The following is a 72,089-nucleotide window of genomic DNA, read 5'->3' as shown; positions in this document are numbered from 1 at the left end:
CAATACCACTCTTCATTTCCAAAAATCAGTCAATTGACTGATCGTTGGAAATCAGCTACATTTCTTGATTTCTTCTAAATGTCAGCAACCAGATTTTCACGCTGCACGGGGTTTTTAGTACCAGAACGAAAAGCTTGAACATGTCGATCGGTATATGCTCTGGCTTTATCTTCAAAAGAAGAATTATGACATGAAATCTTTACTGCGCGTCTATAAAAACGATTAACTTCCAAATGGTGGCGGTTTTGTTTGTGATATTTCCAAATTCTACAAATATGTTAACCCTTTCTGTTACCGAGTATGGACTCAAAGCATGGAATGGATGGCACCACGGCTTCGAGGAGTGACGTCTGCACGAAGGTGTCGTAACATTGATTCCTCCATCGGTGGTAACTCGGAGAATAGTCAGCACTCGCAATACCTGACAGAACAAAATATCCACATATTTATGGTCACTGATTGAAATCATAATTAGCTGCAGGTGTATACTACAGGTGTATAGACCATGTTTCCATTGTTTACTAATTGGATGTTGTGGTCACGTGGTGCCAACTTTGGGCAAACTGTGTTCTTCTGCACTGCATGTGTAGGCCATCTCTTGAAATATGACTGGTGAACAAGAAGCGATATACTGTTTAATGTGGGCCAAATAGCATGCAAAAGATGCTTTTATATTTTCGGTTGCCTGTCCATTGCCCGTTGGTATGACGTCACGGGGCACATACTCTTCCCGTGTCTTGGGTTCGAATCCTTCAAAGAGTTAACTTGAAGTGGTTTCCAGTCCCCACCCAATTCCGGGAAATACCCTTATATTTCTCTCAGATACTCCATATACTTCAAACTCTTTATCTATCATCACGTGCTCTCTTCCATCTCGTTACTAAGCGAGCCACGTTTTGTAATTTAGGCATTTGAATTTGATAAGTGTTAGAGTTTTTAAAGGTATAAAGTTATAAACCTGTTCAATGATTATAATTTGAACATATCAGTTTCAACAATAGAGTTGCTTACCAGTCGGTCCCGTTGTCTTCATGGATTCTATGACTTTCTCGTACACGCTAGAGACCATAGGTAGTCCCTGAGCGACCATGGACCAGTCTACTATGTCCCCGAGCCGCGTCACAGCGGCTCTTCGGTGTGGCGGGAGAAAAAATAGTTCGCTGGTTTCCTCGTCTATTTCAACAACGTAGCCGGATACCATCGCACCTAGCCACTCGCGCACGTATCTGAAATGTATATCATATTGTAATAAACGCCTTGCCCTATGTAGTCGTTTAAATTTAATTTAACAATTGTTTTCTTTTATCTGTCAGAGATAAAATAAAATTGTTTTCATTTTTTTCAATTTCAATACATTTATTTCCATACAAAATTGAAGAATAGTACTGATAATTTCTAAGAACTTAAAACAAGACAAACAAACAAATGATCAAGTACAAACGAATACAAACAATAACAATGGACGGACTGACGAACAAATTGTAAATTGTAATTGCGATATACATGTACACAGAAAACACAAAGTGAGTAATTCGACTCATTATTGTAAAACATGAGTCATTTTGTCCGTATAGTGACACACATTGGCTCAAAGTGTCTCACTACACGGACAAAATGACTCAATTATTACGATATTGAGTCAAATTACTCAATTTGTGTTTTCTGTGTAGCTGAAAAGTTACAGATTTACATTGTGAAATGTAGGTTTTCCCGGCTATTTTAAAACATTTTTCATTCCGATTCACCAACTCTAACATTCAATTTCGTCCGAAAAAATTTCCACTTGCTTTTAACATACCACTTTAGTCATTAACCATTCAATTTCAAAGTTTGGTCACCCCTTTTAGTCACCGGGTCGAGAATATTCGTCATTACAGATCAAATTCGTCTTAGCTGTTGCCGAATGGCAGCATTCAGAGATCAAATTCGTCTTATATAAATCAATGAGACGAATATGATTTCTGAATGACACGATTCGGCGTTGACGAGACGAAATCGAATACACCGGGTCGAAAACGTGTGCTCATTGTTTGAATTTGTTTGGACTAAATTTGAAATTTTGTGACAAAAGACGAAATTAAACATTGGAAGTGCACTAAATCGATGTTGCTGGACGAAATTGAAAATAAGAATCGGTGAATTCGAAGGAAAAAAGTTTTAAAATAGCCGGGAAAACGTATAGTAGGCATCCATTTATAATTGAGTATTAGAACCATTTATTTACTTTTATAATTAACACACTAATAAACAGTATAGTGAAAATTGATTTAAAGTAATTAATGGTAAAAATTTGAATAAATAATCCATATCAGGAGGTTTTGGCCTCAAATTCCTGATATCCTCACCTCTCTTTTAAACCAGCCGCGTCAGCGATTTCCTTGGCGCTCTTGGGTTCGTCAAATCCCGCCATCGTCTCGAACAAGCCGGTCTTGTGCCCCAGCGACAATGACAGACATAGAAAACCCTGGGTGACTGACTCAGCGAGGCGGTTGCCAAACATCTCCTCCGTCTCAGCCATGGTAGATGTAGACTGGTGCCGGACTAGTCTGGTGCCAAAAATGATCTAGGAAAATCAAACAAAAATATCATATTGTTTGGATATTAATAATAACGTTTATAAAGCGCACGTATCCACCATTATTGGTGGCCTGTAAACAAAACCCGTAAAAACACTGTCCATTTCCCGTATTGTTTACGGTTTAGTACCGTTATTGCTCGAACCGTCACAAGAAAGAACGTGCTACGTGCATTTCCAGTAAAACTTGGTGCCCTGACGCAGGCTGGGATTCACAATGGTTTGTATTCGTAACTGTTCAAAACCCCTCCCCTTTCAAACCCTCACAACCGCCTAGTTTTTAAAGCTGTGATTCGTGTGCACTCACGCAACGTTCGCTACGTGCTGATCATTGGGACGTCAAAGCTTTGGTATTGCGAAATTTGAAGAGTCAAGCAGCTAATCCTGCGGTGTTGACCAGCAATAGGTTGACCCCTTTCTGTGGGATCGGTAAATAGTTGTAAATGAAAATTACAACTTAAAGATAATTTCACCTTAAGTGATTTGAAAACCACTATGCGTGTAAAAGACAAGCTGCAAGACGTATGCATACCCCACTCCCAGCTGCTGCAACTGGAACCTACCCCCCTCCCTACCCCTACACTAAGCTCTGACGCCACCCACTTTGTATTCCATTACTTTACGGCAAATTGCCGTTAAATTTACGGGAAATTCGCGTTAAAATTACGGTCACCGTCATTTTTGGAAACCCGTAACTGACCGTAATTTTACGGTCTTTTGTTGGCAACCCGTTTGACAGTGCTTTTACCGTAAAATTACGGGCAAATTTTTTACAGTGTGCTCAAGGCGCTACATCATTATCACACCTGTTCGCTTGGCCAATGAAATATTCCAAAGACAATCTCAGCTCCGTGGGAGTATACAGCTCGATGCCGTCATCTCGGCATAAAGCTGTCGATCACAATAAGCTCGTCAAGAGTTTTCGAAACTATCTTATGACGACCCTTTTCAAGCTTGTACTTTTCACAGCGGCAAATTTAGTTGTAAGTCTTCTGTGATGCACCTTATTCTCGAGGCATAGGAAGCCATTTTTGATCGTGTTCCCTGAATCTATTTTATGAATTGTAAACTGTTAAATGGGATGGTGCCAGACTATGTTATGATTGGAGTGTGTTCCAAGCCTCACTTTCGGGTTTTTTTTTAAATTAAAATGTGGCTTAAGGCATTAGGGTATGTTTAATCACAAATGTTAAATTATTTATCAGAGCAGACTGGTGTTAATTTGTAATGAACTTGTATTTCATTGCTTTCATTTCTAATCGCAATTCAAAAAAATGAAGAGTTTACCTCGCTTTCAATTAATATGGCCGACTTGTGCATAAGGTCTATTGCTGTATATACAGCAACATACACGGCGAGAGAGCATTCAGATCAAAATGCTTAGTCTGACGTCACAGGAAACGTCACAGACAGATATCTGTTCGCTCGTACCCCCCGCCCTGCAAACAGGACGCTGGGATATTCTGATGAGCTTCACAGAATCTTGTGAATGAAATGGCCTATGACCTATGTATAAAGCATCTGACTGCAGCTGTTCAAGACCGCATTTAGACGATGTGCTCAAATGCTATCCGAAACTTTCCATAGAATTGCGCGCATTCCATACCGGATGTGATTTCTGTTTCATTGCGGACAATGTGGACAAAATTTTGAGCGTCGCATAATGCAATCCGACTGTTCGTGATTCGAAACGGAGCCCGAGCGAGTAGCGGGAATTGTAAATTTACAACACAGATAGGTTTTACAGAATTTCCAACGTTATTACGCTTTTTCAACGAGAAAAAAACATATCTTAACGGCCGTTTCAAACCATGTAGAGTCATGACCTTGATGACGCGCAGGTCACTGGTCACGCAAAATCCAACCAATCAGAGCGTGAATTCATCTGAGTATCCCAGCGTCCTGTTTGCAGGGCGGGGGGTACGAGCGAAAGATATCTGGTGTTTCAAGCTGAAACGACTTGGACAAGTTTAGGTACGGTTCGATATGAGAAGCTAATCAAAGAGAGTAACGCGTCAGGCCAGGGATGCAGGCCACGCGAGAAACCAGATCTGATTTGAGCGTTTTTAACAAACTGGTTACCACGTGGTTGTCTTGGAAACGGGAGACATAATCTTCCTCATCTTCTGGTAGTGTGGACGATTGTCTTACAAGAGCGGTTGATGAACATATATAGACGTGTGTGTGCGTGGAGAGATCAGATAACCGAATTGATGAGCGTCATCCCCCAACACAAATTCTGCGTCGACTTGACGCAATCTTCTTGCTTGGTGAGGGCTAATGAAAACCTTGAGTAACCTTTATTAAAATCCATTCTTCTTAAACATAAAGCGAATACTGGGATTGACACTTACTGTATTTTTTTTCAAACGTTATTTCACTGCATCTTGCCTTGTGGAATATATAGTTAGAACTAACGATTTTTAAAGGAGTATGAGAGGGATAATTAATGAACTTTTGATGAGACTTGTTTAAATAATGATTTCAGAATCAAAGTCCCTCGATAACTCGACGTCCTAGCATATAAACCATATAGATAATGGCACACTTTAAACTGCCCTTTACTTGCAAGTTTAAGGTTCGAAAAATAATCTACAGTTACTGCATACAGCAAGCATGACACTTTGAACTACGAACCTGTCTAGAACGTGTACAAGACCACGTTCTTACATGGTTTCAGTAACACTTGTCGACCTCTTATCAAACAACAAATATATGTTTGGCAAAAACACATACAAACGCGCTAAAGACAAACAAGATAAACGACACACCACAAAATCCGTAAAATGAAAGCCAATTTCCCACAGGCAGCAAATTGATGAACAAACAGGTCCCGTTACATTAAGGTCGTTAGAGTTAATGAAATAAACTAATCACAGGAAAAGGCCCGAAGGTTTGTCCATGGAAACAAAAAAATAAAAATTCTCAAGAAAACCAAGATGACATCTACTTGGCAGTTATGGGATAGGAACATGATGCACAGACCAAAAGCAAACATTGATGTCAAAATAGAACCACTCGTCCCCTTGATTCCATAAAAGATATAGCTTGCCAATTATTCGACACGGACAACAAAGTCTTGCAGTAGTTTGTACCTCATATACATCCTTAGTAATCCTGGTCCATCATTCTCAGCCTCTTAGCTTGAAAAATTAGAAACCCTACTACGACAAAGATACAGACAGTGCATCATCGGGGGAAATCTAATAGGCCTATCAGGTTCTTGTATGCATAGTCACCCCAATTATGCGCACACGCTATTTGCTGTTATTTTTGGGTGAAAATCACGTCGCGTGTCAAGCCAATACAAAACACAGGCAATACATCGAAATTTTCACCACTTGTCACTGAAAACATATCTTACCTTATTTCCCATCAGCTACAATTCCAAACGCAACTGTTGAACTAATATGATAATAAACTGTCCTTATACAGAAAACATACACATTCTAAAATATTAGAACGGCAAAAGATTCGTCTGCAACCAGACCTACCTGACGCCGACCCTCTCCGCTCGATGCTGAGTTTCCTACAAACTGCAAAACTACAGACACCTGCGCTAGCGCTATAGCAGCCCGATGTATTTTTAGCTGATCATAGATTAGGCTCTCGATGTGTAATGACCCACGCACTCCAGGGCCGTGTCATATATTGACTGAGCCATCGTGATTTTTGAAACGATAACAGCTCTCAAAATTAATGTTTGTCATGTTCATATACCATAAGCGTGATATTGTAAAAAAAAATCTCTTATAATTATTCGCAACATGCAAGAAGGTCGCATTGAGAAGTACTCGAATATGAACATGTCGTCTGTGAATGTTTGTTTTATCGGGCGTATTGAAACTTATGAGAAATGTAGTATTCATCCATGAATTTGAAACATTCACTGCTATACAAAATCAACAATTCACATTCTTAATTAATTTGGCGTATTATTCACTGCTATTCAGTGGATGAAAATAACAACTTTACGCAAATTAACGGAGGCTTGTTATTTTCAGCTAATAAGCTTAATGAGTTCTCTGCCAAACAAAATTAACGCTCCTTCCACCAGAAGTAAATTCAGCTCGCATTTTTGACAAACTAAAGCCTAAATTTATAATAAAGGACCCCTGGGCCAGTACCTTATAGTTATGATTAATCATAAAGATGTAAGAACCACGATTCAATCAGTATTATCAGTTCATTAATCTATTAATTAAGTTCCGAGTGTAGGTACCATCTGCCTGCAGTCTTTTAGAATCAGATGATAATCAGATATATGATTATAAGGTGACTCGCTAAGTAACCATATTTATATGCACCTGCCTCATAACGTAAAGTACATGACGCAGTTTTAGGCTAGAAGAATATAGGGGCTAAAACATATTTGAAATGAATGAGCACTTGATTCTGAGACAATTATTCTGTGGGGGAAACAACTCGATCGCCTTATTAAAATCTGCGGAGAAAAGGGAACATTTTGGAGAAAATTTTGAGGAATAGGGGAAAATTGGCTGTGGTTGTATAGGCCTAACCAAACTCGGAAAACGGTGAACAAAACAATTTAAAGCTGGGCTATTATTTAGATGGATTTTTCAAGGATGAAGACTTAATCTCTACAAAATACTAAATGGAATAAAATAATACATGAAGACAAACGGTAGTTACGTCGCCAACATGAGCGTCGGGGTCAGCCGTGAGTTTTTCCCCGGAAAAAAAAACCACCTGTCTCCACTCGTACTAGGCCTACTTGATGATCGATTTGCTTGAGTAACGCTCAATGAGAGAGAAATATTACATAAATAATAAATCAGACAGAAAGACGCTCGGTCACGATCCAAACGCACATTAGTAGATTATGGCAGGAAATGTCACCGTCATGACTCGTTAAATCTCGTTCAATAACAGTACGAAGGCTCTGAGCACTATTCGCGTACAACGATTAGGTACTCCATAATAGTTTTGGTGGTCCCAGCTAGGCCGGTGTGGAAGGTAATTCTGTCCCCCGGTAAAAGTGTCCGGGGGGACAGAATTACCTAGGTAAAAGTGTCCTCCCTGGCCCGTTAATTCTGTCCCCCTCCAGGTAATTCTGTCCCCTCCAGGTAATTCTGTCCCCCAGGTTTTTTGTCCCCCTCTTTTGACCCGGAAGGTTATTGTTTTGATGAATTCACTCTACAAGGTATACATTTTGGACTTTTATTCTGCCCTTCATGAATATATAAAATATTTAATTTAGTCTTTTAGATGATACGTGAACACAATGTTTCGATTCGGAGTACGGTGAAGTCTATCGTGATTCTACCGCGATAGGTCAACACAGCGGCGATGCATGGCGATGGCCCTCGTCTCATTGATAGTATGATACAACGTCTCCTTGGATTGGTCTGTGTTCCCATCATAGCGCGTAACGAAATTTCCTATTGGACGAATTTCCATTGTAGAGGGAGACGCATATATGTACACATGTTATAATCACTGCCTCAAATCTTGCAGCATGTACTGGCGCGTGCGACACGCTGCTGCTCTCAGTACATACTGCAGGGGACACATTTACCAGGGGGACACTTTCACCGTTGGGCAGGGGGACATTTTTACCTGGAGGGGACAAATTTACCTAGGTAAAAGTGTCCCCCCGGACACATTTACCGGGTCACGAGCCGGTAAATGTGTCCGGGGGGACACATTTACCAGGGGGGACAGAATTACCTGTCACACCGGCCTAGTGTCCTACACATTATCTGACTGACTGACTGACTCCCCGACTTCCACCCCCCCCCCCCCCCGACGGACTGACTGACTGCCATTTGTGACTTAGCCTATGGGCAAGTTCGCGCAAGCACTATTTTTGACCAATGGTTAACCATAGTTCGACTAAAGCTAGCCCGAACTCTGTCTAGTCGACGATGGTTGACTGCGCTAGTGTACTCTTGGAACCAGCTTACCGTGGCTGGTCGTGCAACGATTTACAGCTGGTTATCAATAGCAATTTCCATAGCATAGTGCAGAGGGGACCAACTATCGACACAAATGGCGGAAAACGAAACTGTGAGCGCTAAATTTCATTTTCATTGCACAGGTTTTCCATGTCAGTTTACGATTATGTCACTGTTGTCACCATTGTACAATAATATTGGCGATTATGTAAGATGTCCTAAACTATACGCAATCACTATTTTTTGTGTAAATAAAGAAAAACAACAAGTGTTGAATTATTGTGCGACCGCCATTTTTTGACGGTCAATGACATGACAATAGTTTGACTAGAGTCGTTCGCACTTCAACTTCAGCGCACATGCGCTAGGTACGTCACGAACCAACCACTAGTCAACCACTGGTCCTTGCTCGAACTTGCCTCTGGTTGTAGGCAGGTGAAGAGCCGGGCAGTGCTATCGTGAATGATTACCCCGTGTAATGGGCTGAAGTCAACCCATTGTGTGGAACAGAGGCGTGGACAGCGCAATCAATTGAAGTGCATTTTGCGCGCTCTGTCTCAGACTCTGAGGCCAGCTTTATAAGTTTTCAATAACATCTGACGGTTCCTAGACAACAGAGGGCGCTATGACTCACATGCCGGTTCATTGATTTCTGCGCATGTTATTTATACATACACATACCGTGGTCGTGCCAATGGAAACTGTGAATTTTTCACGAGTTGTCAGCACGGCTCGTTATCAAGTTAAGCCTCGACGGAGCTGAGGTATCACTTGACCTAGATATTACCCCGTGCCTGAGACTCTGCTAGGAGCAAGTCTTGCATACGAAACCGTGAGAGTGTCTCCCAAGGCTTTTAGGCCAATTAAAAAAAAACGATATGCGGGGCTTCGCTTAGTGCTTGCATCAGAAAAATACGCCACATTGAGTTGTTTTTCCTTTAGAGACATTGTCTGGTGTTCCTTCACAATTAATGAGTCACCAGGTGGTACTGCTGTGAAAATAAACCAGTTGGCGAAGAGACTGTTGATTTCGGTTTGTTTTGCCAAACAATTGGCAACATTTGTAGAAATATGGGTACTTTCCACAGATTCGACGTGTCTTCAGCCTAAAATATTGATGACCTAACCGAATTGAATTGTTAGAATCTACGATTAAAAATTCTTAACTGTTAATACATTCAGCATTTTCAAAATCAACCTATTAATAAAATTGACGTTCAAAGTTCAAATTGTAATATTTGGAAATATTATTCCAATAATTTTATGAATTGAACAATTTGTTACCAATTAAGTAAATATTTATAATGTAACTTTGGGAGAAGACGAGGTTGTCCATAGTTTATCTAATTATTAGTAGAAACTCTCATTAATACAGAAAAAAGTTGTCTCCGTATTTAATTTCATCGAGAAAATAATCGTGGCAAAGCCTGCTTTCCTAGGAATGTGCTTTTCCCTTAGTTCCCGTTGAGACCTACAGCACGACTCCCGCATCAACCACGGAGTAGAACTAACTAATTATCCCACAGACGACTGAGCATATGATTATAATTAGGACTAAAGAACACTGTGCTTCGTGGCGCATTTATCATGTCTGTCTCGCAAAACTACAGACAGTACAGAATTTGAATGAAAATTGTAGAAATTAAAGCAAATAAACTGGGTTTTTCTTACCAAAAAATGGGCAAATACGCAGTGCAACCAAATGACGTCATTATTGTAGAGTACTGAATATTAACCAACATTCCTCCAAAAATTTAGGAAAATCGGGCCTCGCATGTGGAAATTAAGATGCGGGGGGGGGGGGGCAAAAGGGAATACCAACAATGCCCTGATCCTGACAGGGTTAATCAACTAAAATTCCAAAATGATATTCGATTTTTTTTTTCCTGACCAATTTTTAGTTAGTATTTTTTTCTTGTTTCGACATTTTCAATCCTCTTAATATACACTTTTACGTATTGCTAGAAAAAAAAATAGGAATCGAACAAATTCCCCTCTTTTTTTTAAAGCAGGTGAAAAAAGCAGGTGGAGAGCAACATTCAGAAAGTACATTAGAAAATCTAATTAGAAACAAAATAATTTTGTTATAATATTAACATCCATTAACATCCATAAAAGATAACCTGAAGGGGGAAAATATAATTTCCATTCTTGCGGCTAGAAGACTTTGCCTTTGTCAAGCCAAGAGACTGCCCGCGGCTGTTTTATGTACAAAAATTAACGACGGCTTCATTAACTGTCGCGTTGTGTGACGGAGCGAATCACAGTTGGATGATCGTAACTGACAGTTTAATTTAGTGGAAGTTTTGAGAGGGTCATGAAAGGGTCGTTGGTTGCCCGACTGCGTCTGCGACATTCGGTCTCCGACTAAGATATACTCTGCTTTTAATGTACGTAATTCATCTTTTGTGCATCAGTGCGAATAACAATAAAACACACACATTGTCACTGTAATGTTTGTGTCTGTTAATCAAACCAAGGTTCAATGTCCGAACTGCTTAGACAAAATGGTGCACATGAAAACACATTAACCCTTTGAACAAGACTGAAATATTACTGCTTTGCTTTCTTCCGTGAAAGTGTAGATAAAATAATGTAAACGTACATGTATTCGATTCCTGGTAATTTCTTAAGAAAATTATCCATTATGGTACGCACATATTCACTACTGCACAGTTCAGCGGAGCGCTGACGGTTTAAGAACGAAGAATCAATATACAAGTTTCATCTGGAGTTTAGAAATGTATAACATTCCTCAACTTTATGCCAATATAATTCATAATGACCATGATATTCAATATCTATCACAAAGGTCAAACAAGCATGGTATGACGCTCATGTATCTTGTCAGACATAAAACTGTTAAGATTCTGTTAATTGATTACAGCCAAAAGTAATGTGTACACGTCATCAATCGTCGATACCTGTGGCGTGTACATTATTTGGGTGGCGTTTCTCCCGGCAGGATCCATAGGTATTTCGTTCAAAGACATAGGATCATTTGCAAAAAGTAACCTACATTATCGAAAAGCTTACTTGGATTAAAGATCGTACTGGTACTAAACACCCTGTGAAATTATTCCATCTGGCTTGCTGTCATTTAGAAGAAATCAAGAAATGTAGGTGATTTCCAACGATCAGCCAGTTGACTGATTTCTGGAAATAAAAAGTGATATTGACGAAATCGTGTTTCGTGAACAAAAGGTTGTGCATGGTTTCTCACTGTTTTCTCAAAAAGTATAATATCCACTGAGCTGAAACTTCAACAGGTTAGGTTTTGCATGCATGCATATTCTCCTTTGGATTTTGAGTGGTGTTATTATTGGAAACGAACAAATGCATGGAAGGCAAATTATCTTATAATTGTGCCTCTAAACATCGTGTACTCGGTATCAGAACCATATATGTTCGCGTAATGATATTAATTATACCTACAGACCTATCGTGATATGTTCATTGTGATAGACACTACAATGCGTCCCCAAAATACCCGCAACTTTCTTTTTTTGCGAGGCTCTAGCGTCGGCGCGAAAACACGTACCGCCATTATTTTTTTATACAATTTCAAAGCTTGGAATCTTAACTTTATCCCTGGTGAGTATTGGTTTGATATTTGAAAGAGTTTTAAAATCATTCTTGTTCAAATAAAGGCATGTCGAAAACAAATTCAACCGATTTCAAGAAAAATCGATGATGCGGTATACATCAGATGCAAACTCCAGTCATTTGAGCGCGCTTGTTGAATAGGTACATACTTGCACGTGAATTTCACAAAATTGAACTTGAAACGAAGAACACTATTGTGAATTAATTTAAGGTGTAGTCTACGTGGATCGAAACGAATGAGAAACACAGAAAGTAAAAGGCAACGAGATCGTCACATCATGAACATGATGAACCATTTCCACATTCGAAAAAACCGCACGATTGATTTTCCTTGAAATCGGATTCGAGTTTGTTTTTGACATACCTTTATTTGAACACCAATCATTTCAAAACCCTTTTCAAATTCAAACCAATACTTACCAGGGACAAAGTTCAGATTCCAAGCTTTAAAATGATGTAAAAATAATGGCGATACATGTTTCCGTGGCGACGCTAGAGCCTCGCAAAAAAAAATGTTGCCGGTATTTTGGGACGCGATGTATAAACATAGTGCTTTTCACGCACTAGCACGTTAATTCGGGCGTCAAAATGATAATGTTAGGTAAGGACATCGTCGGTAGTACATGCACTATGCATCAATATACTCAGCAAATTCTACACATGATTGCACGGCGTCGTCTCGATGGGGGAAATCCAATTTAATATCAACCACAAGTGGGTTCACAATATACACATACAGCCTGGATATTTGAAACCATGTGTTGTGAAGATTATTACGGGTATTATTTACACTGCATGCAGCGCGACGCCGGCGATGCTGCAAAAGCCAGAATGATCACAAACCACGCGACTCTCTTACGCCCATATACACGTATACTGCATGCAGAAGAACATTTTGTTTAGCACCATTTTCCAGAACGCTGCAGAAATCTCTCTTGTTTTCATGGGCGTCAATCGGTGGGGAACGGGGGGGGGGGGAGGGTATAAGTGTGTGTGGGTGTGTGTGGGTGAGCTTGTCTTACATACGCAGTGTGGACTTCCGAACAAAAGACGTCCACATAATGTAGGTAGCACCGACGTTGTGTGGACTTGCCCCACGTCCACACAGTGTTTCCCCATTTCTGGAAAACAGGTTTAGAGGCATTTTTGGGTTAGGTTTATCTGTAGCAGAATGAAGAGAAACACTAAAGGGAATCATAGAAAAAAAATTGGGTTGAAAGAGTTTTCACAGTTTGAGAAAAATGAGTTTTTTCACTGGTTTTTCTTAACTACACGAAAGCAATGGAAAGTCCACACTAGTCATGTGAAACAAGTATGGGTGTGTGTGTGTGTGTTTGTGGGGGGGGGGTATCATATCGTTTGCCCCCCCCCCCCCCCACACACACTCACTTTTTTCGTCCCCAAATAAAAATTGTAGCCTACTTTAATGATTCTATAGCTCAGAATAATTGATTCAATGACTCCAAACTCAAAAATGATGTTTAAAAGATAATATTTTGCTAAACAAAACAAATGGTTTTAGTGGTCAGAAATTGCCTCAGATCGCACCACAGAGATTCTAGAATCAAATTTTTTTCATGGGTGGCTTTTTTTTTTATTTCGCCCATGTATCGCACTGAAAAGTACCATACATTGGCCGTTTGTGTGCATAATTGTCGGTTTTGAATAGCGTCCCCATCGACAGATGGTACCACCCCCCCCCGCACTATTTGATTTTACGGAGGCCAAGAGTCCGGAGAAAAAAAGTGTCTACATTTCAGCACAGATGTGCAAGTGCCCTTTTCAAGAGTTTACCCCCCCCCCCCCATAAAAATGACATAGTTACGTCCCTCAAATTTGACCCATGTACATCATAGTATATACTGATTGATGTCTACTGACGTAATTCCCGGTCCGTTTTTAAAATTTGGTTTTAGCAACGTTATAGAAGTCAAATTTGAACAGCTTTAACATCCAATAATTATTTGCACGCCAAGTATTATTATGGATGTATAATGAGGAACACTGTTTTTAGCTGCAGCTAAAACAGTGTTCCCTCTTTATACATCCACAAACGTATATATTTTTCCTGCTGGCCGCAGTCCGGAATTATTTGATTACCAGAACCACTTGACATCCATCCATGGTATTTATAATAGTGGCACCCCCGGGGATTAGCTTCGCTGAAATCTACACGGGCAAGTGAGAACTACGAGTGATATATCGGCTTGTTTTCAGGCGCATCGCCTGCCTCGTGTTGTCTCTGCAGTTATTTTTATCCAAACGTATCGATCATAAACTGTCAAAAAATTGTTACTATTATACAATATTCCTTTATGGTGTCCATAATATGAATACGTTGATACGTGCAGTAGACTTTTTTTCAGTCAATATAGAAGATATAATTCGCTGAAGTCATTAATAATTACGAATCAAATAAGGACCGGGCTAGTCAAATATATTTTCTTGGGGACTAGAGTCTTATCAAAATGATAACTGATGCTCGATTATAAGTCGTAAGCTGCTTTGTAAAAAAAAACACCATTTGCAAATATTCAAAACTGACACTATCATGAAATGTATACAACTTGACCGTAAGTAAATAATACAGGATCAAGCATCCTGTGAGATCTTGCACCTGCATGGTAAGCTGTCATTTTCGAGACAAGAGGAATTATACATGTACCATCTTTCCCTCGCGATGATTATAACTAAAGACCACCGGAAATATGCTTTGCGTCGTAAAAACTGAAGTTGCACTTTCACAGTTTTCTAAAAAAATACTGAGCTGAAATTGCGACGGATTAGTTTTTGTAATAACCTACTTCAGATTTATTGTATACACTTGTTTTTGCAAATGATGTCCTATTGTCCATTACCTTTTAGGCAAAGAAGCTTTCTGAAATATAATCGAGCATCGTACATTTTGATTATAAGACTCTATATAGTTCCCAAGGAAATGTATTTGATATGCTAGCTCTTATGTTTGATTATTACACATTTCTCTTCGAAGGATTGATTAGCGATAATATTATTGAAGACACACTGCATCTTACGTTTTACAAAAGGGAACATTCATTCCAGATTATATTAAAATCGCAACAGTACGTTTGAGAAGGCAAAGAATCGTGAGAAGATATTTCTACTCAGTCTATAAACTTATCCCTATCGACAATAGTAAGTTCATGTATGATGTATGACTGAATATAAAACCGAAAGAAAAAAAACATTGTACGTATTCAGATTTTGGTCATTTTGATTGTTGGTTTATAAGTTTCTTAAAACATTTTGAAACCAAAACTGACTTAAATATAACACAAGTTTCAAGGTTTTTATCGTAAGGGGAGTATCATTTTAAAAGGGCTTTCTGTTTGAAGTAATCAGTGGATGATAAAGTAGGTGCATGTTGTTCATTCAGTCATCTTTTACGAAATGAATCGAGTCATTTCTTTTCTATGCCGATCTCAGGAATTGAAAACCCTTCGTTCCTTAAATGTACATGTATGTCACAGTTGGTGAGCTAAATATCAGGACATTAAATTAAATATGTAGCTGTTCTCAATAACATGAACCCAAAATCGTAACTCTTCTCAAATTGCGTGCAAAAGGCCAACCATTGTTTGGCCTCCTTATTATGTCGTGTCTCTGTATGTTTATATAGGCACCCCATCACATTTAAAAAAAAAACGCACATAAAACTCGTCCAGACATTAGAATATTCAACAGACAGAGGAAAAGTTGGCGTCTGCTGTTTCAAAATTTAATTTTCCAGTCTCGACGACGACCCGCAGCAAATCACGCCAGTTTATCCCATTATGAGCATCAGCGCTGCACAAGGTTGACTCAAAAAGACCGCAAATTTGATAAATTGACATCTTCATATTGACGCACTATCAAAAATTAACTCAAGTTGTGAATAAATGAGTACCGTCAAAAAAATATACAATCACGAGAAAGGTCAAGAGTTTAAGCAGTCGGTAGTGCAAAGATGAATTGTACACTGTGATTTTTCTTTATACATTGAACAAACAGTAGCCTGGTAGCTGTGTCTGAATTAAAAAAACAAACACGCGCAAAACAAACCAATCAAAAGGCGCGCGCATAATTTCGTCACATTAACATAAAAATGAACCAATCACAATGCAAGTGCATAAATTATTAGATGAATATAGACAAATCGAATGCAACCATTGAAAACGAACTTTGATTAGTTGAAGCCTTATTATTTAGGCTACCAAGGTCGATCAGATAACCTAATTGCATCGAGTATAATAACAAGATTACGGTCTATCGAGCAGAAAGCAAGTGGGCCATGAACTATTTCATGTGGCGGCGTAGCTACGGGGGGGGGGGGGGGGGGGGGGCGTGGGAGAGGGCCGGGGGGGGGGCGCCCCCCCCCAAAAAAAAGTCGTCCCCAGTCGCCCAACCCCCCCCCCCCTCCCCCACTGGAAAGTTGACAATCGGAGAAAGTCACGAAATCATGATTAGCGGTTTGAACATAAAGTGCCTTTTGGTTCACAGGTTTAATATAACATTTTTCGCGATTGGCTGTATATTTTAACGTCCCGTGAAACGCGTATAGTGATACCCATTGTCTGACAATGACCATGAATTCGGTTTTGAACAGTGCCCCTGTTATAATATGGTGTCCAGTCCCCCCCCCCCCCTCCCTCCCTGCCCTATTTGATTTTACGGCGGGAGGCCGGTTGTCCGGTGAAAAAACTGTCTACCTTTGAGCATGGATACAATTGGGCGCCCCTCCACAGTTACATCAGCCCCCCCCCCCCCCCCCCCGCCCCCCGAGACCGCTTATTTCATGGCTTTGGAAATATGTGCACACATCAACGAATGGAACAAACCAAACAAAAGGATGAGAATACAAGAATATCATTTTACTGAAAATTCGAAATTTTACCCCCCCCCCCTTCTTCCGCCCGTTAGTAGCCTACAGTTAATCCTTCATGATCTCAAACCGCAACAAATTATCAAGTATTTTCTTAGCTCTTACATACACCAATGTATACTTCGCCCCATCTTCAATATATTCTAACATCTCAAGTTTTGACCATTTTTTTTTACATTTTGACACCAGACGTTCAATTGGACTTAATCACTGTTAATCACTTAATCATTCATGTACTGAGATAATTCTTGGCGCGCTATGGCACGCCCTTTAGACAAATTTCGTGGTCTCAGTTTTCAATTGCAAACGGCAGTGCCCCGACTGCTGTTTTTCTTTTCCGTACGAAATTTAAAGGAATATAATGTCCTGCAACAAATAAATTTGTTTTGAAAGTGGCGGCTCCAGTTCAAAAATTGCGCACACTAGGATTCAGAACGAATAAATTAGGAGCGTCCCGCTCTTATTTCAAAAGTTGAAATTAATTAATTGATTACTTGTCGTGCGCTTTTTTGTGCGATGTCTCATTGGAAAGCTCATAATTAATGTAATGCTAAAAAATTATCAATTCAATTTGAAAAACTTTTTTTCAAGGTGCCACACCCAAAAAGCAGGTATAGGCCTACACCAACTTTATTATTATTCTTGTAGGGTATTGATATTATTTATAGTCCTATTTAAGTTCAGTTACCTCCGGTGACGAAATCCCTCATCAACCGCGGTTCAATGACCCCCATTATTACTTTTAGCGCGCTACTTCATCAATTGCCATGGCAACCAGCCTGATTCTTACTCATTATTACCAAAAGTCCAGCTGCTTGGCGCCGTGCGTTTTGCTGGCCTAGGCATTACATTGAGAATGCATACATTATGATACAATATACAGGGTGGTCCAAAACCAAGTTCACACTTTTCAGAAGCAGATTTCTCAAAAAAACACCAGTTTGTCCACATGCAAGTCGATGAGGCAAGCGTGTGGACAAACTGGTTATTGACCATTTTCTGTAAATGGCCGCCATTTCTTAATTTAGGCTTTATTCTCAACGACATTTTCACCATATACCACCAAGATCTTGTAGAGTAGAAATATCTTTAAAAAATTTCAACATGTCTCCTCAATTTTGAGAAATCTGCGTCTGAAAAAGTGTAAACTTTTTTTGGACCTACCTATAGAGAGGGATTCAAACGCCGAGTGCGGCATTCTAAGAGAAAACTGAAAAAAAATACTATTAATCTGCCACCACTTGGAATTGGCAAGAATTATGGGGAGAGAGGGGGCTTTGCAAGTTTCTGAAACGAAATTTAAGCCGAAGCTTTTGTATTGTGTTTTGTCGTCCACTTACTGCAAAACCAAATAAGTGTTGAAATTATATGTTCCATTATAATTATATTCCATCAAAGGTCATGAAAAATGGCGTAGCAAACGTATTAGAAATACTCATGTTGTACATGATAGAAATACTCATGTTGTACATGAAATTTAGGTTTGATGGTTATATCTGTCTATCGCAAAAGGTCGGCTCGACACGGACGATTTAACATCTCCAGTCCCTCAGCGTTAATCGTGCATACTCAAATCGCAGCATTATATACACATGAAACACAAATACTACATATACTGGTGTAGAATGAAATCATGAATGTATGAAGCCAAAGTAGATTAAATATTTGTTTGTGGTCTCTATGAAAGTTACTTTTAGATTACTGATTCCCTCTTTTATAGCCTGAACCAAGATTGCGTTACACTTGTGAATGTGTCTATTTAACTAAATGGTAACCTTTGTAACACCCACTAGCACATGTACTACATTGTATAACATTGTGCTTATTCACTGTAGAATCAATAAAACCATAGAGTGCTCGGGCGGTGTCGGGCAGTACAGTGGCTTAAAAAAAAATAGTTTGTATTGAAACGCATTTCTGAAATAAATATGAACTTGTAAAGTGCAAAAGTAATTTAAAGACACCCTACCCGTTTTGACAAGGTTTCTCAAACTTTCACCTTGGCTTGCCACTGGATGTGGTGTATAATATTAATGTATTCATAAAAATAACAGCTCCGTGATAAAGAATAATCACTTCCCGCCAGAAGGTTACCATTAGTACTGGCGTCAAGGATATGTACATTCAAGGACTGTATAATGACCGGAAATAGTCGTCTGTAGAGTAGACCGGCCAATCCGGTCACGCTACCAATTATATCACGGAGGCCCCCTTCAATGGCGTAAGCATTGTGATAGCTACTGTTCAGATAATCCGCCACGGGCCAGTTGCTTTGTAGTAGCGTGCGCAATGGTTTCTCCATTGAAGGGGGCCGGCCCCGTGAGAGTCCATGATCGAGAGTCCCTTTTCCGGCACTAGCACTCCGACAAAGGGTTTAATAATTCGGCCATTGAACTTCTACTTCATAATTCACGACAGACAGATCCCACGTGCAATTTCAACGTGTTCATAATATAATCGGCCGGGTAGGCCGAGTCGTTAATTATCGAGAGAGTGCACCGGCATAAAAATAATACTTCCCGGAAATTTCCTGCTGTTCTTTTGCTAAGAGAACTATATACAGGAAGAGGAAGTGTCATACTATTTTGTTGACAGTTTTTTCTTGCAGTTGTTTAGTTAAACTTTTAGTGTTTTCTGCATTGTATTGCTGCCGAACTCTAGCTCCGTAGGAAACAATTAATGACAACGGCGGAGTGCTGAATTCGTTTTTGTTTCGCAGATCCAGGTTATATTTCATGGTGGTATTTCAGATTATTCCCATGCATATAAACGGAAGTTCACGGCTAAAGATAAGCACCTCGAATACAGTGATTCACCATTATGCATCACAGCTCCGATGCATATACATGTACACACTGCACTCTCAATGAGGTCAACCATAAAATTGACTTTTATGAAAAATAAAATAAACAAAACTAGCTCACCTTTACGTCTTTCAACTGGGTTGAAATTCACAAGCTCCTGATGACAATTCTGGGATAGGCAAATTTGGTAGCCTACACGCCCCTGTCTGATAAGCCCACACACAGATACAGGAAACTCACCGCAGCAGGCAATTGATAAAAAAAATCCCTGCACCACTGAGTCAGCTTACAAAAGAAAGAAATAAAATCGCGTAGGGTAAACATGTACAGATCGACATGAATACACGGTTCAGACTGACTGGCTCTAAAGTTCACGATCGCACGACATGATGTACAGTTTCTTCTGGCGCTTGTCACGGACGCAAACTCACGCTGTATCATCACCATGAGTGATAAATCACGAGGATATACGAGAGTTGGCTGTCACATTGATCACGCGCGCAAGCCGTTCACTGTCGATATCCGTACTATCCACTTCGCACTAGACGGCGCCTTTCAATTCGGTTCGATCGTTATACACGCATGAATTTATGAACGGTGTTATTATGAACGGTATGACGGTAGACTTGCTACTAGTCTTCCCAAATAGAATATCTTGTTTGTAATGAAGCTTTTGTCATGGAGCTATCAACCAAAGGCTAAAACTTTAAATGGACATTAGTAAATTCTTGGGGAAGGCTGATGAAAAGTTTAAAATGGAGACTTTAAGTCGCGCAATCTAAACTATTTTAAAACAAATCTTCTGGAGAAATACAATGTTTCAATCATAATGGTGAATGCTGCCTCATTAACATAAACTGAGCAACCAATCACAGTGTGCCTTTTGCTCAGAAGTAATAATCAAACAACACAGTTGGTTAGACAACTAAATTATTCCACATGAATATTCAAATATTTTTTACAAATTTGGCAAACCAAAAAAGACTGCAATTTTAGAAACTAGACTTCATAATCAACTGGCCACGATTGACCTTAACGCTCTGGACTGCACAGTGTCATGACAATACACAGATCCATCATGTATACAATTTGCCGTTTAGACATCAATGTACTATTTATATAAAAACCAAGCTAAACTGAAACCGAGAAATGAGCAAATTCAGAAAGTCAAATACAAGAAACAGGAAGTACATCGAAGGTTAGATCAGTTTTATTCAATTAAGGTGTCAAAGCAGCCCTATAATACACAGGATCATGGCCACCCAAACAAAAATCAAACAATTAAACCAATTTTTTAATTGATATTTGATCTTTACCCACATTGGTCTGCCACCCCCCTCCCTCTTTTGTGTTTCTCCTTCCAACCCTGCATGCTTGTGTTTCCCCTACATGTTTGTTTCTTATTCCTCTGTCATGTACCTATGAAGAAGGCCTTGCTAAGGCTGAAATAGGCCACTTTAATTTTTGATTTGTATATTTCAGATCGACCCAGTCAGCTAGTAGTTTGCAGCAGTTTCATTCATTTGATATTTTTGTCTTCTGAAACTTTACAATATTTGTATTGCTCCCATTGATAATTGATTTAATCAAAACCATCTATACTGTGGTATCAGAAATGATATAGTAACCCAAATTACTCCAAAGGCAGGGAAATAATAATAAATGTTTAGATGCCCAAAAGGTAGTGTGTTTCGTAAGCGTACTTGAGAACTAGGCTAACCAAACACTTGAAGCAAGATATGCAATGGAAGATACCCTTCTTTTGTGTTGGCATGTTTATTGTGTTCCTGGAGTCTCAGAAATTCTTTTGAGGTATCTAGGGGTCTGTTAGGTAACAATAGTCTAGAGTGTGTATAGGTACAGACACCGGGGGATTCCACTCGTCTCAAATCGTGCACAGTACACAACCAGAATACAGGAAAGGTAGGATTTCAAGACGCATAACCAATACAATTTAATGAATTTCAAGGGTGTTGCCCAACCTCATACAGTCCTTCTGATTTGAAAATCACAGGTGTGTGGAAAAACGCACACCTGGATTTTTCTAGGCGTGTGATTTTTCAAGGCGAGTGATTTTTCTAGGCGTGTGAATTTTCTAGGTGTGTGATTCTATGGTCCAAGCTGGGACTGAACAATCTGGTATTTTTTTCATAATATTCATCTTGGTTTACAATAAAGCCGTTTTCTCTTCATTGACATACTTTATTTTTCACAAATTATGAAGTATAATTATGCCGTAAATGTATGCTGAGGTGTGCGGTACTGAGGGATTCAGGCGTGCGATTATTCACACTTCTCAGGAAGCATAGGCGTGTGATGGCATGGGGGTGCGATCGCAGGCTTCAAAACAGAAGGACTGCTCATACATACCAGGACAGGTATCCAGTCTATGTGCTCTCCTTTAAAAAAAACTGGCATCTAGAAAATGAATCCTTCCATCAAACAATGCACATTGACCAATTGGTCAGGTGAAAACTATAGCTTGCCGAATCTCTGATCAACAGCACTCATAGAAATGTACAAAAACTGAAGGTGGGCATGCGCAGGGCTTGTGGCCGGGGCTTGTAGGCTGGGCTTGTGGGCAGGGCTTGTGGGTGGGGCTTGTGGGCAGGGCTTATGGGCGGGGCTTACGGGTGGGGCTTGTGGGTGGGGCTTGTGGGCGGGGCTTGTGGGCGGGGCTTATATCCAAATCCACAACGGTTGATTGTTGCAAGCAAATCTGCTAACCGTTACTCTCAGCAGCCGTGTACAACCTGTCTAAGGACCCTTAAAGGGGCAGTCTCATCAATATACTGCAGGGAGCTGGGCAATGGACGAACAGCAGAGGGCGCTTTTTAAACATTTTCTAAAGCTCCGGTGGAAGCAAACTGCTTGCGTGCACCGGTTCGCGTGCCTATGCTGCAAAGCACATACGTCTAATATAATTCCGAGTGTGCACAAAGCAGTTGTATCTCCGTGTGAGCATTAGGTGCTGCACCGACGGTAATGTGTTATCAAATGTCTGTTCAAGTGGTCTCTCCCAACTCTCTCCTGTTAGCCATTGAGGGGGTACTTGCGCACAGAGTCAATAGGTCTTTGTTTCCTGACTTTCCTCACGACCTAAGCAGAAGGTAGCAGTTCAGAAGTAATTTGGTCCAACGTCCATTTTCGCAAATTACAATCTCCCCAAGCTTGAAAACCATCAACTAGTTCCAGCAGTGTGAAGGGAACTTGTCTGTCTTCAGAGAACTCTGACTGGAGTAGTTTAACCTTTGACCTTTAGGTAGGCGGCAACTCGGGAGGATATCAAATCTTTTCCATGCTCACAAGTCTGAAACAAAACAGTTAAGGAACAAAAACGACAGTCCAAGTTCTTGCAAACACGAATAGCCTTTTGATTAGTTGGTACACTTAGCCCTTAAGGGATATGGACACAATACGAGGGTATTTTTTGGTTTGTTACCCTCTTTATCTGGCTGACAAATTCACTGACTGTTTTTAACAGTTGAGTGCTCCCCGCCTTCATAAAGCAGGGTTGACTGGCTGTGACTGTTATGAAACGTGATACAGCTATGCTTTGACTGTAGGAGATTGCCAAGCCAGCTGTAAATGTAACTACCAGTCACCTGCTTTTGTCTGTTGATGGAATTTGACTAGACATAGTGTTTACAAGAAATATGATCCAACTGTTGGTGACTAGCCTGTGTATACATTGTGGGAGGGGATTGAATTTCTGACTGTCTGTGACTGATCAAACAGTAGGAGGGTTAATTACATTACAATCAGCTTGCCAATGGTCGTCTTGCAGCTGGAAGAAAATATGGATCCTACATATAACCACACGAGGACACTCTTGAAATGACTCAAGAAGTCCATGAAAGGATACGGTCTGAGCTGTTCTGCAAAGGCTCTCATGTCTTCACCGATTCCGTCTGTCCCTGAGGGCGCTATTATACTGAGCTCGACAAGCTGAGATATGGAGAGGGGTTCTAGAGCCTCCAAATTGCCTGGCGTTAAGATCTGATCAGACAAAGCGGAAAAGACAAGTTTCTTGGATGAGTTTAAATACACATCACTGTCACTGCTTTTGTGTCATTGTTTTTTCTTTGTATTGGTGTGTTCACCAGTTTCACATGCAAGTCAGGTTGGTAGTGCAGGCCTACACCGCGTTATGGGGAAGTTGTTTATTGTTAGGCAACTTAGGACCGAGTTATGGGGCTTTCTGCTGTCCCCACAGTGTTTTCGGTCCCCACAAATACCTCGTACAGACGAGTGTATGACCCCACAACTACAGAACAAGTATGATTGTACAGGCATTGCAGTCACTCTGTGGACCAAAAGAGGTCCACACAATGCAGGAGATTCAGACATTGTGTGGATTTGCACAGGTCCACAGTGTTTTTCACTTTCTGAAAACTGTGTTAGAAGCATTTTGGGGTTAGGGTTAGCAAATGAAGAATATTCAAGGAAATCACAGTCAAAATATCAGTTTCAAAAGTGTTGACACTTGACAGTGCAAATGGCAACATTTTGAAACAAGTTTTTTGAAACAAGAACAAAGCAATGTCCACACAGGGTATATAAAACAAGTCTGCGTGTGCATTCATCAGTTGATCAGTTATTTGATCGAAGCAGTTAATCCCCCAAGTTCATTAAAAAAGATCTTCAATAGCATACAAGTTTGAGTATAAACTTTGACTCTTTTGTTGTAGTGTTGTATGTTTGATGAGGCCAAAAAAAAAATCTGCTTCCAATTACAAGGCATTTTTAGGGATTTTTTTTTTTGGGGGGGGGCATTATTTTGTGTTGATCATACATGTATGTAGGTGTCTGCGTGAAGTCAAGGGTAAAAGGTAGTAATTGATGGTGTTTGGGGTTTTTTCGCCTCATTTTTACAACAAAAAAAATTAGGGTAGGGGCTGTCATAATAGGGCAAGTAGGGTAAACGGAAACAGAATTAAAAAAAAAAAATTGGCCCGAGTATGAGGTCAAGATTAAAATATGGTTTTATATTTGAATTAGTACCTTGAATATTTTGGTGATAGTCACTTTCATTTTGCCTTTCCTGAACATGTGACCTTTGGCAACAAATTCATGGTCCAACCTGCAAGTAAAATGAACGGAAAATAGTTTTAAAAAAACATTGTGTTTGTAATTGAATGACAACATAAAGAAAATATTAACATATATTAAAAGGACTAACAATTATTATGCTGAACATGAACCGCTGTAAGAAATAGTTGCAAAAAAACCCAAATACCCAGTAATTACCAACTTTTAGTCACAAGAGGGCGCCCTTTGCACTCACCTGAATCCAATATCTGTCAGGAATTGAGGCAGTTGTTCCGAGGTGGAACAATCCAGATAACTGCGGACTGTTACAAGTCTACTCTTATCACTGATATCCGATTGGCCAAGGTAGCGCAGCTGCCTGAAGAAAGAGGGCGCATTCAAATCAAAACAGAAGTTGTAGTAATTCCTTATGTGAAAGGGAAAATGAAAGGCGATATAGCTGATGGGAATTTGATACTGAAGTGAGAGAAGTGGGTGGGGAGGGGGGTTGATTTATAAGTTATTGGATCAGCTGAAGCCTTATATACATGACATCTCAAACTCTTGAAACAGGTAACATCTCTGTACCTAGTCCGAAAATTTGGGACTCTCAACACTGTGTATGAGAGTCCCAAAACTTATTTATTTATTTCTTGTTTATCCTGGGGAGACCTTTCAGTGGAACACTGTTTTTCAAAGGTGCCCAGCAGTTACAACAAACATACGATAGTATAAAAATAGAACAAGCAATAAAAATATTACAAAGATATAATTAAGAAGATTAATAAACAGTAAAATGAGACAAGGTTAATCACGGTTGTTGCATTGGCAGTAAAAAGACAAAAACAAGACATGTATGTACCATGTAATATTAAACTATCAGGTTCTTGTAGTGGCGCTTAAAAATTTAAGGTAGTGAAAACATGCAATACAAGAAAATAGACTGGCACATGAAACAACCAGTCCAACACCCCTTTAAGTACTGCATCAATTAAATGTGTCAATAGAAACATCTGGTACCTAGTCTCTTTTTCTACACATTATCGCCATAGTCATGCCACCAGACTACTGAATGGTCAATCTTTTCAAAAAGTTGGACACGTCCATGTCTAGTCTTAAATTTTAAAATCACTCTGCAGTCTCAGGTGCAAAATGTTGAGAAAAAAATCTCCCTTAAAAATTGAAGAAAATCTTCTTCAAAAAATAATTGAGACTTCAAACTTGGCTGGTGAAATACTGAGGACCTTGTCTTTGCCTCATGAAAATTTTGCTGGCAAGAGTGAGTTGCGTTGGCCTGCTTTCGTTTTGCATGTTTTTCAGCACTTAGGGTCGACGTCCGATACTTACCATGGCATGTTGTGTTGATCTCGTGCATGCCTTGCACGTAACACCACTGGATTTCCTGGCCCACCTGTTAAATAAAACCATTAAAAAGAAAAAAAGGTCTAAGGCAAAATGAAAAAAAAAACATGTTTAGCGTCCTGCCTCTTTGACAAAAAGGAAGGAGGAGGCCCTTTTTTTTTTTTTTTTTTCTTTTCAAAATGGCCGCCCGACACATTTTTCAAGACAACGCGGCCGGGCTATTTTTCAAGATGGTTACCAGCTTTTTTCAAAATGGCCGCCACTTGGACTCAGGAAATGACATATTGGCTTCTTATGGGCAAGATGCAACAGAAAATGAGACCAAAATGATGTAACTATGCAGAACCGAACATCTCTTCTGCGCAGAGATCGTTAAAAATTTATCAATTTTTGTCTTTTAAAAAAAAAAAAAAAAAAAAAAAAGGAGGCGGCCTCTAAAAAGGAAGCAGGCGGGGACGCTAAACATGTTTTTTTTTACTTCGCCTAATAAAACCAACAGTTTGGTGGATATCCATTTTCGAAAAATACAATTGTAGGGCCTACAGTACACCTCATTATACAAATGTTACCAAAAACACAAATTTTTGATATCTACAATCAAAGGAAATTTAACTCTATGAATAATTTCAACCTGTCTGTGACAACAGAAAATTGTAAGTGAGAGTTAAACATAGTGGTGCAAGAGTATTTTAAAACAAATTTGAACCTTTTCTCATTATAATCATGTCATTCTCATTCTTTAAAAGTTGGCATTGTATATTTAGCCTGCACCGGCTAAATTTAAGTAAACGATATTTTGCCAGCCAAGAACTGAACATGTGCAGTGACTTTTTGGGGACTTAGAAATTAAATTGTTACCTTCACAACTTAATTTAATCTGGTTCCGCACCAACATTGTCGTTGTGACTTCATGTTCACGAGATGGGAATCAGACCATTTTACAATGTCGGACTTTATTTCCCTTTAAAAAAAAATCCTCCAGAGCCACAAATCACAAACATGACAAAAAGAAAATGTAATGCTCTGTATTGTTGGAGTCTTGTCAAATTAAAATAAGAAAAAAAATAATATTCTCAATATTTTGGGATGAAACAAAATACCGTTTACTGAAAGAAGAGTCGGCTAAACTAGCGCACTAAATATAGGCCTACACTTCCTTAAACAATTTAAACAAATTTATAAGTGTGGTTTATCATTGTTTATTTTACTTCCCATCACTTACTCCTAGCACTATGAGGCTCCGCGTGAGCGGAGCCTCATAGATCAAGAAGCCCGCAAAATTGCCTGCAGCACAAAACACTAATAAAGTACAAAAACGTCCATCAAAATGCAGCCATTTCACACAGAACCGCTGCACAGTTTGCCCCTATACTCCGTACTTTATCTCTTGACATACTCACGTATCTTGTGCGGAACTAACATGGGTGGATTCTGTCGGTTTTTAGGCCAAAATGATGAAAAATATGCCCTTTCCGCACTGAGCCAACCTGACACTTGAAACGTGCACGCATATGATCGAGCGATGATTTTCGGTTCACTCGGAGCGCGCCGCGGGGGGTACGGTACAAGCGAAATGATAGTATGTGCATGCGTACAAGTGCATGTACCGTACCCCCCGCGGCGCGCTCCGAGCGAACCGAAAATCATCGCTCGATCATATGCGTGCACGTTTCAAGTGTCAGGTTGGCTCAGTGCGGAAAGGGCATATTTTTCATCATTTTGGCCTAAAAACCGACAGAATCCACCCATGTTAGTTCCGCACAAGATACGTGAGTATGTCAAGAGGTAAAGTACGGAGTATAGGGGCAAACTGTGCAGCGGTTCTGTGTGAAATGGCTGCATTTTGATGGACGTTTTTGTACTTTATTAGTGTTTTGTGCTGCAGGCGATTTTGCGGGCTTCTTGATCTATGAGGCTCCGCTCACGCGGAGCCTCATAGTTCTAGGAGTACCCATCACTGACATGACTGAGGTCATATATACTAGAAAAGTTTCAGAAGGATAGAGCTATAGAGCTAACTAAGTTGTTTTTTTTAATTTAGCTACATTATACAAGTCATAGGCCCCTACTTGTTCTGAGCAGATACACCATCTCATGATCTTGAAACGTCTCAGGCGCGCGGTCCACGTTATCGCACAGGGCTCTCAATCGGTGCAGCAAGGCGTCACAAGCCGAGTCAACCACGCTGCCTTGCAGGACAAATTCCTGCAAACTGGGCACACTGCTTGAAGCTAAATTACTCAAATTCACGCCTGGGAGTGACGAAGTCATTGTCCGTATCCGTTTGTGTGAATAGTGGAAGAACTATTAATGAAGATTTTGAAGATTTTGTTGTTACAAAGTCATCCGCTTTCACACGCACGATGTTTTTGTTTTGGGGGTGACCCTTGAACTTAGTTTTCAAAAGATCTAATATAAAATAACTAAAAATAATTAATCTTATTCACGTACTCAAAAATAAATCCCTTTATAAAACTTGATATTATTGTAGATTATTTATAAGTAATCATAAAAATGCGTTTTGTTTATAATTACTGTGTCTGTAACTCTTCACATAAATATAAATAAACGAACAAGCCTGTCATGGCAGCGCCCATCGATAAATTTGAAGTTTTTACATGGTATTTTCAGTGACCGTTTTCATTAAGTAAATCTTCGGGTTTAAATTAATGAGTTCCGTAGAAACACTTCCGATCCACTGTGGATTAGTTCTGATCACTGACATTCAAAATCTGTCCGTTCATATCTGTTAAATATCAAAAAGAAATTTTACCGTGTTTAGTGCTCGCGTGGTGCACTTTCGAATGCCTGTCCCGCCATGCCCGCGATGTATCAACGAAACGTCTGCCATAACTTGGCAAAATATCTTCGACGTGTCTTTCTAAAGAACGGAAAATCAAAATATGAGATGTTTGATCACCAGTCACCTTGGATCTTGTCAAGGAGAAGATATTGCCATGCCATACAATGGGTAAATACAATATAAATATACATGTATTATATGAGCCCCGTAAATGTGGCCAATTTACTGGACTAAGTACCTCCGTCATGTCTGTAAATATAGTACCATCGTCTAGTAAATGGGCCACATTGATGGGGTAACACGTATTAAGCCTATTTGCATTTTTACATACGTGTGCCGTGATTACTAAATTTATCAATGTTTTTCTTTTAATTTATATTTTGTTTCAATATATTTTTATTTCAAGGTGGCAAACTCTAGTGAAAAGGGCATCGTTTATTTTGTATCTTGTCATTTGTTTTCTTTTTACATTGCAAGGGAGTTGTATATGAATCAGTGTCCAGCGATGTCTTCACTAACTTGGCATTTGAAGATTGGTAAGCATAAAACTAAACAGTTGTCTGGCTTTTTAAAGTTAAAACTTCTTTGCTCATAACTAAAGAGGGGACTGTTTATGGGATAATTTTTGGAACAATTTCCCAGATTTTGTCATTTATCTGACCAATTTTTTGCTTAAATGGATATTTTAACAACTCATAATTGAATTCTTTTCAAACAGGGTTTATAACAACCTAGATTTAAGCACAACAAATCTACTACTGCTATGGCGAAATGATCCCTGCGTTGTGATTGGTCGTCACCAAAATCCGTGGGCCGAGTGTCAGCTCAGACAGCTCTGGGGTTCAAAGGTCAAATTAGCAAGAAGAAGGAGTGGAGGTGGTACTGTTTACCATGTAAGTGGTATTTTTTAACAATCAAACTTTGATTCCGAAACCATTTTCATCATGCATATTATCATACACAGCATTGAGAGCCCCACATTTTCGGGCTAATTCTCATAGAGATCGTTGTCTAATTTTCTTTCCTAGGATCTAGGCAATCTCAACTGCACTTTCTTCACTGACAGGAAGCGATATAACCGCAAAGAAAACCTGGAGCTGATAACCAACGCACTGAGGTCCACATGGCCAGGGTTGGACGTCACTGTGTCATGTCGGGATGATATTCTACTGGACAACTTTTTCAAAGTATCCTTTGTGATCGTAGTTCCCACCCTTGGAGGTGGCATTGTTCACAATGATGTGTAAGAGCTCAGTGTAATCACTGACGGTAGGAGGAAGGTTCATATGAGACCAGTGCAAATGTAATTGATTGCAGAAATTTAACCTTAAATGTCCAACCGAACCTTTAACCTTATTTTCAATTTGTGTTTTGCCATATTGAAGGGTATTTTGATGCTTTTCTGTTTTTTATGCTAATGATGTCCATATTCTGTGATGTCAAAACTGTGATGTCATTCCGGGCAGAAATTTCAATGTTATAGCTATTTCAGCACAAAAAAGTTGCAAGAATTTTGGATGTTTTGCTGTCATAAATGCTACTTTTTTTTAGTGATATATTGTTTTGTAAGTATGTGGCAGTAAGCCAATGAGCAACCCTTTTACAAATGTTTTCAATGAGCAAATTTTGGGTTCACAATTTGAACAGAAATCCCCTAAACTGAACTGTGTCTTCCCGAAATGACATCACAGCAACAGCGCCCTCAGTTGTCCGGAAAAGCATGGACAATCAGAAATGTTTTAAGAAGTGCACTTTCAATCAAATTAACCAAAAAAGGGATGTCAAATAGTTTTCATACATTTTAAGAGGAGTAGAAAGTTGCACAAAATGTGTTCCTAAGAAAAACTCATCGCACGAACACTTTAATCCAAACTTTGTTTCCGTATCAATGCAGTTGTTTGTTCGGGGAACTTATGCTCACAGAGACATGTTTACAGATCTTTAACTGTTTATAAGGTTTCAGGCTCATCAGCCAAGTTAGGACGTCAGATTGCATATCATCACTGCACGCTACTGCACAGTGTTAACACACCAGAACTAAAATCACTGCTACATAGTAAGAAGGTTAATAACTTTTTAGTCATTTTTTAAAAATCAATTTGCAGTTCTACAGCCAAAAAAAAAAAATGGTACAATCAGAAAAAAATTGGTTAAATACGAAATTTCAAAATAAGTCATTCTTACTTGGCATAATATAAGAGAACAAAGACTGGGCTTTCCAATATTGTTTGTTTGATCTTATTTGCTTTTGTCAATTCAGAGATATAATCAATTTAGTGCGATACACCAAAATCGATTTTGTGCCACTTTTATGCATGGGCAGAGTTGTTTCGAGTACTGTGCCATGCTGTCTTGAAGCTCTCAAAAGATTGCAACTTGGCAAAAGAAACAAACTCAATTTTTTTTGTTCCGCAGTAAACTGGAGTTATCTCTGGATTGACAAAAGCAAATGAGATGAAACAAAAAGTATTGGAAAGCCTGCTCTTTTTTCTTTAATGTGATGCTCAAAACGACTTACTTATGTTGAGATTTAATATTGAAAAAAAAATCGTTTTCGATTGTACCATTTTTTTGGAGACAGGCTGTATATTCACTAAATATTGGAATTTATTAAAAATATCTTTGGCCATGGGTTTGCAAATAAAGTTGTTGCTTAAAGGTTGAAATAGGTGTTTGGGGGCAGTTTTGTTTCAAGTTGGATAGAGAAAGTGATGATGACTCTATATTATTCGAGACGTCTTCCTTAGAGAGAATTAAAAACTGGTATGTCATATTCTGTGCCATCTATTGTGATTATCATGTGGACTCACAAAAAACCTCACCAAACAACTCAAACCCTCCAGATAGGTGTTGGAAGTTTTAGATGACGTCATGTTCGTTTGAATTGAAGTTACTCTTTCCGATGTTACTCCATCTATTCATTGGGGTGCTGTGGTCCAATGGTTATGGTGTTCGACTCGTGTGCTGTGGTACATGGGTTCGAATCCTGACAGTGGGAACATGGTGCTTGTGCTCTTGAGCAAGGCACTTTACCATTATTGCTTCGTCCTTCGGATGGGACGTAAAGCCGTAGGTCCCGTGTGTTGTGTAATGCACGTTAAAGAACCCAGTAACACTTATCGCTAAGAGGTGTTTCTGGCAGTGGCTGCAATATGCGCCTTAGCACCTTGTACACCCCTTATAAGGTGCTACATAATGGGTCTCATATCTCTCATAAACTTGATTTACCTTTCTTTAATAATAGACATATCTCCAGCGCCTTGAGTACCTAATAGTTGGTAGATACGTGCGCTATATAAGACTCCATTTATTATTAATATTATTATTCATATGCTCACTCAGGAATGGTTTCTCACCAAGGGTAAACGATGATTTCATTTCAATTTCCTATTTCTTGTAACTTCCAGGAGGGACTGACTAACAGAGCCACTAAGAGTGTCGAGTCTGCGGTCAAAAACTTGTCGGATGTAGAACCAAGCATAAGACACTCGTCCCTGGTTGATGTCATAGCTGAGCAATTCTACTCACAGTATCAGCCATTATATAAAAACAAGGTGCGTATAACAAACATCATCGATAAACCTTTCATATTCTTTATTGGAACTAAAATTGGAAACCATATCAAAAGGAAAAAATTGTACAAAATAAAGCATTATAATATATTACAATTTTTCATTGCATATTGTACATACAAATTATGATTAAATAAAACTTTCAAAGCTCTTGAAGCATATATATCTTTATGGATTTTTAGCAGTGATGCATTTTGTTTCAATTAAATAAAAAAGACTTTTCTTCTTGATTTTCCAGGTGTACCCAATGGATCCATCATCTGAAGTAGACTGGCCAGGAGTCCTTTCAAGTAGAGAGGAACTTGGAGTAAGTCCTCTTTCTAGCCCGTTTGCATAACTACAGACAAAAACTGAAAGTCAGAAGCATGTTTCTTCCATACAAATAAAGGATCAAAATGTTCAGCATGGGTTGTCTCAAATTAAATGAAAATTACTTGAACTTTTTTTCATACAGATTACAAAAAATTGATTTTCTATTATTTTGAAAAGCTTTCCTGTCCATTCAATATTAGGTGTTAAATCTGTTCTTGATTTTTTTCCCCAAACAAAAATCTTTTAAGTTATGGCTTTTTCATGTTCCTTAATTTAAAATATTCCCTAAAAATGCCACTTGATGTCAATGCTTGATTTGTTATGTGCGATGTTGAAAGATAAACCTGATCATGATTTAACTTGTTTAAAGGGAATATACAACGTTTGCAAACATCGAAAAACAAAACTACCAAATTGTTACGAAGTACCTTACTAGGCTGATGGTAAATGACTGTCTAAAGCATCCTGTAAATTTATGGTACCAGGTGTGAGGTCATTTTCAAGAAACGTGGTATTTTTTCATGAATTTCCAACGGTGGTCGGCCGACCACTGTTGGAAAAACCTAACTATTTTTCAACTACTGCTCCAAGTTTACAATTTTTTCAGTCCAAGTTTTGTTTGCTATTGGTTACATGCTCATGAACGGGTGCAGGCCAGCTAGACTGGTTCCCTTTCTTTACAATTTTCCGGCATCTATAAATTGATCCATTTCATCTTTAGTGGAGTCAGGGAACTAGACTACTTGAACATTTTTGTCTTTCTTGGTTTTTCCAGCATTTTCGAAAATAAAACTTCAAACATGTCGGTGTAACAATATTTGATCTGTTATACTAACCCCTCAAATACGGTTTATTTCTGAAAATTACAGCAAAAGCCAATGATGTACATTCCCTTTAAGACCATGATGGAAAATTTGTTTTTAATTTTCCTGCAGAGTTGGAACTGGGTGTACGGGAAGACGCCGCAATTCAGTGTGCAGAGATCTCACACTGATGTGTCAGTGTTGGTCCATGTTCACCACGCCCGTATACTGGGTGTGGTCATACAAGCGTTGGATGGATGGATTGATACAGGGCTCATACAGGAACTCACAGGACACCTGGCAGGTAATACATTACATGCTGATCCATCTGAACCACGCCCATATAAACCACTCCCATATAAACCACGCCCATATACTGGGAGTGGTCATACAAGCGTTGGATGGGTGGATTGATACAGGGCTCATACAGGAACTCACAGGACACCTAGCAGGTAATACATTACATGCTGATCCATCTGAACCACGCCCATATAAACCACACCCATATAAACCACGCCCGTATACTGGGTGTGGTCATACAAGCATTAGATGAATGGATTGATACAGGTCTTATTCAGGAATTGATCAGAAATGTAGCAGCTAATACATGAATGCAGTTCCACGCTTGTATATACCACACCCACAGACTGGGAGTGGCTTGTCACTCATGCAGCTAAACCCCGCCTTCTCTTGGCTGCATTGATTCCCAAATGTAGTCAGTTTATTGCAGCACTGTAATGCAGGTGTCATCCACACACCTCTATAATTAGGCAAACAGTGCCCTCTATGTCATGCACATAGCCATTAGGTAGATTTCAGTCAGTGCTTAAAGGGAAGATACAACATTTGCAAACATCAAAGAAGGAATGATCAAATTATCACGTAATACCTTACTGAATTGTTAGGAAATGACATCCTTTAAAACCGTGGCTCCTGGCGTGCTGTCATTTTCAAGAAAAACTGGCTTTTTTCAAAAACTGTTCCTACTTTTTCATATTTAGTTATTCTGACTTTTCTTTGCAATTGATTACACAGGGGTTCAAGCTTGCTAGACTGATTCTCTGACCTTACAGTTTCCAAAAGTGTATTAATTGCTCCATTTCATCTTAAGTGGGGTCAGGGAACCAGACTACAAGAATATGATAGGTTTTCTTGGTTTTTCCAGCATCTACAAGCCCAAAACGTGAATTAAGTCAGTTTAACAATATTTTCTAAAACATACTAATCCTCCAAATCCATTTATTTCTGAAAATTGCAGCAAAACCAAATGTTGTACATTCCCTTTAAATGATGTTTAATGAAGGACCATTCCGTTTTTCTTCGTACTGATGCAGGAACAAAATTCTGGCCAAAAGATGTCGCTGAAATCACAGAGGCTTTCCTTGGAGCAGTCATTGTTGACGCCGATACGAGACAAAAACTTCATCTCGTCTGCAAGCTTTTACAAGAAACACTCTCTTGAGCTGTAATCAACATCTTACTCCATGAAAATAAAGATTTGTGATTTCCCAAACCAAAAAAGTGAATTTCTTGACTGGTTTCTGTACAACTGAGTCTGTTGGTAAAATTCAATGTTCCCACTTCTCGATTCAAAAATAACAGTAAAAATAAGCACAAAATACTGATTTTAAAACTGAACAAATTTTAACAGCCATCTTAGTCGGTGCCTCTTTAAAAAATCATTTCAGTGTACACTGTGCATTGTGAAATATTGCAACACTATTGATTTTTTAGGGTTGCTTTTTCTTCATCCTTTCTTTTCATAAATTGACAGCCTGTTTTTCTCTAAATCGGTACTGTAACTCTCAAAGTTACACTCAATCTTCAGAATTTTCGCAGTCAAAATGAACTCGACTACAATCTACTAGGTTGGGTAACTCAAGTAAAGTCTGTTACGAGCCAATGTGGCCCATCAGGCCGGCGTTTATCTCCCGTTTCATAGCATGAAACGACGGAGAATATTTTCTATTCCCCCTGGATGGGATGCTAGTCCATCGCAGGTTACTCCCCAGCTAATGCCGGTACCCATTTATACTCCTGGGTGGAGAGAGGCAAGTGGAGGTGAAGTGGCTTGCCCAAGGACACAACATATGGCCAGCGGCTGGATTTGAACCCCTGACCAACTGTCCATGAGTCACAAACCCTAAGGCCAAAAAAACAAAATATTCGGTCTCTGGTCAGACCAAAGTTCCGAAATTGACGCGGCGACGCGGCTTTTTTTTTCTTTTCTTCAAGCTTGGATTGTACAGACAAGGTGGATACTATTTTGCTTTTTTGGTGTCCTCATGTACATTGGTGTCCTCCATAATTTGCCTTGGTGCTCTCGATCATTTTGTCTTGGTGCAATTTCCCATTCCTTGGTGCTCTTTGGTAAAAAAAAATTGAGGAGGTGCGGCAATAGAGGGCGCTGTTGGAGCTACCGCGGAACATTTTGGAAAAAAAAAAAGATTGACGCGCGCGCGCGCGCTGACCAGAGACCGACTTATTTTTTTTTTGGCCTAACCACTAGGCCACATTCTTCACGAATATTGCTCACGCTCCAATCTAAGTACAATTGTAACGCAACCTAGGAAAATATATTTGACTTCAAGTTCAACCCTATTGTGCTGAAAATTTGGATGACTGAGCTAAAAGTGAATTTCTTTTCTTGGTCTTAATCTGAATCTAGCCAGAGCCTCAAGCATAATTTACATCATCCAACCCTACATCTTTGGATTTCTTATCTGCTCTCTTGGCTAACACCTTGTCTAGCCGCTTCACAAACAAATCCACATCCTCTTTAGTAATCCCAATGGCTGCGGCTGCTGTCAGGTAGCCGGTAGTGTACTCATTGCAGTGTGAGCCGTAGCCAGTGAAGTCATAGCCACCAATGGTCTTGGTGACACCCTTGGGCACAACCCTATGAAGCAAAGAGAAAGAAAAACATCACAGTGAACACCATGTCAACACCATGTTAATACTAGGTCAACACCATGTCAACACCATATCAACACCATATCAACACCATGTCAACACCATATCAACACCATATCAACACCATGTCAACACCATGCCAACACCATATCAACAATGTGTAAACACCAGGTCAACACCATATCAACACCATGTCAACACCATGTTAATACTAGGTCAACACCATGTCAACACCATGCCAACAACATATCAACAATGTGTAAACACCACGTCAACTTTCTTATTTTTTTGCGACCCAAGGAGGGATGTTAACCCCAATAAACCTCCCCCTCACCCTTCCCCATAGATCAGCTATTGATTATAACTTGCCTTGCTCCCGACACGTTTCTCTTGAAGAGCATGGATCCCACCTCTGACACTGCCTTCCCATCATCCTCTGCGTGTTGACCTAAGGTCATCGCCATGGAGATAGGGTTATGGGGCATGCCCAGCAACCTCTCCCCATGGGCTTCTGCAATGTTCTTCAGTTCCTCCTGAAGATAAACATACATCTCCTTTCGCTCCTTGAGAAGTTTCTTGTAACCGTTCGCTCCAAGGGAAAGAAACGTGATGAAGAGGTCAATAGAGGGCGACGCAGATGCGCGACCTGGAAAAGTCTGTGCGATTTTATCCACAAATCTCTCATCTGTTCCAGCAATGATTGATCCCCCAACAGGAACAAGGAAGTTTTTGTCGGTACTTTGGACGAAGGCGTCCACCCTTCCCACTCTGGATGCTTGCTGAATCAGATGCATACATTTTGAAGACTGCACGCCATATGCATTATTCACAACGTGCCCCACACCAGTGTCTTTGCACAATTTGGCAATTTCCTCAAGACGATCAGGTACCCTCGGAGCAAAGCAAGACGTCGTCGAGAACACACACAGGACGTTCTCCGCACCAAGTTCCTGAATTTTTCGTTCAATCTCCTCAACGTCTGTCCTCAGTTCATCCCCTTCCAGACGATTCTCAATGATGATTGGCTGAAATCCAGCGGTCAGTATAGACTTGAAACAAGTCTTCTGGTCAATACGAGGCCAGATAATGTACTTGGCGGTGGGTCGGAGTTGACGCAGGGCAAGGAAACAAAGAACAAGGCTCATTCCGGTGGCTAGAGGGACAACAAAACAGGCTGCGGTGGAACGAACACCTGATGAAACAATCATATGCCAAATCAACCACCTGTACAAGAATCTCAAAACTGAATTTAAAGTTGAACAAAGAAATTGAGTGGAGCAGGGTTTGAACCTGCAACCTCCGGACTGCCATTCCAGCACTCTACCAACTGAGCTATCCAACTCGATTTGCCAATGTCCTTTGTTCAAGGGGCACTAGTCAGACACCTTTGAGGTTTATTTGAAAATATCTCAAAACTTTATTTAATCCCAGCAAGGCCAACAAAAGTTGCGTTTGTTTTAAGGACCGATCTGCTTCTGTTTGTTTGCCCTCAAGAAATTGTCAACATTGCTGTCCGAAGAAGTTATCCATTGTCTTCATTTGAAGGGCTGTTACGAGTGCTGTAGTACCTCAAAGCACTTTTGAATAGTTAATTCAAGAAATAGCTTTGGCAATAAAATGGAGCTATAGTGATAATGATGCTCATAACTATTTAGTGGAGTGGTGTAATAGATGTTGCATATTACGGACATAAAAGCAAGCGAATCTCTCAAGGAATATCACAAAACAAGGATTATAGTGACCAAACAAACCCCAGAATAACATCAAGTGTTACCTGTCATTCTGAGAGCGTCTAGTGCCATGGTGTTAGTCAGTTTCATCAGGATGCTAGAGCCAGCAGCCTTGGGTTGTATAGCAGCGATGTCCCCTGACCGACCAATCCCATGACCAAGTCTGAAACATGAGAACAATGTATTCAATACTACTCTCTGTGATTATAGGCAAACTTAACTCATCAGAGTAATACTTTCAAAATGCTTACATTGAACACTTCAGATCCGGAAAAAGGACTGTTGGTCACAGCTTAAACAGTGACTCAAAAGCTCATAAGCTGACAAATGCAATTGCAATAAAGTAGCTTGCTTGTGGACATCAGCCCCCTGAATAAAACAGTTGCATACTCCACACAGTTGGCTTTCAGATCCTACATGTATGTACTTTGATAGAACACAGATATCTAATATTTCAAGCACGCAAGCTGTTAACTTAAAGTCTAATGCTATGCGAACAGTGGAGTAAACACATAACATCAGTACCTGATAAATTTGCAAAGCACGCACACATTTCACATCAAGTTTTAATGGAGTAAGAAAAATTGGAGTAAGAAAAATTCAAGACTTCGATTTTTTTTTCATCAGCAACAACAGAAAGCTCATTCTTCACTTCTCCCATCCTCCCCCAACAAATCTCAGCCCCGCCCACCTGTAGTGTCTCCTAGCAACCAGTGACGATGCAATCCTCGCCTCCCGCTCCCCGACCCCACAGTTGGCGGTGAAGTTATTGCTGTCCATCACACTCAGCTCCTGTAGGAGAAGCTCAATGGTTGCATCATCCCAGCCTTCCTCCGGCCACTTCCGATGCTCAAGAAGGTTGCGAATCTAAAAATGAAAACAGCGCCCTCTATAGTTTGAAATGTCTTCAGGTGGATACCGATTTACAAGGACTGTGCAGTACTGGGCAGATTAACCATCCTAGTCTTTATTGTAAGATGGAATTTTGCGTCGGGTGATATAAATCAAATCAGGTTTTTGCCCTTCACCGATGTTTAAACACTGTATACTCAGTGTGTTACCTCCCGAGTGAAAGATGGAAAAGATCACTCGGGTGGGACTCGAACCCACGACCTCCTGCTTTCTAGTGCAGATGTCTTACCACTCGACCACCGAGCTAACGGGATCGGTTGGCTGGTTTGATTCTGATGTAGTCTTCTGCATCTTCACAACCGTTCAAGTTTTGCAAAACCACTTTTGCCCATAGAGTTAGCACCAACACTCCAAATTCCTTTGAGGTAATCTTCTGTGGACTATGGATAACATTTCAAATCCCTGCACCATTCTTTAGTGTGGTTCAGCTCAGGGCAAGCAGGCAGATTCAGTCACGCTTCACTGCTCTCCGCAGTGCAGTGCTATTTTTTTTGTAGGCAGTGACTCCCTGTATGCCACAGTTATACTTAAACACTTCTTATCTCTTCACCTAAAACTTACCTGCAGGTTTTTTTTAAGGGTTTTTACTTTTAGGCCTACATATTGCTCTGAATATTGGCTTCCCACTAGGGGAGGTGTACATGTACCTTGTTTTCATGGGCTCGTCTAGCTTCACGTCCCTGCTGGACGTACGTAGCTGGGATCAGTCTCTCACACAGCGCATGGATGTCTGGATTCATGCTGGCAAATAATCCCTTTTCTTAAAACCTGTACCTGCAAAAAAAAGATGAACGGATCAATAGATGTCATAACTCACTCACCCCCCCCCCCCTTCCCTTCCATCCCTAGACTAGTACGGGGATTGGGGGGTCTAAACCATAGAGGTAAGCCCTGCCCCCCCCCCCCCCCCCCCACACACACACACACGCACACACCTACTTGTTTCACATGACTAGTGTGGACTTTCCATTGCTTTCGTGTAGTTAAGAAAAACCAGTGAAAAAACTCATTTTTCTCAAACTGTGAAAACTCTTTCAACCCAATTTTTTTTCTATGATTCCCTTTAGTGTTTCTCTTCATTCTGCTACAAATAAACCTAACCCAAAAATGCCTCTAAACTAGCTGGAGTTACCCAGCCCTGAGTTTTATCATTGGGTTGTCTATTAGGGCTGGAGCGCATTTTTCTCAAAACTTGTAGTATTTGCAAAAAAAATTTGGAAAATGTTCAATTTTGTCCCCGTTACACACTAATTGCAACTGCAACTCACCCCAAACTTGCCTGGAATAACCATTACACAGGTCCTTGAAGTAAAAAACGATCCACGATGAAGATTCAGCCTACAATTGCAGTGAAAACAGGAGGAATAACCGCTAACTTGACAACCTTGCTGGATTGGCCAGGACCGCTATTGGTTTGTGCACAAAAAAAATTGTGTACAATGAATGGCGGTCGATTAACAGGCACAGAGAGCGATCGCTGTCAACTACTCGTTTTGCCGGCTGCGCTGGCTGTTGGCGCGTGACGTCACGCGGAAGCGTAACACCCGATGACTGTTTCATGCACTAATATAAGGTTTACCACTCGCATCACAGCTTTGGTACTGGAACCGCAACCAATAGTGCATGAAACAGTCATCGGGTGTTACGCTTCCGCGTGACGTCATGTCCAACAGCCAGCGCAGCCGGCAAAACGAGTAGTTGACAGCGATCGCTCTCTGTGCCTGTTAATCGACCGCCATTCATTGTACACAATTTTTTTTGTGCACAAACCAATTGCAGTCCTGGCCATGCCTGAATGGTTGTCAGGTTAGCGGTTATTCCTCCTGTTTTCACTGTAATTGTAGGCTGAATCTTCATCGTGGATCGTTTTTTACTTCAAGGACCTGTGTAATGGTTATTCCAGGCAAGTTTGGGGTGAGTTGCAGTTGCAATTAGTGTGTAACGGGGACAAAATTGAACATTTTCCAAAAAATTTTGAATATACTACAAGTTACGAGAAAAATACGCTCCAGCCCTAGATGACAACCCAATGATAAAACTCAGGGCTGGGTAACTCCTAGCTTGAGTGACTCCAGCTGACATGCTCATATTCATTCACATGCTACATGTGAATGAATATGAGCATGTCAGCTGGAGTCACTCAAGCTAGGTAACTCCAGCTAGGAAGGTCAGAAGGTGGACCTTCTTTCTTAATCAGATTCTAGAAGAAGGTCCACCTTCATGCCTTTTGTGACTGAAGCATGAACAATGTAGACAAAACATCCTGCTCCTTATAAAAACAAACCATTTTTCATCAGAAAAGGTGCAAATTTGCAATGCCAATGCAGACTATAATTAGCTGTTTCGGTGACACACCGAAACAGCTCTTGTTTTCGTTAAGATTTTTTTTAGCTGTTTCGGTGTACACACCAAAACAGCTCTTGTTTCTGTTATTTTTTTTTTTCTCTTTTATTTTTCAGACTTTTTTCTCATAGGATAACACGTGTTTTCGTTCTACAAGTCACTTTTGGCTTTTTTTCAAATCCGATCGACTTCAAACCTTGCACACACTTAGACCACCATCTGAAGATGTGCGCCGAAACTTTTCGTCATGCTGACGTCATCACGTGATTTATTATAGAATTTTGAATATTTAATTTTTCCCATAGACTTTGTACACAGAAATTTTTAAAAAAATGTCAATTTTCAGAGGGCATTTTCGACACTTTGCCAGTAATTCATTTACACCAATCTTTGTCCAAGCAATGACCCTAATTCAAACAACATTGTGTAATGATGACGTCATGATGACGTCATCCGGTGTTTATTTATAGGCAATTAAATTGTGACACTTTTAATATTTAAAAATGCATAAGAAATCAACCGTACGCGTCCGCAGCATTCTGTTGCCGGCAAGTGGTAGAGTAGGTTGAGGACTTTATTTCATTCAGTGTGCGTAAAATCACGTGACCCTTGCTTCCGGTCGAAAAAGGCCAAAACCGAAAGTGGCTTATTATTTGAAAGTGGTAATAGATATGAACTTGCTTTTAACTGTGTTAGTCTCTTGGCTGATAGTATTCTTCAAATCATCTACCGATGACGTCATGCAATCTTCGAGCGCCCTCTAGCGACAGGTTGAACATTTTCAAAAATGTATTTTGAATAGATGTCTGTGGCGAAGTTTGTCGGAATCGCCTAAATATTGGTGTATATGATGACCTTGACCCACTTAAGACGTGTGCGAAGTTTAAGGTGTATGACGTCATCAGACCGGAAGTTATAATGAAAAGACCCTTTTTCCTTAAAAAAAATCCTGAAAAATCAACCATGGCAGTTTTTATATTAATTTCTACTTTAATTGTCTATGTAAGGGTAGGTCTAAAATATTTCAAAGCTTCGAGGCAATAAGCAAACTCGGACATGCCCTGCGCACGCTTAAAACTTCAGGTTGACAATAACTCTGCTTTAAAACATGCACAGTCCACAATGTACATGTACATGCCCGTACGTTGTACATATCGTAGTCAGTCAGCCCGCGCGCAGCGCACGTGTTGCTGAGGTCAAATCCTGTCCACAGTGACCGTTTTAGCCGATTTCCGGCTAACTTTGACAGATTTTATGTTCATGCATTGTCAGGGACGTAGGATAGACACTTTTTGTATAGAATACGCATGTACATGTTCATTCGACCTGGATGAAACTCCTTTACGGCAGTCATTAATAAAACGGTCGAAACAGCTCAGTGTTTGTCCACAAACACATTTCTAGTTTTTCTTTTTTCTTCTTTTTTTTGGCTTTTCCGCATAGTTGCGGAAAAGCCTTTCTTTTTGTTCTCATTTTTTTTCTTGCTTCTTCTTCTTTTTATTCCCCGGCAAATCCCATAGACATTGTACACGTTTCTTCTGCCCCACACTTTTGCCATTCATCTTTGTCATACATTGTTCAAAGTCAGCATAGGCTTAGTCCTTATAGCATAGATGTGCCCCGAAGAGTGACGTCATGGTGACGTCATCAAGTGATTTATTATGGATTTTTGAATAATTAATTTTTCCCATAGACTTTGTACACAGAAATTTAAAAAAAATTGTCGCTTTTCAAAGGGCATTTTCGACTCTTTGCCAGTTATTCATTTACACCACTCTTTGTCCAAGCAAAGACCCTAATTCAAACAACATTGTGGAATGATGACGTCATGATGACGTCATCATGTGTTTATTGATAGGCAATTAAATTGTGACACTTTTAATATTTAAAAATGCATAAGAAATCAACCGTACGCGTCCGCAGCATTCTGTTGCCGGCAAGTGGTAGAGTAGGTTGAGGTCTTCATTTCATCTAATGTGCGTGCAATCACGTGACCATTGCTTCCGGTCGAAAAAGGCCCAAACCGGAAGTGGCTAATTATTCAAAAGTGGTAATAGATATGAACTTGCTTTTAACGGTGTTAGTCTCTTGGCTGATAGTATTCTTCAAATCATCTACCGATGACGTCATGCAATCTTCGAGCGCCCTCTAGCGACAGGTTGAAAATTAGCAAAAATGTATTTTGAATAGATGTCTGTGGCGAAGTTTGTCGGAATCGCCTAAATATTGGTGTATATAATGACCTTGACCACCTTAAGACGTGTGCGAAGTTTTAGGCGAATGACGTCATCAGACCGGAAGTTATAATGAAAAGACCCTTTTTCCTTAGAAAATTCCTGAAAAATCAACCATGGCAGTTTTTATATTAGTTTTTACTTTAATTGTTGATTGAAGGGTAGGTCTAAAACATTTTAAAGTTTCGAGGCAATAAGCGAACTCGAACATACCCTGCGCACGCTTAAAACTTCACGTTGACAATACCTCTGCTTTAAAACATGCACAGGACAGGACGTCCACAATGTACATGTACATGAACATGCACGTACGTTGTACATGTACATAGGCACATACATCGTATGTCAGTCAGCCTGCAGCGCACGTGTTGCTGAGGTCAAATCCTGTCCACAGTGACCGTTTTAGCCGATTTTCGGCTAACTTTGACAGATTTTATGTTCATGCATGCGCATAGACAGTAACGTATTATAGCACTTTTGGCATTAATCTTTGCCAGATATCATTGAAAGTTGGCATAAGCATAGTTCCTGTAGCCCAGATGTGTCCCGAAGAGTGAGGTCATGGTGACGTCATCAAGTGATTTATTATGGATTTATGAATAATTAATTTTTCTCATAGACTTTGTACACAGCTTTCTCCACAAGTCTTTCCCTATACAAAACTGATATATCTTAGGCCAAAAAAAAAAATATTCAGTCTCTGGTCAGACCAAAGTTCCGGAATTGACGCGGCCACACGGCTTATTTTTGTTTTTTTTCCTTTTTTTTTTCTCTTTAAGCTTGGATTGTACAGACAAGGTGGGGTACTATTATGCTTTTTTGGTGTCCTCATGTACATTGGTGTCCTCCATAATTTGCCTTGGTGCTTTCGATCATTTGCCTTGGTACAATTTCCCATTCCTTGGTGCTCTTTGGTAAACAAAATTGAGGAGGTGCAAACTTGCTACTTGCGCAACTTTGAAATTTGCGCGCGCAAGTTTCAAACTTGCGCAAGTAGCAAGTTTGCGCTCGACAGTACTAGTAGTAACGATTGCACGAGGAACAGGCTGCGCGCGAAGGTTTATTAGTCAGACCCTATTTATATCTAACAGTACGTCTAAATTCCAGACTAGCTGCTACAACTCCCCAGTTCATTAGGAATTTCACTGAAAGGTATGCGACAAGGTATGCAATAAAATTCACGACATTGCAAACAAATTCGCATACGTGTGCGCACATATTCGCGAATTGTTTCACGACATCGCATACGTGTGCGCACATATTCGCGATAAATTTTGCGACATCGCATACGTGTGCGCACATATTCGCGATAAATTTCGCAACAACGCATACGTGTGCGCACATATTCATACATATGCGATGTCCCTTCAGGGCCACCATACATACGCACATACATCGTATGTCAGTAAGCCCGCAGGGCACGTGTTGCTGAGTTCAAATGCTGATCACAGTGACTGTTTTAGCCGATTTTCGGCTAACTTTGACAGACTTTATGTTCATGCAATGTCAGAGACGTATTATTGATTAAAAAAAATCATAATGCGGAAAAGTCCTATGTTCTGTTGCAAACAGACATAGATCTCTAGTTTTTTTTCTTCTCCTTTTTCAGACTTTTTCTCCATAGGTTTAACACACGTTTCTTCTACCAATCCACTTTGCCACTTTTTAAAATCCGATTGATTTCAGACTTGGTACATATTTAGACCACCACCCACTGATGGTCCTAGAAGAAATTTGTGATCGTGACGTCATCAGGTGTCAGGTTACGTCACATTAAAGATGCATTTTTGCCCATAGGGTTTGTACATGGATTAAAACGCTCCATTTCGGCACTTTCGTAAATCCGATCGACGTTACACTTCGTACACACTTAGACCATCACCCACAGATGGTCCTTGAAGAAATTCGTGATCGTGACGTCATCAGGTGTCACGTTACTTTACATTAAAGATGTACATTTTCCCCATAGGTTTTGTACACGTTTTTCTGATTGGGTTAAAACTTCGTATGCATATTCACATGGATGTGTTATAGATGGAAATTGAAGTGGCATCATCATCAAATGTCATGTGAAGTCCCTTAAAGGGGCATTTTATTCTTTTATAGATCTATATATCTACAGAACTAAAATGTTCGATTTGGTTGTAACTTGACATGTACATATTATAATGCGCTGTTATAGATGACATTTATAGTGACGTCACTGATTGTTCATCCCGTGCTCAGAGTATTTCAAATATCCGAAACAGCTTGTGTTTGTCCACAAACACATTTCTAGTTTACCTTGAAGTTGAAGGCTTGCACTTGCACTTGCAGACTTGAACCACTGCAAACCATTATTTGTAAATAGCGCCACCAAGAGAACTCAAATAAATCAATCCAATAAGCAGACGACTGTTTTATCTCCACCGCGCCGTACCAAAGCGCTATACAGGCTATGCACTCGGTAATAACCAGCGCCCTCAATACAGTGGGGTTTTTTCCTGTCATGTTTGCCTTGAACGATTCTTCATTTGATCATTCAGTTTCACTAAAACCGCAAAATATTTCTCACTTTTCGTTTCTTTTCCTATCTAACGAAGACCAGTTTACCGACCCAATTTGTTTATTGCACGCGTCGGTTGTGTAAAAATCAAACGGTTGTGTACTATATGAACCTAGCAACCTGTTGTGTAACTTGAACTGTTGTTTACACAACTTGTGTAAAATATTACACAACTTGTTCAGTTATTTTTTTGCTATGTTCATATAGTACACAACCGAAATAACATTGAAACTGTCTACTTGAAATGTAAGAGACTACAACAACGAACCCATGAAAAGGAGTGAACGAAAATGCAATCCTTGAAAATGTACCTTTGTGTCCCATTTAACCTTATTTTCAATTTTCAGTTTGCTATTTTCAAGGGTATTTGGTGATTTTTTGGTTTTTAAGCTTATGAAACTTTCCATAAATTCATGAGCAAAAGTACGATGTCATTTCAGAAACCTCATTACAACTAGTTTCAGTACAAAAAGTTGCCAGAATTTTGGATATTTCCCTGTCGTTAACTCTTTCTTTCCTTTTGTGATTCGTTGTTGTGCCAGTACATGACAGTAAGCCAATGAGCAAACTTTTCTCACAAAGGTTTTCAATGAGCAAATTTGTGGGGTTCACAATTTGAACAGAAAACTTCTAGAATGAACGGTGCCTTCCTGAAATGACATCACGGCAACAAGGCCCTCATTTGTCCCGAAAAGCATGGATTTTGTTAGAAATGTTTAAAGAAGTGCACTTTTAAATTAGATTAACCAAAAGGGATGTCAAGTTGATTTCATACATTTAAGAGGAGTAGAAAGTTGCACAAAATAATGTTCCCAAGTAAAATTCCTGTAATGGGCCCTTTGAGCTTGGATTTGGAAACAGGATAGTTAACTTTTCCGTGCGGAGGTCCCCCGGCCTACCACGTCCTTGCCCCCACCACGACCGAGGAATACAAAACCATTCCGGAACTTTTCCTTTCACTTCACCGGAAGTAAATTCCAGGAATAGTTGAGAGTTTACATAACACCAATCAAAGACATGCCGCCACACTCTTAATGGGAAATCCTCTTCACAAATATTTGGCACCTACTCTTGAAAGAAGAGGATTTCCCCGTCCCGTAAAACCGCAATCTAACGGTCTGTCCTAATAAGGTTCTTGGGTATAATTAAAGCTGATAAGACATCGACTGCCTCATGGAAGTTTTCAACTTTTTCTCGCAATCCGGTTTGACCGTCGACCAACGCATATCGCATATAAAGACCCCGTAGTTTTGACATGGTTATTATTCTATATTTAATTGAGGTTTTTTTAATAGTGGGCAGCCGCAGATCCAGGGGTGGAGGGTTGAGACCCCCCCCCCCCCCCCAGCTCTGACTCATTTTTTTTTTGCATAGAAATGTAGTACAAATTATGTAAACCCCCCCCCCCCGCCCCCTGTGCTCTGACACCCAAAAAAACTGCAATTGTACCGTTAATGATGTCCGCCTGTGCACAACATTAGGACTGAGCCAGCTGGGGTACGGGGGTATGTACACACTATTCTGTAATATAGTGTCCATGATCATCGGATTCAACAACGCTCCTATTGAAAGTATGGTACGTCCCCCCCCCCCCCCCCATCTCTGGATGATTGAATTAATGTGCTTTATTCAACCTGTCCTTAGGATGGCCTATTTGTGTCTGACGGAGTCCTATTCTTTAAAATTTACCGAAAACAGTGGGCCATCATTATCAACTTTATATCTACCTACACAAATTAACCTCATTAATTTGATTGTCGCCTGAGCTAGAATATACCCCCAATTATTGAAGTCTTCATGCGAATGTAAAATAATATAGTCATAATACAATTATATTATAGACAAATTAAATGGCCCACCAAAAAAATATATAAATATTGATTAACGTCTATATACCCAATTTGCTTGCACTTAATCTTTTTCCATCAATTCCTTTTTCATTCGTCAACTGAAAAAGACAGAACTTGTCAAATTGCTTCTATAAACAAGCTACCGTCTTTTAGAAAACAACATCAATCTTTAAAATATGACAGTAAGTCAAATAACAAATCTAATCGTTATTTATAGCCATTTACCATGCTCTCAAATAAAAATGAAGGGAAAAACAGTGGAAGAAACATCAACCGATCCTCCTTGAGGCATGACGAATCAACTCAAGACATTAAATTAGTTCATTTGGATGAATGGCTGTATGCCACCCACTGTGTGTTCAATATCTATGCCCTCTTTCCATGTCAAATTGCCCAAATTTCAATAAAACTCACTCTATTTCTCCACAACTCAGCCAGTTGTAAAGTCAATGAGTTGTAATATGATCACAATCATCATCACCGGAGCTCGCTGGGCGAAGTTTGGCTTGAGTAATGATGCGAGAATCAATCTTGATTCTTTTTGGCCCAAGACAATTACTCTTCATTGTTCTTGCGGGAGGAAAATTAATGGGCAAAGAGTCCGTTTGTCCGGATATGTAGGGACCTGGTAAATTACACGCAAACCTGCCGGTAGCCTGCTACTGTCATTGTAGATTTATCTTAGAGTTGCAAAAACTAGACTTCCATGGACACAAAATGATTCCCGTACCAGCACTGCATTGAGCATTATCGAGATGAGGATGATGATGGCATGAATCAATGCGCATCCATCTTGTGTCCAGATATTGAGACGATTTTGTCTCATTTTCATGTGCCACTGCAGCGTACATACTCTCACCACTGATCTCTATATAAAGACTGGATAGCGGATATGCATACAACATTCACACAGTAGACTTTGCATATTGACCAATTCGCCCCCGGTCTCACAAAGATGGCCGCGTATAACACGAACGTTCTACGCGTAAATACGCGCGCGTTGTATCAACAGTTGACGCACATTTTGGTCACGTACACATATTATGATGTTCTAAAAGGGACACATTTCCGTAGTGATTATTATTTCAAAAACGCCGAAAAAGTGATTTGCGGCATTATAAAACTAACCACGACGTTAGAAAAATTCCAGTTATAAAACCTTGGTCAGTTTGTCAGTGGTGGTGGCCAAAATATAAGTCAAGTGAACCGCGACGTTACAAAAGAAATCATGCTGTCTATAAAGACGGCAACTTGTCCTTTGTAGATCACCAGCCGGTCTCACCAATATGGCGTCAAATTCGTACATTGTGCGGTTTTTTATTAGCTATCCAGTCTTTATATAGAGATCAGTGACTCTCACCTGCGTTGTTTCCAAAACTACCCACCTAACAGTTCCCATTCGCAACTTTGAAGAAACAGTACTTATGCCAATCCTTCTAAGTTCCATGCTTCCTTCTCAAATCAAATTAAACATTGCAAAATTCAATATCCGGATGGAGCCCGCCAGGACATTACATTGCATTTAAACATTAAATTGCAACTAAATTGCATTAAGAAAAATTAAATTCCCACTAATGTTTCCCAAACATGTCTGCATCTAAAACTGGCTGGATTTATCACAATACTTATAAAACCTGCTGGACATGCATTCACTAAAGGCCCTAATTCTTAGAACGAAAATCTTGCCAGTAGCACTGCTCATCAAATGACAAATTTGCTCTTAATATTGTTAGTAACCATTTTATGCTCCCAAATAAAATTAGAAATAATCAATAGACCAAAATTTAGTTGACGGACGGCCACTGCTCAGGAGCCGACATAAAAAAAAACCTAATTTATAATAATAATAATGAGTTCCGTCGTATGACTGGCTGCATGCCACATACTGTGTCTTCAATATCTCTGCCCTCTTTCCTATCAAATTACCCAGATTTCAATAAAACTCACCCATGGTTCTCCGCATATCAGCCAGTCGTGAAATAAATGAGTTGTATTATGATCCGCAATCATCATCACCGGAGCTCACTGGGCGAAGTTTGGCTTGAGTAATGATGCGAGAATCAATCTTGATTCTTTGGCTCAAGACAATTACTCTTCATTGTTCTTGATTGCGGAAGGAAAATTTAATGGAGATGTGGTAGTTTTTTATGTAGGGATCTGTTAAATTACACGCAATACTGTAAGTTATAAATGTGTATTATTATTACATGAAATCCCTGTGGAAAAAACCGCAGAGTAGCAAAACCTGTTCTCATATGGACACCAAATGAAATGATGAAGCTTGCATACAATGCACGCATCGCTGCGCAGCCATGTTGTGTCCGGAAACTGAAACGATTCTTGTCGCAACTTATGTGTCACTGCCCTGTATACATTATACGCTCGCGAATCAAATGCGACGTTTTGAATATACCACCTGAAACTTACTACATCAACGAAGACAAGCAATTCGTCCTATCATCTTAAGGCATCTTGGGTTATTTTACCGAAAACTTACTGAAGTTGTTGTATTTATATTAACTAATTTTTGTTTTGTCTTTGATTTAATTTTTTTCCAAGAGTATACTTAAAGCCCTAAAAAGGAGATTTTATATAATACGAATCTTATCATCATGACAATCCGAACATCTTGAGCCCTGCCTCGTTGAGGTCATACATACCCACTTGTTCCTGAAGCTTGCCATTTTTAATATCGCCATGCGTGATGTTGCTATACAGATCCACCTAGAATATTCTGATGCAATTAGTTGTGTGACGTCATCCAATCATTGAACGTCATAGGACAACAGAATATGACGTCATAAAAACAAATACCTTCCGTTGATATGTTCAAGGTAATATTCTTGTCTGATCGAATGTTTGTGTCGGTGAAGATGCTTAGGTGTTGGTTCAGAGAAAGCGTTGTAGGCGGGAGTGGTCAAATTAAAATGATGGAGGTCAAGTAATATCTTTCGATGCCTTCCAGTAAACTTCATAGTGTTAAAGGATTTTTTTTTTTTCAGAAACGGTAGAATTCATTTCTGGACCGCAATTCTTTTTTTTAGGGCAATTCTTGGCAAAGAAGGAAATTTAGAAACAATTTAATTTATCTGTGACAAGGAGATGCTGTTTTTTCTTCGTCCGATTTAAAAATGTGTCCTGCACATATGTATGAGGGGATGCAGGCGGGGTGGGGTGGCGCACTGAACCAGATTTCGACCCGACAAAAATATTTGAAACTGAGAAGATTTGTGAAATTAGGAAGGTAAAAGTGGAAATTGGGAATAGGTTCGAGTTTCACTCCGTGACGTCATTTTTGTTGTGCCGTGTCTTGGAAAATTACAATATTGCAATAAATATTTGTATTTTGATGTTTCTCATCTTACAGTGACCGGAATGATGACCTAGTTGCGTTAATTAAAGAAATCTGATGCTTAAATTAAATTGGAAATTTTTGTCACTGTTTTGGAATTCAGAGAATGGTGCACCCCATGGAACAACAAACGTATTGATTGATTGGCACAAACAGGTTGGCTTGTGAATCGAGTAAAATCTTTAACATGAAACAGTCGTCATAATAATATTCTCATCTAACAGTTTAATTACCGAGAGACGAAATTGTATAGTTCTTGGCCGGAATTAGGAATCCTGACAGACATGTCCATTCATTAAGGCAAGACAGCATCATTGTATGGAACGCCGAACTTGCAAATTTATTTTGTTCATCATGAGGATGGGGTTATTATAGACTATTATTGAGATGCTGTTAGCCTATTATGCGATGTTGTCATCCATTATGTGAAGTTGTCGTTTATTATGTAATATCCCCAATCAAACCTATTTCACTGCTGTTAACTCATTAACAGTTGCAGCGAAAGCGGCCAAGAGCCACCGTACACTGTCACGTTTACTACGGTAAATTCACACCGTAACGCCCACCATCAGTCGCTGTGAAATAAACCCCACAGTTGAAATTCCTATCACAATTTTGACGGATGCGTGGTCAGATTTTCATCTTGTAGTTGATGACCAAGACCTCCATAAAAAGAATTAGAGCCTACTTTAGTCTGTTCCCAATAGGCACGGCTTGCGTGCCAGGATATTAGTTTTAAGTGCAGGAGCTGCAATTTAGATATTTGTGTGTATTGCATCGCCGGGGGAAACAGTAAAAACAGATGAGAGTCATCAACAGTCGACCCGTAGAGGAAAATAAAATAATGCAATATGGGATCCGGGAAGAGGATGTCATTTATTCATAACCCGAAGAACGGAATGGCTCCCCGTGGGGTAGGGGAGGGGGAGGGGTGGGGTCAGTGAAAGTCAACTTATCACGTGATTAGGTTGGATGCTTGCTAACTCGTTCCCAGTCTGCCGGAATTATTTTACAGAGCCTGATGTTAAAGGTAGAAAATATTGCTGAGAAACATGTTTTGCTTTGTAGAATCAATTAGTACCATGTCTTAACTGATATACACCACGTGACTTCTTGGCAGGTGTAATGTGTTAACAGTTTATTTGTGTCGTTATTATGGATGCAATGACGTCATCGGTGGAAGTGCTCAGGGTTGATGTTTCCATGTAGGATGCAGTTTTTGTCACATGACATTGACCTCTCTGTGATCAGCTACTTGTACCCTATGATGCCACAGTCGCGCGTGTTAGGCTCATGAATATGCATGTCTAGTTTTGCCAACGTGCCGGGTTGGTAAATGTTGTGCTAAATTCTTAATTCAAATAGCGTGCTACAAGAGCAGCATGGAAATCGTTTACTCTGGTCGTTTTGGTGGCCAAGTTTCCACTTTCATCCAATTAGTCCCGCCGATGGTCAGCCTACATCCGGGCAACCGGACATCTCTGTCCATTACACACCTCCCACCTCCTCCAACCGGACACTGAAGGTGTTTTCAGCAAGAATAACCGGACAAATAAAACTCCAATATCCTTGTTCTTTCAGGAAATCGGCTGGAATTTCTATTACATCAGAGTCAACAACTACGTAAATCTTCTTTATTACGGATTCGTAACAACAGAACAAGGCTAAAATCATTGGCATGAATCGGTAGCCTTCATCCAGCATCAAGATGCGCTTTAGAAAAAACCAACAAAAAAAACCGGAAGGTTTGATAAGTTATTTTCATTTCCCTTGAAGCTGTGGTTAATTGAAATGCATGAGATCCAGTGCGGGAGGGTTTTTCCCTGTCTGAAATATTAATTAGATTCAACCCTTTTACTACAAAAGACGATCGTTTTCATGTTTAGCGATATCACGTGACTTCCGAATCTCCTAGAAGTTCTTATTTGCTGCATTGTCTTCTCTCATTGCAAATTCGCTCCCGGCCAAAGTTTGTCTGGACTTAATAAGGTCAAATCCAGAACGATGTGCGAGGGCGGGACTCGAACACGGAGACCCGCAAGCTAAACGCGATCGACCGTCTGAAATATATACAGCAGAACACAAACAAAAACTCTGTGTTCATCTTATGTCTGCGTTCGTTGGGAGTGAGTGAAAACAAACTTAATTGAGAGAAACTGATTATGTCGAATCATCATGCCAAGATCCTCCTAATTTCTATCAATAATTTGCCATTCGTTGATCATTTGTCATTTGTTGCAGCTCAGTTCCACAAAGCTTACTGGACGATAGACCATAAAGACGAACATTCACACAATGTCAATTAACGAACACACTTATAAGGGGAGGGGAAAGACACAACGAATAAAGTAGACAACAGAGGTCAAAGTTCAAATTATTTCAGATGCTTAGTGGTTTTAATTATTCTACCAATATCACTATATCGTCATCAGCACAAAATGCAATGTCAACATTTCGCCTTGTTGTGTCTTTTAAATGTACGTTTACATACAATCTTAAATGTTTGCATCACAAGCCTTCAGCCTCGCTTCTATACAATCGTAACGGCATCGCAGATCGGTACAGACATCATCGCAGACTACAACCGCGTAGTCACAACGACACTATCTGCGACTTGTATTGGGAAAGCCTATCTTACGATTTACTGTACGGAAGCGAAGCTGTAGCAAATCGAATCATTTACTTTCTAACATTTAACTCTTCAAATCCACGTAATGGCTTGCCTAGCGGCAATGCAAGCTTAACACTTTCTGCAAATTTACGGACAGGACATCAAACACGTTGTCATTTTTTTCCCAGAGCCGAAAAGGGAAAAAAAGAGGCAGAATTACTATACAAATAGGCGCGCCGTTTTAACTGTTGTCATGTCAGGGAATATTTCGCGGCAAAATCCGATGCAAATAGAGTGAAACCAGAGAGACAATTGAAGAATTTGACTGCGTATCATTGGCAGAGATGCACTTTTTAAGAGCGACAATTTGCGAGGAAGATTGTTCCTGAAAACCTCGGATCAATCCGGCAAGTTGGTGAAAGTGCACAGCCCGCTAGACTTGACCGGAAAGGCTACTGCCGGATCGGATAGCACCGACGTGTCGAAATTAATGTAATTAGGAGCAGTTAAACGCGTTAGCCAGTCCCGCCTCCCTACAGGAAAAACCCTTAAACGAAGAAGACTGTTTACAGTCACAAACACCTAGACTTGATTCCGTAAGGAACACCTCCATGCATACACGCCACACATCATCAACACACTGGTTTTAGTTTTCGCGCCATTTGGGTCGATTTGGCGCGCTTTTTTTTCTCTCTCTCTCTCGTTTCTACCCATCAGCGGAAACTCTACGTGACATCATCAGTGACCATCCTGCCAGCAGCCTCGCTCGATATTCGTTACAAATGTAATTCCATTAAGGGATAAGGTTTCTACAATGCGACTCGTTTGCAAATAGACTTAGCTGTTTTCCCCACTGTTTTTGGATTATTCCGAGTTCATCAAGACAAAAACTCTCAAATCTCTGGGGTGCCTATTTCCCTGTCTATCAACCCTCTGCTGACAGCAAATCCTAGGTTTACCCCGCCTGTAGGGCTGCTCATGACACGGGACGTCGCACTTCAGATCTTAAATATCCGTGAAAAATATCAGACGAAACTTTCCCGCTAACCCACAATTTTGGCGTCAAAAATGTGTTATCGATAACACTTAATATCGTCACGTAAAATTGGTCAGTCTACATTACAGACTAAATTATGTTCATACAACTACAACAGGTTTTTCTCAATAAGATGGCAGACAGTTTACAAGTTTCTATCTTTTTTTGCGTGGCAAACACTGCTGCAAAAAAACACAAAAGTACTGTACTGCTGGACATTAAGTCAAGTGTCGTTGAATTAAATTCAATCTTGTCAGTCTATACATCTTTAAAAGTAAAGAGCAAAAGCGTGTACATCTTGCTTGCTACAATCTTCACATAGTGGTCATCCTGGTTCCCACGCACCCCATAAACAATATCGCAAAAAGACGCTTAGTACCAGTTTCAATTTTAGTCTGGCATCTCCGGCAGTGCTTTTGTCTATCCATATAGTATCCATCAATAAGTTACGCGCAGTCTGGGGATGTGACCAAGATGTCCACAATGTGAGTCTTCCAATAGCAATTGTTTGTTGCTGTTAAATTCTCACTAAAACATCAACACGTGGCGATTTACATTGACATAAATGACGTTATATTCTGTGTAAATCTAGCGAACATGTTACTGATAAAGGCATAATATAAAAGAAACTGCCAAAAAAAAAAAATACATAAGCTAAACATAATGACGGCAAAGTCTCGAAAACAAATTCGAGTTGAGGTTCATCGGTACTGAGTTTGGAATGGTTGATTAAAGATGTGAAACAGCAATAATAATAGAGTTTAAAGCGAAATACATAGATTAGAAGATGCCAGAAATGTAAATCTGGCCAAAAAAAGCAGCAGCAGAAATACAAGAGAAGTTGCAGATAAATAAAATATAACCGATCATATCAGTCCATATTATAACAACAACAATAATTTATACAGCTCCTGCAGATAAAACAAACATATATTATAATATAATATATCAGATTTTGGATTTAATGTATTTACAATATTAATAATAATACAAATAATAATGCTAACAACACAACGACTGTTTGATGCCAGAGGTTCTAGTTGCCTTATAAACACATGAATACATTTTGTCAATTTAATGGCGATCTTGTTGTTGGGATAATCTTAGCTAGCGTTAATTGCTTTTTGTTGTCACGATGGGGCGGACGAAATTAGTGCAAGGTCGTATTGAACAAACAGCACTTCAATTAAAAATGGGGCTTCAGCAGTCGTACATTATAGAAGCGCACACAACGCGGTGACGTTGCGGTATAATATGGTTACAACGTTATTGAATTTGCATCTTCTGTATTTGTGGCATTCTTGGCCAAAACCTTCATATTACACCTACGTAGATAAATCCTTGATTTGCTGAACCGTCTTTACTGTGGTTCATTTTTGTCTTGATTTTACCCCGAATATCGGGTATTTAATAACAAAGTCGTTTCGTGACTCTGACGTTGGATAGGTATAGTCGGCCAAGGCAGTAATATTAAAATTAAAATACAACGTTTTTCTTTTTATCTTGTCACAGGAACTTCACGACTTTGCCACTGCGTGTGCAAATGCTTCACACAGTGATATCAGGGAGTTTATACTGACAGATGCTTTTTGTACGCTGCGACACCTCGACCATTCACAGTGTAAATCGAGCAAGCGCTACAATAATTAAAGCTGCTGTATTTTACCGGACCATTTGTCATTTAAAGGACTGGTTACAGAAAAAGGTGAGAAGCTTTAGCACAATACATAAGCAAGAAAATATACACATTAACTTCTGCTTCGGAAAAATATAGAGCAAGTTTTAATTTTGTTTCCTCAGAAACGACACTTAGTGCACTATATACATACATTGCGAGTCATCAGCTATTTAGGCCTCAATAATCCTCGCATAAACTTCTTTTACCTAAAGTCTTCTTGGTCATAATGACAAATTAAGAATAAATAACAAGAAAATATCTTTAAAGTGTTGTTAAATATACGGTGGCCGATAACGGCCAGCGTTTTCTATACCGTGAAGTAATTTCAGGTTTTACCGACGGAGGGAATACTTGGACCAATCACGTTATGCGCGTGCGCTTTGACCCATGTCACACATGCGCAGTATCGACCGTTACCATGGTAGACATCTTTTTGCTACTTGTTTCAAAACCATTCAGAGCACCCTTCAACTCGAAAAACACTTGTTTGGCCTTTGAAACAAAGGATCCTGTCCATTCATTAAGCGCGTTTTCTCTATGTAGGCCTAAAGAAACCTTTTGATGACGAAACAACAGAAATGTCAAGCTCGTAGTCTCCCCGTGCAGTCGTTGAAGTGACGTTTTAACCCAGCTGTTCCATCTTCGCTCGCAAGTCCGCGGGTATACTGATGACCTGGTTGTTCTCGTCAATGACGCCCATGTCTCGTAGTTGCTGAAGCTGCTGCAACGCCTCTGAGTGGCTCTCCGAAGCCGTTCGGAGTTGGCTGAGTAACCGCTGGAACGCAGACAACGACGAAGAGTCTGGACAGGAGAATAAAGAAGACAGAAAATGGCGGGAAATTAGTCACTTCCATTTCTTGACATGCGGCCTTAAGTTGAATCCCAGAAAGGGATTGAACACAATGAAAATGCGCCATTTTATGAAAAATGACGGGCACTAAAACGATGATTGGTTTATTTAGGTCACGTGTCTCATTATCTGTCCAATCATTGGAGAATCAATGTACAGGGTGAGTCCAAAAAGCGGCACCCAAACCCAAACAAAATATATTTCACATTTAAACAAATATGTAGCACCAAAAATAAAAATGACTGGTAAGCCAATTTCATAAGCTACTTTTAGATGAAAAAAAAATACTGAAATTGCTCAATCCGTTCAAAGAATATCACCATTTAAACGCAATGACCCTAAAAACCTGTTTCGTTAAACAAAACAAACCCCAATTTATTTGGAACTGTTTGGAATAACAAAGAAACTGACACAGAAAACTTGTTTCGACAACTGTCAACAACAGTACACAATATCATTATTAACAATCATGCTTAGGCAAACAATATGATTTACAAAATCCCCTTTTTTTGCAAAAGGCGAGCCTTCAAAAGGACTTTGTTGAATATTTTTAACTTTTAACCTGAGGTTTTATCGCTGGTGATGTTTGAAGACAATTGTGACGACGATTCTTGAAATTCCATTTTTGGACGAAAGAGGTTTTAAGGTTTTTGTGTTTAAATGGTGATATACTTTGAACGAATTGAGCAATTTCAGTATTTTTTTCATCTAAAAGTAGCTTAGGAAATCGGCTTACCAGAAATTATTATTTTTGGTGCTACATATTTTTGTAAATATGAAATATATTTTCAAGGTTTGGGTTCCGCTTTTTTGGACTCACCCTGTAGTTCACCGTATAACTATATTGCGAAGTCACCAGTCAGCGATAAGCTCTTATATCCTGCCGACTAAAGGCAAATGAACGAAATCCCACAGGAACAATACTCGAAATGAAGTTTTAATGAAATAATCGTGTCACTGTCAATGACGTCACTGAACAGATGGCCTTTTTTTATACAAGCCTGCACATTGCTATCACAAATTGTTGACACATATAGCACGAACAATCTGCACTGCCTGTTAAAGTAGGATTACTGAAAACTATAACGGCAATCTGTACTCAGACTTGAATTGACAAGTAACTTTGCGTCATCAGTTCTAAACGCTCGGCGACAGATAGTAAACCAGAGGACCGGTGGCAGTCTATGATAACTTGAGCGATGTTGCAGTTTTCATTAAAGAATTAGTCGGTGGCCGGCTCTCGGTTGAGTAGCTGGGGCGACCGGGCGGGAAAGCAGAAAATTCGATTTCATATCCCCCTGGACATGAATAAAAGACAGTTTGCTTGTTAGACTGTCGCGCAAGGCCCTTTTTGTTAACCAGATTTCACGAGTGACGAAATCCGGGTCAGTTTCATTGGCCGGTGGGGGAGAGATTCAAAATAATCAAGGCTAACCGTCCGGCAAATACGTTACTCCTCATTGAGAGAGCCTGTGATGTTTCCATGGTTTCTGATAATTGATATAATGAACAACATTGACGTGACAGTTGTATAGAGGTATGATAAATAGCATCACACAGTTTTGTTGCGAGGCGCAGACCTATAATTGTTATGTGTATAATTTTTGGTTTTTTGCCTGTGTAAAGTATAATAAGATTTTTAAAATTTGATAAAAATTTGTTCGGTTCTATTAATAACAAGAGTAACAAAATGTAGGGGAAAAATTGACTTGATTTATTATTTGACACCATTTTTATTTCCCAGCAGCAAAGCAAATTACACGTGACTGCTAAAATTCACGAGTATGTTGGCGCGCTCCTATAATTACATGCGCCTTATGTATTTCTTTCCTTATTAATTATTTCTCTCTATTTCAAATCTGTGTAATCACTTTCTTTTTCGTTGAATATATTTCACATAGCCCGGTTAAAGTTCTGGGGACACATGCTGTGGTAACAACAACGAACCGCGGCCTGTTTTACGACCCAATAAATGTCGTCTGCATGACCATCAAAACCCCATTCCACGCTTAACTTAATACATCAACCGGATGTCAATAAAGCAGACCTGTCTTACCTTGAACTACGCGTTGGTAAATATTTTAATTTCTCATAATAAAATGTGCATACCGAGCGGATTTTGGAGGAATTTGATACAGTGAGTGTAGTGCATGCGCCGCCTCTTGCAAATATGAACAGGCAGATGGAGCTCAACCTTTTAGCAGCGGGATTGCAGTACATGTTTGATTTCTGGATTGCAGAGAAAATACAATTAGTCAACGAGACCTGAGACTTACGGCTCTGGTTTCGTGGGTTGGAAGCAGCTCGCCTCAAGATCTGAGCGAAAACAGCATCTCGCATCAAATTGTCTTAACACTGTTAAGAGTCAGGTTGGCGCATTGGTTACTTTCCTCGCCTTCCACCGCTATGGCCTGGGTTCGATTCCTGCCTGGGCCAATATGTAGATCGGGTCTTCAGTCCCTGACTGATTCTGTGGGTTTTCCCCAGAATATTCTTCTGGGCTTTTTCTCCCACCTCTAAAACTGTAATTTCTTTTCATTGTCTCCTCTCTACAGGTTTCGTCAGGCTTGTGAGCTACAGTGCCTTGGGCACTTTTCGAGAAATCGTTGTTTCATTGCCAGAAAGAAACAAATAAACAGACATAAACGATATCTAGCACATGCCTTGCCGACTCTGCAAAACATCCAGGAAATGCTCTATCATACGAACTATAAGTAATTTGCTCTGTCTAGCCTTGCGAACGGGATTTTAATGAGCTAGTTATTGATTGGAAGACTGATGAAGACCTCTCCGACAAGACAGATGCAATAATTGCCCACGTTGCAAATCAATAAAAAGGATGATTATGAAGATGATTTCTCCCAGGTGAAATGTAAAAACAAACATGACACGGCGTGCTACGGAGTCCTGCAGTTGGCACTTTTTGTAATTCGTTTTCATCGAATGATAATCACGGTAAAATTATCAAAGGACATATCTTTGGGGATAAAAAATAAATATTTCTAAAAAAATCGGTATAAGAAACAAGAATGTGAGGTTCCCCCCCCCCCCTTATTCTACACGGCAGTGCTTATTATTATCCAGTATTGCAGGATCATGTCCTCAAAATAACTGTAAATGGGTGTGTCCTTTCTTTACTGTCACAGAAAATCGCAATTACTTTATGCTTTCATTTTTGTTTGGACTCATGCCTACATTAATTGTCTTGGTTATGATGTACATTCTGGGACGTATCCAAGCAAAATTAAAGACACGCTCGAGTGTCTACTACCGGTGTTTTTTCTACTGCCTTTTAGATTAAATGATAATGACGGCAGAGATGACCTAATTAAATTCCAGACGACAATGATGAAAATTTAATATAAAAAAGGCAGCCGTGGAAACTAGAAAACACAATGAAAAAGCTCGCTGGGTAATCAAAGGGAACCGACGGAGGGGTTACCATGGGAACCACGGAAATACACAAAACCGCGTCTGTAGCTTATTACATGTTCACGGCATGTTAATATGCGTTAATAGTGTTCTCAAGTAGAAACGTTAAATGTCAAATTCTTGGCCATGCGTCGCTATATAAATTTGATAATTTTTTATTTTCGACCGCGCTTCAAAATTGCACACTGCTTGTTGCTTTTCACATGGAAATCCACGCACCCACGAGGCCTACAACAATAGTAGTCAATGATTTGAATTTGAAATGCAATATTCTCCGCGATTGCAGAAATTTCTGTTCGAAAACATAAAATGGAGTCGTTCGCCTTGAAGGTGTTTTGAAGAACGCAATTCAAGCGTGGGAAAACGGTGTCGCTTTCCAATATTACCGGGTGATTTCTGATACTTATTTTCATGAAGCGGAAAACGAATGTTGCTTTTAAAACTCATTTTCGTCTCACTACATCTGGTAATGTACTTGTCGCTATCGGGCGAGGCGATATCAGTGAAAACAGTACGGGATGATGATAACCATTATGGACTGTTTACTCGGTAATACAAGTACTTCTTGGCAATTTTGGATTTCAAGGGAGATCCCATCATTTTGTAGGTAATACAGAAATGGATAATTGTTACATTCAAATTACTGTGACAGTGAATATTGTTTTTAAGTTCAAACTTTTAATTTTCATATTGCTCAAGATCCACCAAAAAAAAGTCAATTCTTGTGAGTTTGTTTCCAGTTTTTGTCATTCGCAGTTCGTGCTCATAAACATCTGATCAGGGTGAGAATTTGGTCAATGATTTTCGATAAATTACGCAAATTAGTTACGAAACCATCTTCCCAAGTCACGTGTGCTATGCTATTCTTGCCCGAAGGTAACGTCTTCTTGATAACATTGAGATCTCACTCAGTCATGTCACCACTTCACATTCCAACCCTGCACGCGCGTCTTAAATGCGCGACAAACACCATTGTAATCTGCAGGTGGAATTTACGCTAGGCCTATTAACGGCCGACGTGACAGGTGGCGACGGGTAGCCGGGAGGCTCGCCCGTCAATTGTCCCCGACGATTAACATTCTTGGGAATTATTTGTCAAGTTGTTGGACATTCCTGACTTATCTACTCGTGAAAGTGAGAGTCCTTAACCTATTGTAAGGGGCGGTGGGGTCGTGGATACGGGTACGGTTGGAGCTTGACAAAAATGGATCAATTAGTTCAAACTTCTTTCGAACGCCTTGGAATAAATACTGGAATCTATATCGTTACACTTTATTACAATTTTTAACGGTTAATTTGTACATTACATGTTTTTTGTTTCCATTTGTTGTTAGGACGCGGTCATAACTTTAATTAATAAAGGGTACAATTTACGTGATCGTTAGAGAATAGTGAAAAGATTTATGCTTTTTTGTTCGTTAATTTTCCATTTCACGCAGTTGTCTGTCTTGCACTTTGTGTTCTGTTGGTTCAAAGTACAGGTTGTTATTTATATTTGTCTATTTATATTTTAAAACGACCTTCTCATTTTGATTGTTTTTTTATCGTTGATAAGTTCTATTTTACCCGAACTAATACATGTAATCCTGACATATATTTGAAAGACGAAAACATTGAGAACTCACATTAAATTAGTTTTATGGCCTATTAATTAATATTTTAAAACAACCTTGTCAGTTTGCTTTGTTTTATCGCTGATAAGTTCTATTTACCCGATCTAAATAATGCCTGTAAAACCGCCGACATTTATATTTGGAAGACGAAAACATTGAAATGTCACATTAAACCTTTCTCTTTCAAATTTAGAAATGACCGAGTTATCTTAGCGGAAACCAATAAACATTACCGCAGGAAAAGTACGCGGAGACAGGTGAAGGCGTTCAACGCATGCATGGCTATCGTCAGGTGTAAAATTGCCATTAATGGTGAGAAAATGTGAGCGATGCGGAACCAAAAGTACAGAGAAAGTACATCTTTGTGTAGGATCTAGCTCAGTGATAGAATCCTGCTGTTGACAGTGCAATGATTGTAATGTAGTTCATGGATGTAGATCGTGTGAGGAATATTAGCAGTTACTGTCTTGATTGCGATTCAAACTGCCGGCATTGATTTGCATATTGACAAAGCTGAGATAAAATCAACATTTGAATTTCGTGAACTAATTCAGCGCAGACAAGTCGTTCGGACGCAACGAAAAATCACGTGCAACTTGAAGCAAATTGTTGAACTGACATTCTGCGCACATCGTGTAAATATCGCTTGCCCTGCGGAACTGCACTTAACGTGTTTTTCTAAGTTGTAAAACATCGAGGTTTCGTTATTGATTAGGCGCTATACAATCGGCAAACTAAATAAGCAACAAAAAATAATGCGCCAGGTTCACCTTAGCTATTGTGAATAAAACTCCGATGATTTTCCAGAATATTCGGAATGATCTAATCTGGTGCAGCAACGTTATTCGGAAATGCATTTGGTTTCATTTACATTCCTCCGATGTGAATTCGGTTTATGTTGGGAAGTTCGCAATAATGTTCGCTCAGATCGGCGTGCAAGCGTGACGAAAGTGACTCCCTCGAGAGTAAACATAACGGCTTCAATATAAATTGCGTCGAGATCACTTCGATTCTCTCGGATTTTTAAAGTGTAAAAGAGTCGATGTTCAGCATTTACTAATAAAAATGAAAGAAACAAAGGCATGCATGATTATGAGCATCTAGAATGCACATTCATTTCTTTGATATAAGCAGCAAGTGTCATGGATGCCAAGAGATTTTCATACGAGTAATTTCCACAACTAAAAATTAAGTTTTGAAAATGAAATGAAACTAAATTATGAAATGAAATTGTGTATTTTTCTTGACTAAAATTATTCAAGGCCTCGAAAAAAAATATAGGAATTCTTACCAGATCTTTTATTAACGAGTTTCTTCCTTCCTTCGACTTCCGACCAACGATCGCCCCGCGTGGTGAGTTTACAAAGCACACGCACCTCCACCGAGCGCGTACGGGCGCACAGACTTCGCAGATCCATCCCCTCAAAGTTGGTATCAGCTGCCGATCTTTGAGACAACTCGTCCGTCGGTAGGTAGTCCATAAGAGCGGGTCTAGCCGTGCTGTATTGCGTGGTCAGGAGTAGGACGAGTAGCGTGGTTTGCAGCACGAGCTGCGCCCATGATCCACGCCACAAACACCGAGCAACACTCGGCGATTGCCGCTGCGTTACCGATGACATTCTCTCGCTGTGCGTGGAGCAAAAACAACCAAGAGGTTTTTATTAAATCTTTCAGAGATGAGGCCCTCCAACTTCGAGAGAAGAAAAATAAAAGCGAGTTACTTCTGATCATAAAGCATGAAGTATTGTGGTGTAATCCGACGTTGGGTTGGTTCACTCAATAAATATCGCTTTGATATTTCCTGAGACGGTGATAAAGCACGTGATGTTTGAGCGAGCACGCAGAAATGTAATTTGGTGGGTTGGTGTTTGTCGCTCCGAGTTTGCAGAAGCGCGTGTTACTCAGTGTCTCAGTGCGCATGATCGGAACACGCGCACGCGGCTGCTGGCCAATCAAATCGGCCGGACGGAGCAGTGATATAGAACAAGTGCTCAGTCTAGTGTGTCGCCTGCACGCGCACGATTGAGTGGAGATAAAAACGGGAAAGGCTGTTAAATTGGGTCACTGTAAAAGAAATAGAAATGTTATACACTTTTTTTACTCTCACAAGAAAAATACTAGAACATACATATATACATAGCATGCATTCATGTGTGGGTTACATCTTTGTGGCGCAATAGGCCTAACGGTCTTTACATATTATATTTCCTTGTGGATTTAATAAGCAAGTGTCATAATTCCGCCAAAGCGTTCCGATCTTTAGAAACATCTCCCATGAATGACTTTGAAAGCAAAGAACAGAGACTAAAATATCTTGGTTCTAATTTAGTATTAGGGCTTCTATATTTTAAATTATGAGCAATTTCGGTTATTAGTACCAAAATATTCACCATTTGTTTTTCGAAATATTTTAAGATCCGTATCTTAGTTGTCAAGTAATCACCTCTTAACATCATTTGCATTTATCCCAAAAGTAACCTACCTAATTTATTATCAAAAAGCTTACTAGGATTAAAGATCGTACTGGTACTAAACACCCCGTGAAATTATTCCGTCTGGCCTGCTGTCATTTAGAAGAAATCAAGAAATGTAGGTGATTTCCAACGCTCAGTCGACTGACCGATTTTTGGAAATGGATGAAATCGTGCTTCTTGATCAAAATGTTGTGCATGGTTTCGAAGAGTTTTCTAGAAAAGTGTAATATCCACTGAGCTGAAACTTCAACAGGTTAGGTTTTGAACATTCTTCTTTGGATTTTGAGTGGTGTTATTATTGGAAACGAACAAAATGCATGGACGGCAAATGATCCTATTTTGCCTTTAATTAATAAAATCTGGGACCGGCGCACGCGTGTAATTGAATAAGAAGGTAAAACGTCATTTATTTCCAATGAAATTTAAGATGGACTGCGAGGGAGAATTCAATATCCTCTCCTGTTTGTCCAAACCGCCGGATATTTTCCCTTTTTTTCCCTCAACGTGATAAGTGGCTCCTGTCTTTCCTGCTGAATAGATTCAGACTCGAAGGAAAGATTGAATAAAATACTGACGGCTGTAAAATTCAAAACCATTTGACGAGTGTACGTTTTTCTTTAGTTTGCATTGAATATGGATCATTAGTCTTGCACGGTTGAGGGCAGCAAACATAGTCACGTGATTCAGAGCACGATCACGGTATTCAGAGTTTCACGGCCACGTGATTCAAAGCAGACGCGCAAAAGTCATATCCATAAAAGCGATGCTAGGCCTGATGCTACAAAATAAAGCAAACTGCAAAGCATAGTTCCATTCTGTTAAATCATTGTTTGGCCGGTTCTTATTAATACAATAACTCACAGAAAAGATGAATACAATCATTTGTGCAATGATATATCAGACAAACATGGTTACATCAACTTGGCCTAAAGCTACAGCCTTGAATCTTCAGCGAGATTGGCTGATAGGCTGTGCTTCCTCGAGAGAATATAATAATTCACCCAACCCATTTTGCCTGCAGAATTCACAGAAAAAAAGACGAAACATTCTGTCTTTACATTTCGGATTCCGCCGATTGCTGTTCATGTTAGTCTGCAGCAGACGATGCTATACGAGTTGCCCTTCCAATTGAATTTGCTTGCGATGTGAAGTGACGTTGTATATCAGCACGGACAGGCGAGGCGGCGTAATATTAGCGGGCCAAACCTAATAAAATGCGATCTTATCTCCCGCCTTCATTACCGAGTCTCGTGCTGCGATTACCCGCATGATGAATTTACCTCCTTGCACCAGGCGCACGTCTGCACGGTTTAAATCTCGAACGAATTGACAGTCTCAGCTTCGTTTTTTTTTAATTTATATAATAACGCATTCGCAGACACGGCTTTTGTGATGTGGTTCAAACAGAACTGCACGTACGCGCGCATGTGCGTTGATATTAAAGACAAACTCAGCACACAAATCGAGCACGCTGCATGGATTAGGGAACACCCTCTCTGATGACCTTATGACCCATCTAAGAATCTTGGATGGAAGAGATGAGTGCTCCAACTCTCTCAGTAAGAGCTTGCAGGCCAATAAAAAAATGGTACAAACACAATCCCAAAACATTAATGTGGGAGCCATCATGCCTATAAAGCCAGGATCATTTGCATTTGTCCCAACATTAACCTACCTAGTTATTATTAAAACTACTTGCTTAAATTTACCTGGGGGCTCATGCAATGTTTTTAATGGGGAGCGCCAATAAAATCCTAAAATCATTCACACTATATTAACTAATGCACCCTTGTCACGGCTATTACTTCTTTAGGGGGAGACCATTCGCATAATGTACATCACAATCCTTCTTTTTGCTAATGCAATTTTTTTTTACGGAATTTATTTGGGGGGGGGCTAGACAAAATTTTGGGGGGCTACAGCCCCCCCCCAGCCCCCCCCCCCCGTAGAACCGCGCCTGCTTGTTGTCATTTAGAAGAAATCAAGAAATGTAGGTGATTTCCAAAGATCAATGCTGATTTTTTTAGAAATACGGAGTGTATTATGGTCGAAATGGTGTTTCGTGATCAAAATATTGTGCGTGTTTTTTCACTGATTTCTCGAAATGTGTTATATCCACTGAGCTGAAACTTCAACAGGTTATGTTTTGAACATTCCTCTTTGGATTTTGAGTGGTGTTGTTATTGGAAAGGAACAAAATGCATGAAAAAGCAAACGATCTTATATATGCCTTTAAAAGGGAGATAGCCGGCCATTGCTGCCAAACACAATTGCTCGAGAAAAAAAGGAAGCAACGCTCTATACCTCACAGTTTAAAGACTGCCCGAATAGAACAAAAATACACTTGTTTAGTAAATCAATACCTGCTTACAAATAAGAAACAAAATCGAAGGCAAAAAACCTTAAAACTGACACAAAAATAAGAAACAATTATAATAAAAGCCAGTAGACACAATTAATTTTCATGATTTTTGTTTTAATCATTCTTTTTCGGACTTCGCTGCCAACATCATAATTCCAAGAAACTATATCGATTTAAAAGGTAATCAAATTCGGTATAATGATAAATAAGATATTTAAGAACCGGAGGATGATTAAGCATGATGCGCCCTTGAACGACATCTGAGAGTAATTGCAATAAATCGATTCGAATTGAAGAAACAAAAATCAGCGACTCCAACTCAAAGACAACATCGTTTTGATCGTACGTAAAATTCATCAATGAAAACATTGTCATGCAAATATTCTTCCCAAGCGTGTCAAAGAATGAAGTATTGCAGGATTTAGCAAAGGTTTGCGCTCTGATTTCCTAGTATTATTGTGAATTGACGAAATAAATAGATTGACCAGTCGTTCATCTTGAATTAACCAAAAACATCGGTATTGATTTTGCTGTGCAAGTCTCAAAAATCGCAGTTGATACTCTAACCAGCCGCGACACAGAATTATACAGTTTAGTAAACAATCAATCTGAAACTTCATAGTGAGTTGTTTTCCATTCAAAAATGAACTCTGTATTTTGAAGTTAAACACCCGTTAAGAACATTTGATGTTTGATGCTATTGCGGTTTTGATAATGAATCTGTAGTGGACTAATGACGTAATTCGGTCTATAACGAGTCCCCTTGGACAACACACTGTAAACGACAATGCATCAAAGATGCTGGATTTGAAAGTCATTATTTTTGGTTGTATTCCCTGAAGGCGACACACTGCAAGACTCATCGCTATATCATAGGCACCATACTGATTCTACCCGGTAATGCTGTATACCACGCCCTAAAACTGCAAAATATACTCTGAGGTTTTGGGTACAACCCATAATGAGACTATAATTGTCGAATACGCCACATGTACGGACATGCAGAAAATTTAGGTTACACACCTATGTTCTGACACACCAATGTTCCCACTGGTCATATTCCTATCCCTAACCCTACTCCTACTCCTAACCCTACCCTAACCCTAACCGGGAGTAACACAATCTTATGTGCAGGTTGTTGGAACATAGGGGTGTCGGAACACAGAGCAGTCACCAAAATTAACGCATGACTCGATGCTCACAACGAAGGCGTGAGTGAATTTTCAGGTTTAGGAAATTTGTAAATCAACAGTAATAGTTTCCACTACACAGCGCAAACAACTAATGTTGGATAGTCGAGTACTTTCATCAGAGTACAAAGTACTGCCGAGTACCAAGCTATCGGGTACCACTAGCATCCGAGCACTTTGACACTTGCGAACGGAAGTAGGTACCCGAATCCAACTTGGACATTCGTGTATTCAAGTGGAGTACTCAGGCAAAAACAATTAAAATCTCAAGTAGTGAGTGGAATCTGAAACCACTTCAGAGCAAGACATCTTGAAAGCCAGTTCTTCCACCCTGCATGCATAAAAACTAATGAGTTGTTATACTTCATTCAAAACTAAATTGCTTGACCCCCCCCCCGAGTCCTTTTAATCGAGTACGAGTACTTTGATGATGAAACACGATATCGAATAGTCGAGTCCAACTACTTTGCTTCTCGAGTACGAATACCATGAATTCGAGTTCGATTATTTTGATGTTCGAGTACATGCAAGTTCAAGTAATCTCAAAAAGTACTCGAGTTGAGCTCGAGAACGAGTACCGAGTACACAACACTATATAAAGAACTACGCATAACAGTTAGTACATTGTAAGAAGACTTGAACATTACTGAAAACGTCAAATTGTGATATATTTTTGGCAAAGTATTTCTTCGAAGGAGAATCAGATCAGAGTAATCCGTGATTTATCTTTTAATAAAACAACAATAAATTATACAATATTATAGCTCGATCTTTTGCCTTAGTTGCAAACTTAGAACCGCGCCTAAAATAGCCCCAGAAAAAAAGTATTTCGGAAATATACCTTTTGTTTGTAATGGCGCAGTTATCTGCCATGTTACCAGTTTTGCTGACAAACTTTTACAGCAGATAATCCCATTAACTTTGATGTAAATCATGGTCGATAGTTTTCATTCGCGCAAAACAAAAATAAGCCTGCCTTCAATAAATTCACGCAGCGATCAAACAGCTAAACAAACGTCTCCATCATCCCGGACGCAATATTTGGATTTCCTGAGGGAAACGCTGGTCACTATTAGATAACATAGATTCATATACCCCGGGGGATCCGGTAGGAACATTGCACTAGTATGATATATTGAACAGTACTACAGAAACAATCAATTTGGCCAGGCAATAAATATCAGCCGTTGCAGTAAGAGATCTGAAACCTATGGGACGATTTCCAGGTTTTTAGTTTACATGGTTGTTGCATATTTAAGCTTGGTGGAAGCTGCTGTATATTTTAGCATTTCATCATTTACATTAGTCAACCTCAGATTCTGAAGAGTCATCGTCCTTTCTACAGAGTGACAGGTTGAATCCAATTATCTTTTTTTGTAGTGATAGTTTTGGGTACTTATTTTAGGCCTATAGATAGAATATGTCAATTATTTCAGTTCTGTGTATTGCCATTGTTTCTGTCGTTTCGCTTCTGTCATTCCGTAAAAAATTGAAAGATTTAAAGAATTCAAAGTCCGACAAGCACAAGACATTATTGAGGGGAAAATATATTAATCAATTTAAGCATTCTCAAATCACAAATAGATTAAGAGCTACAGCGTTTCAACGGCGCGTTCGCTACAAAAATAATAAATAAACAAAAGTAACTCAAATACCAGCCAATTTTCCGTGTCAGTATCCTTGAATTCAATTAAAATCCTCCAAATGCAATTTCTCAAACTCAAAGTTCCCGAAAAAAAAAAGACGAATAAAAACAATTACGCCGTATTCATAGAAAGTCGTCCGTCCATTTCTCATATCGTGGGAGCTGAATTCAATTCCATTTTAATTTTATTCTCGTCATCTTCAGAAACACAGATGTGGCGACTGAATAATGCGCACAAATATCGGATTGACGCCAAGAGAAATTAAAAACCTGAAATAATACAGAGATTTATGTCGAATGAAATGTGCAACTTTACACTTTTCCAGCCGAAAAACACATTAGGCCTATATAAGCTAAGTAAAACGAGAGTTGGGTACCACTTATAATAATTTGTGTAAATGTATAATCATTGCTTCTGGAAAACACACACTCATGTATACACCAGTCATGCCACGTCTTCGTTGCATGAAATCTACTCAACTTTACACGTTCACTCCTGTTGGACCACAAAGCAAACTAAATCCAGCAAAATATATGTCAGATATCTTCATGATATGCCGTCAGAAAACGAACCATGTTTTTGTTGTTGTGCACTTTGTTTTGTTCATCGTTTGTGACGAGCCAAAAGCATACCAGAATGAGATTTGGGTGTAAATGTTAACTTGTTTTCTTAAAGGCATATAAGATCATTTGCATTCATCCCAAAAATATCCTACAGAATTGTTTAAAAGCTTACTTGGATTATAGATCGTACCGGTACTCAACGTCTCGTGAAATTATTCCGTCTGGCTTGCTGCTGTCATTTAGAAGAAATCAAGAAAATCTAGGTGATGTCCAGCGATTGGTCAACATTGACTGATTTCTGGAAATAACTTGCTATTGACGAAATTGTGTATCGTGATCCAAAAAAGGTTGTTCACACTGAGTGGTCTTTCAAGTGTTTTCTCGAAAAGTATAATATCCACGTGCACTGAGCTGAAACTTCAAACAGTTTAGGCTTTGAACATTCTTCTGTGGATTTTGAGAGGTGTGATTGTTGGAAACGACCAAAATGCATGAAAAGCAAATGTCTTTAATACTCTCTGTTATCATTCATTATCATAAAGTTTACCATAATCGAAACATAAGGCATAACTTTGAATTTCTATTTCCTGGTAATTAACGCTGAATACTCCATCTTGGGCTTTTGCACACTCTTCCAACTGAAAACATCGAAAATAATTTCCAGTAACCCTTCCAAAAACGACTCAAGTCAAACAAGAATGGTTGCTAGCTCTGACCGTCTTAGATGGTGAGTAATGCTCCATGTTTTTTTGGTTTGGGGGAGATGGGTTCCTTAAATAATTCACAAAAGCACTTGTCATTATTTTAGACATCACAAAATCATTAATGCAAGAATTAATGAATTATACCCAAAGGTCTTCCAATGTTGGTCGCGATGCAGTTATAGCCTCAAGTTTCCAGCAGCGTATGAAACCAATGCACCTCAATCGCAGATGACAAAAAAGTACCGCGGATATCACCGATTACGTCACGCATTGGTTACCATAGCAACTGAGATGTGTTCACCCGATGCGATGGCGCATGTCTCTATATACGGCTTCTCATTTAGAAGGAGGCTGCAGTTGGACACGTGCAAGCGACGCAGATG

At 39.6% G+C, this 72,089-nt stretch overlaps 5 protein-coding genes across 6 annotated transcripts in view; 1 reads left to right on the top strand and 4 right to left on the bottom strand.

Annotated features, from left to right (window-relative positions):
* Positions 1 to 20,339, bottom strand: part of LOC119724631 — a 22,608-nt gene extending 2,269 nt beyond the window's left edge. The window contains exons 1-4 of one of the 2 annotated variants that reach the window (XM_038195765.1): positions 19,906 to 20,339; positions 2,346 to 2,563; positions 1,012 to 1,226; positions 296 to 421 (exon numbers count right to left, since the gene is read on the bottom strand). In XM_038195765.1, coding sequence (XP_038051693.1) covers positions 296 to 421; positions 1,012 to 1,226; positions 2,346 to 2,518 — 514 coding nt within the window. In that variant the 5' untranslated portion in view covers positions 2,519 to 2,563; positions 19,906 to 20,339. Of the gene's footprint in view, positions 1 to 295; positions 422 to 1,011; positions 1,227 to 2,345; positions 2,564 to 6,069; positions 6,193 to 19,905 lie in introns of those variants that run through there. The other variant, XM_038195774.1, reaches the window with a different exon arrangement.
* Positions 20,340 to 21,889: 1,550 nt separating this feature from the next.
* LOC119724621 (mediator of RNA polymerase II transcription subunit 18-like) lies at positions 21,890 to 28,565 on the bottom strand. The gene is made up of 6 exons (XM_038195754.1): positions 28,248 to 28,565; positions 26,164 to 26,227; positions 25,073 to 25,195; positions 24,790 to 24,868; positions 23,651 to 23,784; positions 21,890 to 23,095 (listed from the first exon to the last, which is right to left on the bottom strand). The coding sequence occupies exons 1-6, from the start codon at positions 28,447 to 28,449 to the stop codon at positions 23,071 to 23,073; spliced, it is 627 nt and encodes a 208-aa protein (XP_038051682.1). The 5' UTR covers positions 28,450 to 28,565; the 3' UTR covers positions 21,890 to 23,070.
* Positions 28,566 to 29,449: 884 nt separating this feature from the next.
* Positions 29,450 to 35,354, top strand: LOC119724612 (lipoyltransferase 1, mitochondrial-like; the record flags this gene model as incomplete). The annotated part of the gene is made up of 8 exons (XM_038195743.1): positions 29,450 to 29,517; positions 29,700 to 29,874; positions 30,010 to 30,168; positions 30,938 to 31,045; positions 32,389 to 32,535; positions 32,792 to 32,860; positions 33,801 to 33,972; positions 35,003 to 35,354. Coding segments are annotated over 8 exons (1,026 nt in total), but the record flags the coding sequence as incomplete, so codon positions are not given.
* A 783-nt stretch (positions 35,355 to 36,137) lies between these two features.
* On the bottom strand, positions 36,138 to 46,149 carry LOC119724608 (O-phosphoseryl-tRNA(Sec) selenium transferase-like). Its single transcript, XM_038195728.1, has 6 exons — positions 46,084 to 46,149; positions 39,871 to 39,991; positions 39,003 to 39,178; positions 38,356 to 38,474; positions 36,951 to 37,773; positions 36,138 to 36,567 (listed from the first exon to the last, which is right to left on the bottom strand). Exons 2-6 carry the CDS (start codon positions 39,961 to 39,963, stop codon positions 36,345 to 36,347), a joined length of 1,434 nt encoding a protein of 477 aa, XP_038051656.1. The 5' UTR covers positions 39,964 to 39,991; positions 46,084 to 46,149; the 3' UTR covers positions 36,138 to 36,344.
* Positions 46,150 to 56,286: 10,137 nt separating this feature from the next.
* Positions 56,287 to 64,626, bottom strand: LOC119724599. Its single transcript, XM_038195715.1, has 2 exons — positions 64,059 to 64,626; positions 56,287 to 57,673 (listed from the first exon to the last, which is right to left on the bottom strand). Exons 1-2 carry the CDS (start codon positions 64,384 to 64,386, stop codon positions 57,495 to 57,497), a joined length of 507 nt encoding a protein of 168 aa, XP_038051643.1. The 5' UTR covers positions 64,387 to 64,626; the 3' UTR covers positions 56,287 to 57,494.
* Positions 64,627 to 72,089: the final 7,463 nt, after the last annotated feature.

Source organism: Patiria miniata, unplaced genomic scaffold, assembly GCF_015706575.1.
Source record: "Patiria miniata isolate m_02_andy unplaced genomic scaffold, ASM1570657v1 HiC_scaffold_1, whole genome shotgun sequence".
In the NCBI taxonomy this organism is placed as follows: Eukaryota; Metazoa; Echinodermata; class Asteroidea; order Valvatida; family Asterinidae; genus Patiria; species Patiria miniata.
This window is presented reverse-complemented; position numbering and strand designations above follow the sequence as displayed.

Coding starts and splice junctions, on each gene's coding strand:
- LOC119724608 (XM_038195728.1), bottom strand. CDS start 39,963: ATGAATCCAGACATCCATGCGCTGTGTGAGAGACTGATCCCAGCTACG. Junction 39,179..39,870: donor GACGAGCCCATGAAAACAAG/GTACATGTACAC, acceptor TTTCATTTTTAG/ATTCGCAACCTTCTTGAGCA. Junction 36,568..36,950: donor AGAAACGTGTCGGGAGCAAG/GCAAGTTATAAT, acceptor TTTGCTTCATAG/GGTTGTGCCCAAGGGTGTCA.
- LOC119724621 (XM_038195754.1), bottom strand. CDS start 28,449: ATGACTTCGTCACTCCCAGGCGTGAATTTGAGTAATTTAGCTTCAAGC. Junction 24,869..25,072: donor CTGACAGATATTGGATTCAG/GTGAGTGCAAAG, acceptor TTTTACTTGCAG/GTTGGACCATGAATTTGTTG. Junction 23,785..24,789: donor CTATCACCAAAATATTCAAG/GTACTAATTCAA, acceptor TTGTCTGATCAG/ATCTTAACGCCAGGCAATTT.
- LOC119724599 (XM_038195715.1), bottom strand. CDS start 64,386: ATGTCATCGGTAACGCAGCGGCAATCGCCGAGTGTTGCTCGGTGTTTG. Junction 57,674..64,058: donor ACTCGTTAATAAAAGATCTG/GTAAGAATTCCT, acceptor TCTCCTGTCCAG/ACTCTTCGTCGTTGTCTGCG.